Genomic DNA, 71,383 nt, shown 5'->3' with positions numbered 1-71,383 from the left:
AATCGTAGGCCCATTAGAGTCTGAGCATGAACTAAGTGCTGGAAAATGCACACCTCCCCACCTCTCCTGAGTGCCCGTGAAGGGGGCACCTGAGCCATTAAGCCTGGAGCTAATTGGGGAGGTTCCCGTAATAAGAACCTTGTAGTAGGCATTCAATCCGTGTTTGCCATGCAGATCCATTGAATGAGAGCCCTATGTGGGAAAGCTCGGCCCCAGAGGACTCCGAGGCCTGTAATTGCTTTTGACTGGGAAAGGTTTCCTGACCACATTAGCCTCAAGTTACTGTAACGAGGAGGGACGATTTAGCAGACCCCGGGGAATTCTCTGTGTGCTTGCCCCTTCCCCATAAAAGAAGAAAAGCCTCATTTGTGGCTTGAAATAGGCTGAGGAGGGCTGAATCCAACCCAGAAGGAGGCTCCCAGGGGCCTGTTCACTTCACTTCCATGCCGACAGAAGAATTTTAGTAAATGAGACTGCCTTGCGTTTCCTCCCCGCAAGACTGTTTAGCGTCACATGCAGGCGAGCGCTGGATGCAGCCGAGGCTGCACCTGGGGCCTCCGGGAGGCCGTGAATGCCGATGAACTGAGGGCTTCATGCAGGTATCAGCTGCCAAGGGAAACAACTCCATAAACAGGCCCTTTGGCCTCATAAGGCTTTGTTTGCCCCCTTGCAGAAAAGGCCTGTGTTGGCAGAGTCCGAAGGCAGAAAGGGCCAGCCCAATTTAAATCCCATTAGCCCCAGGATCTCCATCCGCTAAGGAAGAGGCATTTTCAGTCCACAGCCTGACCCTGAATAAATGAGATGACACAATGGAGCAGTGCTTTGTAAACGGAGGGGCCCTGTGTTCGGGGCAGTTGCTGTTACGGGTCTTACTGTTGTTGTTATTGGTTTGACCATTATAAAAGAGAGGCGCCAGGGGAATCCGTTGACGTTTGTAAGAACGGGATCCCACCATTCGCTGACGTGGTATTTTAGATGCCCATGAGCCATCAGCATGGGGGTGGGGGGGGACCCGAGGCCGTGTGGTCCTTTCACAAAGTCTCGGCCACCACTGTCAACACACCGCCATCTCGGCGACAGGGGGGTCGTTGTGGCATCCCACAGTCAGCACACAGAGGCCCAAACACAAAAGGAAAGGAGAGGGCTCGTGTTTCTGTTTAAAGTGCGCTTGCTGAGCGCAGGCACTGTGCCAGGCGCGGGAACGCAGAGATGGGCGGCCCCCGCCGGTGCCCTCGAGCTCTAGTGGGAAGTCACACTGCAGTCGTGGATGAGGTGCTGCCCAGCCTCGGGTTGCAGCTAGCAGATCTGAGAAGACTTCAGCAATGTGACCACTGAGCTAGATCCCAAAAGAGGGGGCCGAGTTCAACAGATGGAGAATCCGGGCAGAGGGAACAGCTTGGGCAAAAGCGTGGGACCGGAAGTGGTGGTAGGTTCGGTTAAAGGCAAGTGGTTGAGAGTGGTCAGACTATAAAAGGTAGATGCTGTCGCGATTAGGAGGAGAGAGAAGGGCAGAGTGGCAGATGAGATCGGAAAAAGTACATTGATCCATAGCCGCTGGATTCCGAACAGCAAAAAAATTGGGAACAGTCCAAATGTCCCCAGGCTGATGAAAGGATACACAAAATGCGGTACGTTGTTCAGCAATAAAAAAGAATGAAGGAGAGATCTGTGACAATGAAGGTGAACCTTGAAAATGGGACGCAGCCAGACCAAAGAGCACCTGTTGTAGGATTCCCCTCATATGAAATGTCTGGAGCGGGCACATCCACCGTGGGTGTCAGGACTGGCCCAGGAGGAAATGGGAACAGTGGGTAATGGGCACAGGGTTTCTCCTAGAGGTGTTGGAAATGTTCTAAAATTAGACGGTGGGACGGTCGCACAACATCGTGAATCCACTAAAACCACTGACCTGGGCACTTTAAACAGAAGCAGTTTGCACTATGTGAAATATAGCTCAGTAAAGCTGTAAACACTGTATTTTTTTAAGAAAACTATTACTTGTAAACACACATGCAAAAGGTAGATTGAAATCAGTCACAAAGGACCTCGAATGACCTGAGTGAAAACACAGCAGAGGCACTACTGGAGAAAGATGTTTCCACCTCAGAAAAATCAAAGAGCCAACATTTACTGAGTTCTTGCCACGTTCCAGGCCCTTGCTAGCCCTGTTCCATGTCATGTAATCCTCATCACATGAGGTATGTAATGTTAGCCCCACTTTACAGATGATGAAACTGAGGCACAGAGAGCCTAACCTAATTCAGGTCACCCAGTGTTTAAGTGGCAGAACCTGATTGGAAACTGAGGCAGCCCGAGTGCAGGGTCCTTGCCCTTCACCACTGCCCTCTGGTGGCCACAGACCCACTGGAGCCTGCAGGGACCTTAGCGCACAGCCCAGCCCCAGGGCCTCATTTTACAAGTGCCCAGAGATGGGATGTAGCCAGTCTACAGATGTTTCCAGCACAGCTGCCGTGGGGCGAGACAGGGAGTCCGTGTGTCATAAGGCAGGCAGAGGACGATGGTGGAGAAGACCATGCCCACTTGGAAAGCCTACGCACCACCTAAAAAATTAACAGCTTCATGGGAAGTGGTGGCGGCCAGTTCTGCACATCTGGGGACCTCGTTCTAAAGGGACACCAGTTGGCAAAGCTCTGGGACTTGGCACACCATTCAGGCCTCCTGAATCACATGAACAGAGCACAGCCTGGCTCGGACTGCTCACACCATCAACGAGACATTGAAACCCCCGACCCCTGACAGCTTCATCCCGGATCAGGTAGTCCCGTGGTAGCCCAGAGTCTCTCTCTGGATTTAAGTAAGAATGGTCTAATCAAACCGGGCCATGCTCCCAGAGGGGAACAGCCGCTGGTGCAGGCTCTTCAAGCCAAGTGTTTTGGGGGCAGCCGGATGGGGTGGGAGGTGGGAGGGGAGAGCGCCGATTGCCATCTCTAGATGGAGAGCAGAGCTGGGGGTGCACCTGGAACCCAGCAGAACCACAGGGAGACAAATGGCAGCACGCAATAAGGAAAACTATCCAACTAGGAAATGTGTCCTAAGTGGAACTTCTCCCATAAGGCAGCGATCCAGCAAGAGCAGATGTTCTAGAGGGACGCACAGACTGCTCGGCTGTAAGAGGATTGTGTCTGTGTGCTGACCCCGGACTGACGCTCTGCTCTCTGTGTCCTTTCTTCCAGCTGGTCATGCAGTATCTCTACCATGGTGGCCCAGAGTCACTGCTCATTAAAAACAATGAGATAATGGAGGTAAGGCATCTGTTGTGCTGTTGGGTGGGTGGCATCTCTGTAAACTCAAGGCACCGACATGTGTTGGCAGTGTCTGGGGGGGACCTGTGTTGGGTTTTCACTTGGGTGCAGACTTTGGGGTCCTGCCTGCCTCCTTGGGCCTCCCGAGGGCTTCTCAGCAGAGCCCCTACCTGGGAAACCAGGGTGCTTGGTGCACTTGCAATAGCAACTCTGCAAAATCCAACATTAATTGGCTTTGGGGCGGGGTACGGGAAGTTTACTGGGGAGGCTGAGGCCAGTTCTACTCTAGGCACAGCTGGGGCGCAAACATCAGGAGCTATCCTCGGTGACTTCTAGCATCGGAAAACATTCCTTAAATCACAATGTGTCCATTGATGCGGATGCCGGGAGCTGATTATAAGGGCTCAGGATGACTCTCCCTTCTTCCCAAGTCTCCTTGGCTCCCCCCTACCTGCTGCCTACCTCTCCGTCAAGCCTGTCCTCCCCTTCTGAGTCCAGGGGCCTTGTTTCTGCTCCCTTCTGCCCAAGGCCAAGAGTCCCTGCCCCTTCCTCAAAGTGGAGCCCTTGTGGGTTTTCCTACCAGAAGCCAAAATCACTCTGGGAATCCCGAGCAAAAGGAGCCAGGATCCCATTCAGGTGTCCAAAGTCCAGGGTGCCTGGCTGATTAGAGATGTCAGAGCGCTATCAGTCCTTCAAAAGGTAACCACACACTGTGGTGAAAACACAGACTCTGGGCCAATCAGGGTTTCGATCCAGGCTCTTCCCCTTCTGAGCTGTGTGATCTTGGGCATTATTTAAACTCTCTGAGCCTCAGTTTCCTCACCTGGAAATGGGAATAACAAGATCTACCTCATTGGGTTTTTAAGATTGTAAGATTATATAACAAGGTGCCTAGAACGATGCCTAGCACCTGGGGATATTCCGTAAGGGCTGTGTGTTCACTGGGTGGCCCATTTATCCTTCCCTTCGGACTCCGCAAACCCTTCCATGGCCATCGCCCCCCCCCACCACCACCACCACCCCACAGTTCCTCTCTTGTTTCTCTGGACCGCGCCTCTGATGCTTCTCCACCTGCAGACCAAGCTACCATCTGAGGACGTGGGCTCTTTTGTCACATTTGTTTTTATTTTAAAATTGAAATAACGAATGCACATGTAAATCACATAAATAATGCAGAAGAGCTTGTCACCAAAAAGCAGCTCCCCCTGCCCCCACCCCCGCCCCCATCCTTTCCTCACAAAGTCAGTCCCTTTGACCTCTCAGGGGCCGCCACGGCAGTATGCAAAGGGACAGAGACCCCTGCCCTCTCGGGCTCTCTGAGGGCGACAGGCATGACATCATGTCTGCTGGGAGAAGGGCTCAGAGGACGACTGAGGCCGGGTAAGGAAGCCAGACAGTGACGGAGGGAGGTGACCCGAGGTGGCATGGTCCGGGAGGCTTCTCCGAGGTGACCTTTGTGTGGACACCTGGTTGAACAGAGGGAGTGAGCCGCATCCATGTCCATCTTGCTAACTAAGGGCGTTCACCCTTATTTCCTTATTTCTGGACACGGCAACTGTAAGCATTTTTGCTTGACCTCCCGCTAGAATAGCCGTGAATCTGGTTCCCTTCAGCCCCCTCCCCTCGGCCAACTTCCTCCGCAACAGAGTTCCATCCCTGTGTCTCATTTTCTAGGGTTTCCTTTGTGCTTTAAAGTGACAGACCCACACCTGTGCTCCCAGCCCTTCTCCTTGGGACATCTCTGTGGAAAAATGAGGATTTTCCCCACTGTCCTCCCTTTATTTCCACCTCCCAACCTCTAACAGGCTCTTCTTATGATTTTTAGCTTCTGTCTGCCGCTAAATTTTTCCAGCTGGAGGCTTTGCAGCGACACTGTGAGATTATCTGCGCAAAGAGCATTAACACTGACAACTGTGTGGATATTTACAATCACGCCAAGGTAATCAATCCTGCCCGGGCTGCCCGGAGGATGCGCCGTGGACCCAAGTGGCTCGGGGCAGGGAGCTGATGCTGGCCTGCCCACTCCAGGCTGAGCTGCCTGCATTCCTCCCCCCTCGGCCTCCCGCTCTAGAAAAGATGCCTTGCCCTTCATCTCGCCCCTCCAGAATACAGTGAGAGCAGGAAGTTTCAAAAGCAGAGTTGTTTCTGAAACAGTGCTTCTCGAACACAAATGTGCACTTGGGTCACATTGCAGACCCTGACTCAGCAGACCCCCAGGTGGGCCCTGGTCTGCGTTTCTAACAAGCTCCCAGGTGAAGCCTCTGCTGCTGGTCTAAGCCACACCTTGAGTAGCAAGGTTCTGGAATAGTGGCTCTCCAGGTGTGTTCTCCAATCCAGAAACAGCCTCGGCGGGAAACTTGTTAGAAATATATATTCTAGAGCCCCATCCCAGACCCCCTGAACCAGAAACTGTGGGGGAGAGGCCCACCATCTATGGCTTTGCAAGCCCTGCAGGTGACTCTGGTGCATGCTCAAGGGTGAGCACCACACTGTTCTAGAACTGACTACACAGGAGAATCACCTGGGCTTACCCAGGTCACTTAAAATCCCTATGCCTGGGGCCTATCAAAGACCAATTAAATCTGCCTCTGGGGGGTGGAACCTGGTAAAAGGTATTTTCCAGAGCTTCCCAGGTGACTTCAGATATGGCCAAGGTTGAGAACAGCCCTGGAGACCCCCAAGGGGTCCTCCTGGTTAGGTGGACCCAACACCTAATCAGAATCACCTGGGGAGAGTCTGAAATTTTTAGCCCTCTACCCCCCAGTGGTCTCTGCAGTGGGGCTCAGGAATCTGTATATATTTTTTTAAAGATTTATTTATTTTAGAGTGAGAGAGCACGTGAGTGGGGGTGAGGGGGAGAGGTAGAGAGAATCTGAAGCAGACTCCAAGCTGAACGCAGAGCCCGATGTGGAGCTTGATCTCACAACCAAGAGATCATGACCTGAGCTGAAATCAAGAGTTGGGCACTTAACAGACTGAGCCAGCCAGGTGCCCCAGGAATCTATATAACAAGCTCCTGGGGTCCCTGTTGTGACTTCTGCCCTAAGGCCAGTCTTGACTCCAGTGTTGGGGGGCTACTGACCTCATCCAATTCATGTCACCTATGGGGATACTGGGACCAAGAGAATTCAAATACTTTGTCCAGATGCCATTTCATTTGGTCCCATGTGCTCAGGACAGGCACATTAGCATTTGCTAGAAGAAACGAAATGAGTTGCAAGCAGGAATTAAAACAAAAAAGTCTTGTTCCGTGTGACTGGAGCTCAGGACACATCTCCCACATCCGCAGCGCTGTAGAGTGACAACTGACATGAATTACGCTCTCACTTTTTGGGAAAACTCAGGTTACCTTTGAGATGTTCTCTCTCTTACGCCAACACTCAACAGGCCCTTTTAGCGTGCATTTGCCTGTGCTAAGAGCCTTGACACACCTTCCTTTTCAACCCTCCCTGCAGCCCTTTTAGGTAAACACTATCATTAGTCCCATGTCATAATAAGGAAACTGAGGGGCGCCTGGGTGGCTCAGTTGGTTAAGCGACTGCCTTCGGCTCAGGTCATGATCCTGGAGTCCCTGGATCAAGTCCCGCATCGGGCTTCCTGCTCGGCGGGGAGTCTGCTTCTCCCTCTGACCCTCCCCCCTCTCATGTGCTCGCTCTTTCTCATTCTCTCTCTCTCAAATAAATAAATAAAATCTTTAAAAAAAAAAAATAGGGGCGCCTGGGTGGCTCAGTCGGTTAAGCGACTGCCTTCAGCTCAGGTCATGATCCTGGAGTCCCAGGATCGAGTCCCACATCGGGCTCCCTGCTCGGCGGGGAGCCTGCTTCTCCCTCTGCCTGCTGCCTCCCCTGCTTGTGCTCTCTCTTTCTCTGTCAAGCAAATAAATAAAATCTTTAAAAATAATAATAATAATAAGGAAACTGAGGCACAGAGAGGTGAAGTAACTTGCTTAAGGTCACACAGCTATGGAGATTTTTTTATTGTAGTAAATGCACATAACATGAAATTTAGCATTTTAACCATTTATTAAGTGTACATTTGACGGGCATTAAGCACATTCACACCGCTGTACAACCATCACCACCATCCGTCTCCAGAGCTTTTCATCCTCCCAAACTGAAACTTTGTACCTACAAAACACTAAGTCCCCATTTCCCTCTCCCTTCAGCCCCTGAAACCACCACTTAACCTGTCTCTGTGGATTTGACTCCCCTAGGGACCTTATGTAAGTGAGATCATGGCGTATTGGCCCTTTGTGACTGGCTTATTTCCATTAGCACAGTGCTCTCAAGGTTCATCCATGCTGTAGCATGTGTCAGAATTTCATTTCTTTTTATTTTTTTTAAGATTTTATTTATTTATTTGAGAGAGAGCACAAGCAGGGGGAATGTCAGGCAGAGGGAGAGGCAGGCTTCCCGCCAAGCAGGGAGCCTGATGTGGGACTTGATCCCAGGTCCCTGGGATCCTGACCTGAGCCAAAGGCAGATGCCTAATGACTGAGCCACCGAGGCGTCCCATTTCATTTCTTTTTAAAGCTGAATAATATTTCCTTGTATAGGGAGACCACACTGTGTCTATCCATTCATCTGTCATTGGACACTTAGATGGCTTCCACTCTTTGGCTACTGTGGATAATGCTGCTATGAACATGCCGGGGGTGGGGGTGGGGGGGGACAAGTATCTGTCCAAGTCTCTGCTTTTAGTTCTTTGGGGCATATACCCAGAAGTGTAAGTCTAGATTTGTCTTACTCCAAAGCACAGGTTCCTAACTTTGTGTTTATTGTCTGGCCTAATAAATGTTTGAAATATGTGCAATAATTGTTGATACTCAGAAAAGATCTTCTGATTGGTCATCAGTAAATCAACAACTACAAGCTGTTTCCTATACACACACACACATGCACACACATGCACGCACACGCACCAGGTATTTTAGTTAAGTGAAGGTTTTACCAAAATCTGGTTTCTCAGGACACAGTACATTTTTTTTTTTTTAATCTTAAACTGATGACTTTGCAGGAAAGCATCCAGAGGCTGCTCTCTACCCAAGAGGAGAGCCTGATTATTAGCTTGTAGTTCTTCCCCTCCCCTGGCCATGGACACTCCAAGTGCCCTGTGAACCCAGCATCCAGCAGTGGATTTGCCGTGGCCCGTCCTCTTGACAGCGATCCATTTTAATCACTCCAGGCTCCTTGGCAAGCGGCTTCCGTAGCTCTCATATTTAATAATGCAGCCGGATGCGGTGTGAGCCCAGGCTGGGAATACACGTGTGCTGCAGGCTTTGAATACCTCTGGCAGGGAGCTGCCCCTTTGGCGTATACACCTTTGTAGCCAGAGCTTTGCCTTTTACACACACCAGCCACTGCGGCGGGCCCCAGGCCACATCCTGCTGTGTCTCCAATGCAAAAGTCGGCCCCTTGTGATACTTGCATGGAGGGCAGGGCAAAGCCAGCCAGCCCGTGCCCTTTCTCTGTGCTGCTTCCCTGGGCTCTGGGTCCTGCCCCACCACTGATGATCACATGCTGCCTGGGTTCTATTCCTGGCAGACTGGGCTGCAAATTGAGGCTAGTTTAGTAAAAGATGGAAAAGAAAGAAACCAACTCTGGGTTTGGAACCCCAGGAAACACAGGCATTTACACGCTAATAACAATTCTCCAAATGTCAACGCCCTGGGCAACAATACCTCTATATGACATCTAACTGAGACAGCTGTGGAATCTTATACAGATGAGAAGACCATCCCATAAATGCATGGCTTAGCCATCTTGTTTTCCCCCAGCAAAGCTGTTCCAAACTATTCAGTCATGAAAAGGGGGTCCTGGGGGGGCGCCTGGGTGGCTCAGTCGTTAAGCGTCTGCCTTTGGCTCAGGTCATGATTACAGGGTCCTGAGATCGAGCCCCGCATCGGGCTCCCTGCTCCACGGGAAGCCTGCTTCTCCCTCTCCCACTTCCCCTGCTTGTGTTCCCTCTCTGACAAATAAATAAAATCTTAAAAAAAAAAGGGGGGGTGTGCCTGGAGCTTCTGATGGCCCTTTCGGATTATCTTTCAACCTGGGAAAAAGAATAGGCTGGTTCATCAAATTGAATCTAAGCTAGTGCAGTAAGCTCAACAGTGCACTGTGCTAGAAAGAACACAGGTTTGGAACCCAAGGGATTCATTAGTGTTCATCGAGCACCCACTATTTACCAGGAACTGTATTCATCAGAATATAATAAATTAGTAAGACATAGTCTCAGCCCTTGAAAAATTATAGTCTAGGGACAGAGGTCAGCAGACTTTTCTGTGGAAGGCCAGGTGAATATTTCCACACAGGCCATACGGTTGCTGTTTTACCTCCTCGACTCTGCCGCAGTCACACAAAAGCAGCCACAGATGATACGTAAATGATGGATGTGGTTGTGTTCTAATAAAACTTTATTTACCGAAGCAGTTAGTGGGCCAGATTTTGCCCACAGGCCCACAGTTTGCCAACCACTGGTCCCGGAGATGAGAGTCCCCACCCCAGTTCTGTCAGTAATTAGCTGTGTGGAGGTAGTCAAGGGTCTGATGTATAGTCACCATTGAATAAATATCACCAAATATAAATGTAAGTATTTACTGTTCTCCATTTACACTTACTGTTCCCCACTTACACTACCTTATGCTGAGTGACATTCGTATACAAAGTGAATGGCCAGGTGTGGTAAAGGGGGATGCTCTCTGTGTCCACAGAATCAAAGATAGGCAACTCTGAGCCTCAGTTTCCCCATCTGTACAGTGAGGGCTTTTACTCTGTGACTCTAAGAGCAGGGTTCATGTTGAAAGAATGAAAGCGGGCGCCTGGGTGGCTCAGTTGGTTAAGCGACTGCCTTCGGCTCAGGTCATGATCCTGGAGTCCCTGGATCGAGTCCCGCATCGGGCTTCCTGCTCGGCAGGGAGTCTGCTTCTCTCTCTGACCCTCCCCCCTCTCATGTGCTCTCTCTCATTCTCTCTCTCTCAAATAAATAAATAAAATCTTAAAAAAAAAGAATGAAAGCATTCCTAAGATCTCTCCCAGCCCCAATGTGAACATTGGGTGGTAACAAGCCCTCTCACCTGATAAACCTCACCACATCTTCTGGATCTCTCAGAGACCTCATAATTACCTGGTGCCTCTGGTTCATTCCCTTCATTCTATAACTGAGGAAACTGAGGCACAGAAGAGTGATTTGATTTGCATAAGGTTGCACATGGTTTTTATACACAGAGTTGCCGTTGGCTCAGTGAATTAGCACATGACGTCAGTGAGTTCATGGTTACAGGCGTGGTCCTTCTAAGGGCCAGTTAGCTGGGCTAGGTTCTTTTTTTTTAAGATGTATTTTTATTTATTGGCGGGGGGAAGGGGCAAAGGAGGAGAATCTTTAAGCAGATTCCCCACAGCACGGAGCCTGATGTGGGGCTCAATCCCACGACCATGAGATCATGACCTGAGCCAAAACCAAGGGTCAGATTCTCAACCAACTGAGCCACCCAGGCACCCCTGGGCTAGGTTCTGTAGATACAGTCAGTTCCCTTTCTCCCAGCCTGGCCATGTACTTTGTCCATGTGGGTCACTGGATACCAGTTGGTGAGAAGGAGAGTGATAGCTTACATTTATAATGACAACTAGCAGTGAGTGCTGACTACAGTTGACCGTTACTCTGACACTCCTTGCATTATCTCATTCAGTCTCAACAACAGACTATTAAGTAGGTATTATCATCATCCCCATTTTACGGATAGGAATTTTGAGGCAAAGAGAGATTATATACTTGCCCAACAGCTGATGGCTAAAGTCATAAATCAGGAAGGATGGAAGGAGGGAGGGAGGGAGGGAGGAAGGGAGGAAGGAAGGAAGGAAAAGGAAAGAAGGAAGAAAAGATCCCAGAGTCCCCTCCCTTAGCTCTGCCTCTCCTAAGTGTGACAAATGACAGAATCATGCCATAAATCATCCCAACAAGACTTGGGATGCTGGTGTCCTAATTCTCATTTTGAAAATGATGAACCCAAGCGAGGGGCCAAGTGACCCAGCCCTGGTCACATATTCAGGAAGGTGGGGGAGCCCCAACTTGAAACCAAGTGTTCCAGCTCATTCCACTGAAACCCTGTTAGCACTGCCTCGTTATCATTGCACCATTCCACATCTACCAACTTAAAGTGCATCTCTAGTTTAAAGGACAGGATATTAGGGAGTTCAGAAGAATGATTCAGCATTTAGATGATTTAGATAATTCATCTAAATAAAACAGCAGGATGTCATCTCAAGGGGCACTTAACAACTTCTGAGCATCCAGTTCATTGTGATAGACTTACAAGCTTTGGAAACTGTAGAAAAGGTCTGAAGACAGCCAGCCGACATATCCACATTTACTTCTGTGCCTCAAACCTGAGTCCCTCCACCAGGCACACGCATGCAGCTAAATACCCACCCTCTGAGTAATGGTGTCAGGCTGGAGGCAATGTCTTGGTGGTTAAGCACACAGCCTTAAGGATTGAATTACCAGGGTTCCATTCCTGGTTCTGCCCTGGACGCACTGCATGATTTTTTTTTGTAAGTTACTCTCTTGTCTGTTTCCTCGTCTGTAAATTGGAGGTGGTAATACGCCTGCCTCCAGGAAAGTTGAAGATTAAATGAGATGATGCACGCGAAGTGCCTTGCAAGGTGCCTGGCGTATTGTAAGCGCTCGGTAAATGTTCACTGTGAGTCTGTTACTCTGTTAGTTAACTGTTCACTCATACATTCAACAAAGCTAAGTGTCTGCCATCTGCCAAGCCCTCGGCGTGGCCCCTGAGCTAGGTCAACATAATCCCTTCCCTACTGGCTTAGTCTGTGAGGAACCCCGTCTCTAGATCACTTTCTCAGCCTCGGCACTGACAGCTTGAGCTGCAGGATCCTCTGCGGCAGGGGCTGTCCTGTGCATCGTGAGAGCTTTAGCAGCATCCCTGGCTTCCACCCATTAGATGCTGATAGTACGTACATCACCACCACCACCCAGTTGTGACAACCAGACTGCCTCCAGGCTTTTCCAGATGTCCCCTGGGAGGCAAAATCACCCCTGGTTGAGAAACCACTGCCCTAAATCCGGGGCGTAGGTCGTCCGTGCCCACTCGGGATTGCTGTGAGAGTCGAATGGGTTGATACTTGAAGAGCTTAGAGCTGTGTCTGCAACTCCATTCATGTGCGGGTTAGCTACAGTACAACAAAGAAACGCAAAACCCAACGGTTAAACCAGTAAGCACTTTTCAGCCCCTGAGTCGACAGGCTCTCACTGAGCCTGGCGGAGGGACTCAGGTTTGAGGCACAGAAGTAAATGTGGATATGTCGGCTGGCTGTCTTCAGACCTTTTCTACAGCTTCCAAAGCTTGCAAGGCTTCTGTCTTTTGGTCTCCACGGGCCTTGCTTCTGAAGTCAGCTGGCTGGTCCTCTGTGCTTGGCTCTGGTGACCCTGGCTGGGCTCTGCCCCTGTCTCCTCTCAGTTCCCTGGAGCCGCTCACCCTCCAAGCAGGCTCGCCTGGGCCTGTTCTGCTGCAGAGCCCGGGTTCTGAGCAAGAGCAAGAGCGCCAAGTCCACACCTGGCCCCTTAAAGCTCGCTCGGGATTGGCAGCTCTCACTGCTGCCCCCTGCTGTTGGCCTGGGGAAGTCACAGGGCCAAGCCGCGGAGAAATGAGCCCCGGCCCTCTAGGCGAATACAGGGCTGTTGTCGTCGTCAGTCTACCTTCACGGCTGTTCTCCACTCATAGGCATGCAGGCAGCCAGGTGCATTTCAGAAACATAATCTCCTCCTGCTTCCTGTCTCTCTCCACAGTTCCTCGGAGTCACAGAGCTCTCCGCGTACTGTGAAGGCTACTTTCTCAAAAACATGATGGTCCTCATCGAAAACGAGGCCTTCAAGCAGCTCCTCTATGACAAAAATGGCGAAGGGACAGGCCAGGATGTGCTCCAGGACTTACAGAGGACGTTGGCCATCAGGATTCAGTCAATCCACTTGTCCTCTTCCAAAGGTTCTGTCGTATGAAACGTCCAGAGCAGGGAACGGTCCCCGGGGACTTTCCAGATGCTGCTGCTGCATCGCTTCACACAAACACATACCAAGTTCACCTGGCGTCTGTTTTTGGCTAGGCCAAGGAGCTGTCTACTGCCTCAGCTTCTCTCGAATAAGCAATTTCAGCTCCCGTGCGTTCCTGTTGAAAAACAAAGGACATGCCACTGGTCAGATGGCAGTGGGGCCCAGCGCGCGAAGGTCAACATGGGGCAGCCAAGCCAAGCCCATCGGAAAGCACCCCTGGGGCGGTCAAACACCCATCGCCGGGACCACCGTCCAATGGATGGATTGAGGACTAAAGGTCGTCTGGGTTGCCGGTTGAGAGCCGGAGAACGTAACTGGTCTGACCCTGACGAGCGTCGTGTTCCCATGAAGGACCTTCGTCACTGCAGTTCAGGGAGAGTCAGCCATGGTAGCGAATTCGCGAGACTGTTACCAATAGCGAAGAAATAATTTGGCAAATTTTTAGGGGTGGGAACTTTTTAAAATGTTCATAACAAAACAAAAAAACAGGGCAGCCTTGTAGTTTAAAATCTATTTCTAAAAGCTTAACAGTTCATTTTCAATTGAGTTGTGTTTAGGGATCTGTGTTTTGAGCTTTGTTTTTTGTTTTCGTTTTTAAAAAAACAGTAAGTTGCAGGTCTATACTATATAAACATGCATTTGACAAGATATTGCTGATAGTCTATACAAGGTAAAATAATAATCTTGCCTTAGTGATCATGGTTACACAGAGAGGTGCACTGCCAATAATTATCTCTAACTTGATAGTTGAAAACAATGTGCATGCTAATCGTGATTTCGGGGTGAGAATAAAACACCCCCACATAACAAGACATGCATTTGCATGGGCCCGAACCAGTGAAATGTTATGTTTGTGCTTCATTTTTGCCAAGGTAAAAAATGTTCCATCACTTCTTGCTAAAAATCCATTTGGTGAAAACTAGAACATATTCCTTTCCTTTAACAATGATTCTGGGATGCTTTTGCAGAAATGTGTTCATAGATGATGCTGATGGGGGGTGGGGAGGGCGCACGCCAGGGGATTTACTGTTAATCCCAAAGTTTTCTCTGTATTCTCAGAAGATGTTAATAGTTTGTTACTAGCCAGATAATATGACTATGTTAGATTATTTTTAAAGATGAAACATGTACGATAGGAAGGATTCTTTCTGTATTCTGAGAGTGTACAGTTATAGGGTTATCTGTAATGAAAGTTTATATCGACAGGGTTCCGTTTTGCTCTGCCATATATTATAAGCAAAAGAGATTGGTGAAGTGCCACAATATTCCAAGTAATTTTTGAGTTGCTGCCTTTTTTTTTTTTCTTGTCCGTTAATTTGAAACCTAGTTAGAAACGAGAATGACTTTCAGCCTTTGGGGTTGGCAAAGTCTCATGGGTAAACCTCTTTCCTAGCATGCCTTTGCGAAGTCGTGCCCAGACCCTAGACTCTAGAGAAGCTGCTGTTACCCATCGTACTTGCTCCCTGAGCCACCGTCCAGAGGACTAATGCCAAGTTACATGGGTGTGACCCATGGAGCGCCTGGGCCGCGTCTGCCTACATCATTGGCCCTCAAGTGATTTGGATCCACGAGGCCTCTCTCCTACTTGGTCATTTGCAAACCTCCCCAGGCCCTACCATCAGATGAAGGGGGGGTGGGTGGGGGGAGAGCGAAACTGCCTGCGGAGGAGGCCACGTTCCAGAAGATCCACAGCCAGTGTGTGAGTCACCCCTGCCTCCTTCCTCCTCTGTGTTCTCAGAAATGCTGTATGATGTTCCCTTCACCACGACTGACTTCCCCGCGAATGTCTTATGCTAGCTGGGGGCCTCTGGCCTCCGAGTTGTACCGGGGCAACTCCCGACGGGCTTCTGGTATAGTCTGGTGTGTGCTTTCTCTGTCATTAAATGATTTTCCCAAGCTGCGCATCGTGTGTGTGGTATGAGCGAGCTCTTTCCCGGCAGGTGGGGCCTGAGAACTTCATTCAGTTGAAAGACTGGAAAATGTGGCCCTGCAGAAAGAGTCGAGGAAAATGAAGACACGAGGTGAAAGACGGGCTCGTGTCGTTGGCAGTGGGCCGCCACCTGTCCGCTCTGTCAAGCAGAGGTTGGTGTGCAGGCTCGAGTCCCCGGGGTCTGCATACACCTGTGGGTGCCCCCCCTTGGAGGACTTACAGGCGCCACCACCCCGGCCACTGGCCTAATGCAGCTAATCGGCCTGCAGAGCGTTTAGCTCTGGCTGTCACTTGCGTGCCTTAAGGAAGCTTTCTGGGGGGTGGGAAGATGGAGAAAAAGAAGTTTTCCCCACATGGCGTGTCTCCCACCGAGGGCCAGCCTGACTTGATGTTTGTGGTGGTGGCAGCATTCTGGGGTGGAGGGGGGTCACAGAGGGACAAGCAGCTCTCTTCTTGGGTATCCTCATCACTGAGGTCAAACCAAGGCCCCACCTGGTCCACTCTGGCCCAGCCCGGGTCTGGGTGGAGATTGATATCCCCTGGCTCACCCACAAGACCTACAGGAAGCCAGGGCAAGGAGGCCTGGGCCAGGGAGGCCCAGTAAACTGCTGACCTCACTAGCCCCTGGGCCCTGCTTAGCAGGCAAGCTCTGTTTCTTTAAGAAGTAGCCGAGGGCCGAGGGCCGGGGGCCAGAACTCTGAGTCAGGCCTGGAGAACAGAAGGTCGATTTATTTTTGGCCCTGCATCACCCTCTGTGTGGCCTCGGGTGAGTACGCCATTTGATTTATTCCTTTTGCAAAGATCAAGTATATGGTACTGCATTTGCCTTTTACTTCTCTGACGGGAGGCTTTGTCATTCAGTCCTTTGTCATTCAGTCCTTAGTGAAGCCCGTAGCATATGAGGCCCTTAACAGCTTGAGGGGAGAAGGCTGAGCCCACCTGCCCGCCACAAAGCACCCTCCACCCCTTCCACGGCTAGGAGGAACTGGAAGGAGGGTGTGCATGCAGCCACCTGATTAAACACAAAGGCCCCAACTTGGCTTCTGCGGCCCCCCAAATGCCCATGTGTGGTTGGTCTTGTATATACTGTATTTAAATGTCATCCATGCTTCCCAAAAGAAGGAGAAGCCCACCCAAAATGGGGATCAAGGTGTGAGCTCCCATCACGGGAGGCAGAAGCTAGAAGACAGTGTAGTCACCCCTCAGGGTCCGGTTGGATGGAAGGGCTTCTAAGATTTTCTCCGCTCCTCAGATTGTTTAGTCCTGTGATTCCGGTTCTGTGGCTTGCGTTGTTTTTCCCTGTGAAGCCCCAGGCCAAAAGTGTTAGTCCAGCTGGGCCTTGTTTCATCCCACCTCGTCTATTACTGCGCCGTGTTCAGGCAGGGTGGATAAAGGGTAAGGATCCCACACAGCCGTTGGAGAAAATCTTTTATTTCCCTAGTCCTGGGTTCCCTGTCGTCTTCAAATTCCACGCTCACTCCCTCTGCCCCCCGCTTGGCAGTCGCTAGCTTGAGTCACAGACGAATGGGCGCAGATCCATATCACACCACTCTAGATCCCTTTCCGACTGGCCCGACCAGACACACTGCAAGACGGTTTCCTGGGCTTCTTGGCTTGAGGGTTCACGTCAGGGAGATGCACAGCCATTGCCAAGCTTCGGGCTGCAAGCTGGTCTGGAAACGTTCACGTGTCCAAGCCAGTACAGTCCCTGGCTAGCCCTGAGACACTGGACAAGTCACTCACAAAGTCCAGGTTTCGTTTATCTCTTCTGAAAAATTGGTGTAAATATAACTAGTTAATAGCATCGTTGAGAAGATTAAGCAAAATATTTTGTACAGGCCCTACACAGTAACAGAGAAAGGCACTTCCAGACTTGTAAGACCCAAGCAGAGGGAAGGAGAACCTGATGAGTCACACAAGAAAGGGAGGGTTAACAATTCTGCCCTTCATTCCTTTTTTTAAACTATTGTTATTTAAATTCAATTTAGTTAGCACATAGTGTATTATTAGTTTCAGAGATAGAATTTAGGGATTCATCAGTTGCATGTAAGACTGAGTGCTCATTCCCTCAAGTGCCCTCCTCAGTGCCCATCAGCTGTCCTTCATTTCTAGAACTTTCTACCGCAGCCATTCCCAGGGTGGTTTGTGATCTCTAGGGTTGTGCTACTTGTTCCAGGGAATGTGGAGAACTTCTCCAAAAACAGCTCTATTGCAATCCTAGTTCCTAGCATGGTACCTCACACAAAGTCAGTGATCAAGAAATGTTTAAGTCAATGGAAGCCAAGTTCAACTAGATTTTCCTTCATATAAGTACTGTAAATATTTCATATAAATACTAAATATAAGTACTAAAAATGCTTTCACGCTATTACTATATTTGCTAAATATTAGAGTTGCAGGGATTCGCTCTCCCTAACTCCTCATCTACTCGGGAACGTGAGACTCACATTTGTGACCCATTTGACGTGAGTCCAACGCCCCGCAAATGACCGAGCAGGGACAGACCCACTGGTTCGACTCTCAGTCCAGGGTTGGGGACCATGGCTGAAGAGGAGACAGGTAGTCACAAATCCCCAGGGGAAAAAAACACCAATTGTCAACTCCAGAAAATGCCAGGATCACTGTCCTCAACAAAGTGGCAGCTAGCCCTCGTCCTTTCCTGCCACTTGAGTATGTGGACCCTCATGCCCCACCCCTCCACTGAGAAATCCTCCTGGTGAAACTTCACATCACCTGTGTCCCTCCCAACCTGGCCCGTGCCTTGGGTAAAACAGCATGTGTCTTGGACAGGACCACCGGGAAGCTGGTAGGATGCCTATTTTTTCACACTCTTTAAAAATAACCCAGCAGATTTTAAACTTCCTGCTTGGTAGGAGAAAATAGAACTCGTACTCAGCAATCACGTTGCACATTAGTTCCCATTACTGATGAGGCAGTGGGGTAATGAGTGCCCTATGAAAGGACATGCCTCCAAGTTTAGCTCCGAACATGAAAAGACAATCTATCTGCGTGAATAGGCAATTAAAAGAGATGCCCTGTTGGCATTGATGCGTTCTTTGGATGTTGCTTTCAGAGTTAACCTCGGATGAGTTCTGAATTTTAATGCCACCTCAAAACTCTGGGATGAAGAGCTGCCAGGAGAGTTGGCAGGTGGGTGGAATGGAGGGGCTCTGGGCTCCGGGCTGGGCACCAGATCCCGCCTCCAGTCCCGTTGCTGCCATCGACTACTTGGTGACTTTGGCTGGGCCCCTTCTCCATTCTGGACCTACTCTAAATGAAAGCCTTTCTGAGCTGATGTTCTGTGCGCCTAGACTGAACATGTCACACTCCTCTTGCTACACTCATGTATTAGAACCTTGCGGTAACACCATTTAGTGGGAAAGAACATTCTGGATTGCATCCAGGAGGACTTAGGTAAAGGAACCTCAGTGTACAATGATGTCTTTGGTAAAAGAGGCAAGAAATCAAGTAAAAGCCTTACAACAAGGCTCCATGGATGTTTTACAGTGAGGATGCATCTCATCAAATCATAGCCTTCGTGACCACCATCTCCTTTTTGTTTTGTTCTTTTCGCTTTTCGTTTTTAAATAATTACAGATTCACAGGAAGTTGTGAAGATAGTACAGAGAGGTCCTTGTACCCTTCACCCACTTCCCCCCAATGGAGGCATTTTAACTGTCTCTAGTATGATATCGAAACCAGGAAATTGACATCGGCACACTGCGTGTGTCTAATTCAATGCCATTTTGTCACGAGTATAGATCCATTTTACCACCACCCCAATCACTGCTCTGCACCACAAAGGTGTCCCTGTGCCCCCCCTTCCTAGTCACTCCCACGCCCTTCCTCCTCTCATACGATCCCAGCCCTGGCAGCCACAGAACTGTGTTTTACCTCTACAGGTTTGTCATTTGGAGAATGTTCTATAAATAGAACTGTTCAGTAAGTGGCTTGCTTCACTCTGCACAATGCCCTTGAGATCCATCCAAGGATGTTGCAGGTATCAAGAGTCTGTTCCTTTTTATTGCTGAGTAGTATCCCCCCCCCCATGTCCCATGTCCTTTTAACCAAATGCAGGCGTGTGTCAGGAAGTATGGCAGGAAGACAGCTTGGCTCTGACGGCTAGTTCTCTGCTTGTAGCTCCCAGAAAACAGTGATGTGTCTTGAGAGCCGGACATGACTTTCTCATCCTGCAGCGTCGAGGGGAGACTGTTTTGTGACGTTAGTCCAACACTTGGGTGTTGGTCATGGATCATAGGAGACCACTGCTTTCACATGGCCTAAATGGTCCTTCAGCTTCTACCATTGACGGACTTCTCCATACACCTCACTGGTGGGGTAGGGAAGTGCTTCTCAGGCTCACTCTACGTGCACATCACTGGGGATCTCATTGAAATGCAGGTTCTGATTAAGTAGGGCTGGGTCAGGCTTGAGATTCAGCATTTCCAATAAGCCTCTAGGTGATGCTCATGCTGCCAATCGGGGAGGCATCACTTGAATAGCAGAAGTGTCAAGTATGGAGGTCAGAGATTCATCTCCAACTCTTTCTGCTGCCAGACTAACCCTTGGCTTCTGTCCTGTCACCCGCCTCTCTGGAATCTCAACCTTGTGGGTTATTATGAGCCTTTCCTTCTGTCCCAGACTATGAAGACATTTTAGCCATACATCTGGGGAACTCATTTGAAATTACATTTTCCTAGGTGGAGGGTGCAAAGAGCCCAAGGAATTATTCACCCACAACCCCATTCTACCTTCACTTTTCCTGGTCTGCTTTTAGTCCAAATCAAATGTATTTATGCGCTGGGTGTTTACTGATGGCCTAGCACGCATGTGGGACCTGCTTCTCTGTTGTGGCACAGAACATCCATCCTTTCTCACTTTGGTTTTCCGTTTTCCTTCAGTATTGGTGGAGGAGGAAAGAAGAAAACTCTTGTTTATTGTAAGACTGTTTCATGAGACTTCTTTCTGGGCTCACAGAGCCCTCCTGAGAGTGGCAAGGACACCAAGGAGGACCAAGAAGGGAACAATCAAAGACAGCTGTCCCTCCCATCTTTGCTAAAATTACTTGGATAGTGGAGGAGGATGAGGGAAGCATCTGGTTCAAAATGGCTCCTGGGTGAGCTTGAGACTTGTCAGCCAGTTGCTGTGGGGAATGAGTGGGTGGGAAGAGGAAAGAGTGGCAGGTTTTATCCATAGTTACTCTCTACTTTCTTTCCCTGTCAAGCGAATGACTGAATTTTCAGCACTTCAAAGGAATCACTCTCATATATTAAATATTGTGGTTGTGGGGGGCGCTCAGAGATTGTTTTCTGTTGAACCAGTAATAAGAAAATACAAAGTCTTTTTTTTCTAGAAGTTCCTTAGACCAGGGAATGAATCTCTACCCCTGCTATGTGAGAGTTTCAGCTGGCCAGTGAGTTTAATGAAAATCAGCAATATGATATAGTTGCTTAGAAGAGCTCATTTAGCTGTAGGCTATGTTAATAGAAGCATAATCACTAGAATGAGGAGGTGATGATGCTCCTCTCTGCACTGAGGAGATCCCTCCTGGAGTCGTGCATTCGGTTCAGGGTCTGCATGAGTCAGGGTTCCTAGAACAAGCAACTCTGGCAAATTTAAGAAGAAAGGGGATTTGGGGCGCCTGGGTGGCTCAGTCGGTTAAGCGACTGCCTTCGGCTCAGGTCATGATCCTGGAGTCCCTGGGTCGAGTCCCGCATCGGGCTCCCTGCTCGGCAGGGAGTCTGCTTCTCCCTCTGACCCTCCCCTCTCTCATGTGCTCTCTCTCTCTCATTCTCTCTGTCTCAAATAAATAAATAAAATCTTTAAAAAAAAAAGAAAGGGGATTTATTCAAAGATATTAGACAATTCAGACACTTGATGGGCTAGAGAAACTATTTGAAAGGCAGAGCTTCTGGGGATCACTTACAAACCATGACACAGGAAAGGCCTGATGAAGTCCTTGCTGCCACTTCTGCCACCAAATACTATGAAGGCCGAAGTCAGTAATGGCAGCTCCATGGTGACGGAGAACTTGATTTCCAGGACGACTTCGGCCACAAGCACGAGTACCACTCCAACCTCAGGACTTAACCTGCAAACCCAGCAAAAAGTTCAGCACCTCTGCCTCCACTTGAACCACAAAACGGAAGCTCCCATTCCCTGGTGGTGTCCCCTTCAGAGTTAGACTTTCATTCCAGCACAGCCGACTGGCAGAACCTCGGTCACATGACTATGCTTACCTGGGGCGGGGGGGGGGGGGGGGGGGGGGGGGGCCGGGAGTTTCAGTTCTCGCTGCTGCCTTCAGGGGACAGGACGGATCCCAGGGGATCTCTGCGGAGAAAGATGATGGGCGACCATGAACATGACAGATGTCCCCTGTACTTAATGAAGGTCACAGACTTATCAGAAGAAAGTAACCCGACAGTGAAAGAGCGGCTGAAAGAACTGGGATGTTTGGCCCGTAGAAAGGAAGACTTGGGTATGAATAAGAACTTTTAAAAGTCAGAGCAAAGCATTCCAAAGATGGAATGAGCTGACACAGGGGCAGTGAGTTTCCCATCACAGGAAGCATTCAAGAAAATGCTAGTCAACCACTTGATAGAGATTCAAGCAATAAATGGGGGGTAGAATTTAAAGGTCCCTTACGACTCAGAGATATTGTCATTATCAGTTCTCTCCTTCTGATATTAATCATCTATTTGGCCTCAGAAAACCGATCCATCTTGATATATCTTTTATAGAATTTGTAATGACCTCCCTGCCTTCATTTTTTGTCAGTGCCGGATTTTATTAAAGCCTGCCACCCCATTTATCCTCATCATGTTAGTGAGGCAGCAGATCAATTCATTACTCCTACTTATCTAATACAGAAGGAAGAGAAATGGTCTACAAAACTCACCAGCTGGGAAGAGAAAAAGCAGCTAGCAGCAAATCAGTTACTGAAAAATGGGACTTCTTTTTATAAAGGGGGAAAAATGGATTTCAGTAAAGCAATCGAGTTAGGGAAGGGCCATTTCTGAGAGTAGAATGAAATCCAGGTCTGGGAAATTGCACGTGTCAACACTGCATCAGTTGCGCATTTTTAAAACCAGATTCAACAGAGAAAAACCAGGAGTCATGCGTCAGTTTGGCCACGGGTGCCTGCCAGCCTCAGTCTTCCCTCTACGTAATGGGGATGTCGCTGCATTGACACAGCAGGTGAGGGAGAGGCCCGACTGAAGTGATGGCGGGAGGTAAGGCTCAGTCACAACGCAGCACTCCTTGCCCCCCAGGCAGGGGGGATGCAAGAGGGAAGCTGGCTGATGGGCTCACTCCACCTCGGTCCCCCCAGGCCCGCAGTGGCTCTGTCGGCATCCTGCCCAGGGCCGCCTACCAGCTCCCCTCCTAGCACACTGTTGGCTTCCAGGAGTCACCCACCAGGGTCCACTTTAATTCATGACACTCCCTTGACAGCCTCACTCCCTGGAGCCCCCGGGGGGGACCCCAGCCTTGTGTTCCTCTCCTGCTCTGAGCTCTCAGGTACGGAATCTTACTAGGTACCTGTCAGCCGGTTGTCACATTTCGTCCCAGAGGTGATGGAAACAATGCTCAAGTATCATGCCTCTGTGTGCCACTTCGAAGATGCTTCCATGTGGCTGAAATGTCATTTCCAGTGCACAGGAGGGTGGTGCATTTCTCATCCCTCTATATCGCATGTCCCTCTTTTACACCTTTGAGTGCAGAAATTGGCCTGGAAGGACAGGGTCGGTTTTAGAGAATGCTCTCCTGACAGATGAAGGGCTGCCACAGCTCAATCCTGTGCAAGAGACACCTGCAATGTATAGAAATATGAAAACAAGTAAAATCCGACATGGCTGTGACTCATCACAGTGAGATCTAATGTTTATTGAGCTTTTATCATGTGGCAGACACTGTCCCGAGTGCTTTATGTGCATTATCTCCATCCTCACGAAGACTCCTACGGGATGGGGATTTGTATTCCCATTTTACAGATAGGGAAACTGAGGTGCAGACAGCAAGGCTAAAAGTGCGTGCGGCGCCAGAATGTTGGTGCAGACTGTGTGGGTCTGACTTCTAAGCAAGCTCTAAGTCTTCGCCATGCTCTTTGTTTAAAATGCCTCCTTTCAGGGCCCCTGGCTGGCTCAGTTGGGGGAGCATGCAGCTCTTGATTTCAGGGTTGTGGGCTCGAGCCCCATGTTGGGTGTAGAGATTACTTAAAAATAAAATCTTTTTTTTTTTTAAGATTATTTATTTATTTGACAGAGAGAGAGAGAGCGCGCACGCATAAGGAGGGGGAAGGGCAGAGGGTGAGGGAGAAGCAGGCTCCTGGCCGAGCAGGGAGCCTGATGCAGGGCTCTATCCCAGGATCCTGGGATCATGACCTGAGCCGAAGGCAGATGCTTAATGACTGAGCCACCCAGGTGCCCCTAAAAATAAAATCTTAAAAAATAAAAAGAATTTAAAAATTAAAAAAATAAAAGAAAATGTCTCCTTTCAAGGGAGGTGGGAAAATGAGATCCTTCTCTCCTCTCTGCTGCTTTAAAAGAAAATGACCATTCAGATAGCTATTCAGAAGAGGAAGAAAAAGCCTTCTGGGGTCAGGCGAAGGTTAATCATGTGTATCTGTGGTGAACTGTTATGCCAAGGTCAGCTTCTTCCAGATGCAGTTTTTTGTGTGTGAGTTTTATTTGGGTGAGACAGGAATGTTGAGTGGTGTAAAGGTTCAGATCAGATGGACCAGTACTCAATGGGTATTGACCACCACTGGGGAGAGAGGCAAGGAAGCTGGGGTCCCTCAAGGTGCTTCCTGACACAGACACAGTCTGGGGACAGAGTTGCTGCCAAGCCAACTCTTGGCGTGAAGGGAGCCCCCCACACACACACCTCTTGGGCAGATGGGCCCAAGGTCACACTGATAGTCAAGGTCACGCTCAGCAAGGCCATGGGTCATACAGGAGACATGGTTGGCCCATTATGCCTCTGAGCCCACACCTTTCCCATCTCAGATTTTTGGCTCTTATTGGGCCGAAGTCCCACCCACCTGGGTCCTCAGCCGTGCTGATAAGTAGAGAAAGCCCCCGGGAGAAGTTCCCTAATGGCTAATTTCACCCCCGAACAGCGACTCGGTGATGGGCATCGCTGACCCAGGGGCGCATACCTAAGAGGCTCCTCCTGGCCTCTAAGACTTGCGCTCTGTCACTCGGGGGATGCAGGGAGCCGGGTGTGGTTTATTTCTCTTTCTGGGCCCAGGGAACAATCTGAATTTGGGAGGTTTGGGTCTTAGTCCCTTGTTAGAGCCGAGAAAGACTTCAAAGACTCAACTGCTTCACAGAGCTTCGTAAAAGAGGAAAGGCCCCCAGAGCGTGTGAAGTAAGGCCTCCTTCATTCCCTTCCGAGGGGGAAGACGGTGAACCCCAGGCCTCGTGCCTGCTCCACATTGACCCAGCCGCTCCTTTTGGCCTCCATGCAGAGGACGAGCGGTTCCCTTGCTCTCTGCTGCCATGGGCACTAGAAAAACAAATTTTGCTTTTAGCTGCAACCTCTCAGAAGCACCAAAATATAAGCCACCAGAAACTCCTCAAGCTTACCTGGGCATTCTAGTTTATTCATGGTTGTTGGGTTTTGTTTTATGTTTTAAGATTGATTGATTGAGGGACTGATTTTAGAGAGAGAGCGTGTAGGGAGTGGGAGGGAGAGGGAGAGGGAGAATCTCAAGCAGACTCCCTTCTGAGCACAGAGCCCAATGCAGGGCTCGATCTTACCACCCCGAGATCACAACCTGAGCCAAAACCAAGAATCAGACACTTAACCAACCACACCACTCAGGCTCCCCAAGGTTGTTTTTTTGTTTGTTTGTTTGTTTTAATGGGCCAGTTTGACCTGCAACCCAGTTCTGTCTGCTCCCATTCAGACAGTACACACAGCATCTTCACCTTCAAAACCTCTGTACTCCAGGGAGCAGAGCCCAGGGGCAGACTGAGAAAGCCCAGGACACGCATGGGTTTTGTTGTCTCGCTTTGCGTTGGTAAAACCAGGAGACAGGTGACTTCTAGTTCTGCGCTTGTCAAGGCAGCGGGAAGTCAGGACATGGAACAACAGATGGTGTGGCCGTGGGCGCAGGCTGAGCTGGGAGGAGGGTCGTCCGAGGGGCTTTCAGGAACACCAGCCTCAAGGAAGGGCCTCATTTTGGGTCTGTGGTGTCCATCATCCCGGGCTTGTGTTAAAGCAGAGTGGCAGAGAGTAGGTAGGATGGGCCGGAACCGAGGAGTTTTCTGGTTGGGTAAAGTCCTTTAATTGTCCTCCGAGAAGGTTACAGGTCAGATGCTTCTCCTTCTGGGGCCTCTTCCATTTCACAGGAGAAAGAGAGCACAGCAGAGAGTAGGACCCCGGCCCCGGGACCAGCGCACCAGCCGCATACCTCCTTCGCCCCCGCTGTTGTTGTTGGCACCTCGGGGCAAGTCCGATGCTTCCTCGGCTCCCCCATTGTTTCTCCACTGCTTGGGGTTGGTAGCGTTTCCTAAAAGAAGTGCTCCATTCCCTTGCTTCTCGGAGTGGGGCCCACAGACAGTCGCATCGAGCTCATGGGGAGTTTGTTGGAAATGCTGAATCTGACCCCTTACCCCTGACCTAATGCCCTGGAATCTGCATTTTCCCCCGAGCACCTGGAGTCTGAGAAGGGCAGGCTGCTGTGACTGCATCAGGCCCTTCTGTCTCTCTAAGGACACTGCAGATGTGCCTGAAAAGGTGATCTATAGATGGCAAGGACTTGGGGAGCAGACCGGGGTGCGGTGCGGGAGAAGATCCTTAGGGTGTTTGATTCATTGTGCTATAATGAGTCATTTTTAAGACCGCCACGCTCTCTGAGAGTCTCAGAGAGTCAACTGTGCATCCTTCTCTTGCCAATGGTTTCTCCCCTGACTGGAGGTGGGAGATGCTTTTCCAGCCTGCTGTCAATGTCTAGTAAATTACCTTACCTGCTTCTTTCCTGATGTCTCTCACCAGGGCAATCCCCCTTTCCAGCCACCTGTTTCTGCTGACAACTTTAGGAATTAGCTTCTTTAACAAGCATTAGATAAAAATCATCCCACTCTGAGGAAAAATGACACAGAAAATTAAGGGCTGTTTATAAAACTGCATACACATGCATGAGGTTTGCCAAAAACAGCTTGTGTCCCAAGTAGGGCAGACAGGCCACTATGGGCAGGAACGGAGAAGAGGACTGAAGGAAAGAATTGTGAAGGCTTGAAAGAGGATGTGTGAGCTCGGGGACCCTGTGGCAGTCTGAATCGGCTTCCTTAGAAATGCTCATGAGAGCATGAACCTTATAACAAGAAACTGTGATTTTTTTCAGAGTGCCCCAAACTCCTAGGATTCCAGCCCTTCGGTTCTGTCTCTATATCCCTATTGATGAAACATGACTTTTTTTTTTTAAGATTTTATTTATTTATTTAAGAGAGAGAGAATGAGACAGAGCACATGAGAGGGAGGAGGGTCAGAGGGAGAAGCAGGCTCCCTGCCGAGCAGGGAGCCCGATGCGGGACTCGATCCAGGGACTCCAGGATCATGACCTGAGCCAAAGGCAGTCGCTTAACCAACTGAGCCACCCAGGCACCCCGAAACATGACTTTTTCATCCCCGGGAGACCAAGGCTTTGCCTCCAATGCAGCATAGAGGAGAATGGATCAATTATCTAGATAATTCAAGGACAACCTCCCACTTCAGCCACCTCTGTGCACAAACCATCGTCATGTCCTTCACCAAAAATCTCTGGCCAGGGACACTAACCCCATGATTGGGACTTGGTTTAGCAAACCACCTGCCTTGTGACACTATGGCATGGTTGCGGGGGGGGGGGAAGATTTTGCCCCCCGGGAGCATTTGGCAATGTCTGGAGGCGTTTGTCGTTGTCCCAACTGAGGGAGAGAGATGCTCCTGGCATCTAGTGGGCAGAGGCCAGGAGGCTGCTAACCATTTCACAAGGCACAGGACACGTTCCAACACAGAATTATCCAGCCCCCAATGCCAGTAATGCCAGAGTGGAGAAGCTCTGTTCCAGGGAGATGGGTTTGGGTCTCCACTCACTGCGCAGCATGATGGTATGGAAGGAATTTCTTCCCCATAGGTTCCTGAATCACAGGAAAATCAACGGGAACAGTCTCTAGCGATGAGCTCAGATTCTCCACTGCCTCCCCCAGAGCCATGGTCAACCACATTCAGCCGGGTGATCACGGGCTTCCTCAGACAGCAGAGCACGCTCATTTATATTTCATCTTCCAGGGCATCTCTGGGGGTTAATGTTTCGCAGTCCTGCTACTTTGGCATAGATCGGGGCCTCTGGGAGGCCAAGAGAAACCCAGGTCACATCTGTTTTGGAAGCTCCAGGTATAAAAAAAAAATGAAGAAAGGCAAAAATAAGATGATAAAAATTTCAATTCATTTTAAAGATTTGCAAATAAGAAATTAATACTTCTACCCACAAAGAATGGAATCGATATACCCAGACCGGTCACAATATAATTGCAATATCTATACATTCCATATATTCATTCATAGTGTCTACAGGCAGGGTCGTCCTGTAATGGGGTCTAACCCTGAGAGTCCACAGTGAAAGTTGTCCTTTCTTGAGTCCTGCCAATGTCTCTCTGTGACCATGAATAGGCCTTACTTGGAAAAATAGTAAAGATCTAAATGTACAGCTATTTGAGGCTATGTCATAAGGAGTGGCAAAGGTCCAAAGGCAAAAAATAGTAGTTAAAACATACAAATACTTATTGGAGGTCCCAGATAGTAATCTGAGGGTGTGTGTGTACGTATTTATGTACATACATACACACACACACAATCTCAACACTTTGTTGTCGTTAATCCCATCTGACAGGAAAACCAAAGTAGAGAGAAATGAAGTGATGACCAAGGTCACATTCCTTATCAGTAGGTCTGTGAATAGAATCAGGTATGTAAGTAAAACCAAGGGAGTTTGACTCCAGAAACCACATCTGCAACTCTCAAAGGGAGAGGTGCAGGTTTAAGAAGATGTGTAGCACCATAAAAGGGCTTTAGAAAGCATCGAGAGGAGGTACAGTGCAATGTCAACCGGACAGGAGTTGGAGTCACATGGATCTGAATTCAAATCCTGGTTCGGACCCTTTGCTGTGAGGTCTTGGGCTCCTTCCTTAATCTAAAGCCACTTTCCTCAGCTGTAATTGGGCCTGGTGGCCCCACACGTCCAATGAGGCTGTATTAGGGTCCGAGCATTAGCCCAGGAACGTGAAGGGCACACAGCATTGTGATGATAAAACTGAAGCTCAGAGAGAGTAAGTGTGTTGCCCAAGGCCACACAGCAAAGCACCGACAGGTCTCTGAATACCTGGTCCAGTGTTCCTTACACATCCGCTGCTCTAAGCCATTTCACCTATCCGGCCCCCTCCATCCCCTAACAGTGTCTTTCTCAAATTGCCCATTTCAGAGCTCCAGATAGGCTTTCTCACCTGCAGGGCTATGCTGCCATACTTGGGGGGCTGTGCCAAACTGGGTGAAGTGGGAATAAGCAATCACAGAAGCTCCACAGTTCAAAAAGAAAGTGGGGGAAAAGGTTTAAATTCCAAGCATAATCCTGGAGTGTCCACTAGGTGGAGCCACACTTCTGCATTCCCGGAGTCCCAAAGTTTTTCTGGATTAGAGCGTGAATTTGGCTCGTGAGGGACTGAGAAAATTCACTCATTCATTCACTCACTCATTAATCCGATAAATATTTACTAAACCCCTACTCTGTGCACGGCATGATGGTACAACAGTAAACACTGTGGTTATTTTTTTTTAATTTAAATTCAAGTTGGTTAACATACACTGTAGGATTGGTTTCAGGAGAACACTGTAGTTATGAACACTGTAATTAGAATCTGACAACTTCTCTGCTTCCGTAATGAACCTCACAGCCAGGCAAGAACTTTATCCTTCCACTCACTCCATCCTCAGCGTGGGGCCAGATTTCTTCCCAAAATATGTATTTGGCATGTATTTCCCAGCAAGCTCAGAGAACACGGAGAGGGATCAGACACAGCCTAGTGGAGGAGACAAACCCGTGACCCGCGCAGCCAGCCTGCCCTGGGCAGTGACTGCTACGTGCTACTGTCTGGAGGAGCCCAGAGCTCCTCTTCAGGATCCTTTAAAATAAAGCCAAGTCTTTTGTCCTTTGGCATCCTGAAAGGGTAGCTCAAAACCTTCGCCCCCACCCATACTTTCTCTGCTTCTTGTTAACGATTGGCTCCAACTTGCTGTCCCCCCAGAAATCTCCATTGGTGCCACTGAGGGGGGCTTGAAATGGCAAGAATGAGGTTGATTATTTTTAAGACTTATTTATTTATTTGAGAGAGAAAGGAAGAGAGAGAGCCAGGGGAGGGGCAGAGGAAGAGGGGGAGAGAGAATCTCAAGCAGACTCCGCACTGAGCGAGGAGCCCAACGTAGGGCTCGATCCCACAACCCTGAGATCATGACCTCAGCCGAAACCAAGAGTCAAATGCTCAACCGACTGAGCCACCCAGGTGCCCTAAGATTGATTTCATTACAGGTGGATTAAGTGAAAGTGTTCACTCTTCCCTGGGCACATATTTCTGCCTCCCCTTCCAAGAGAGGCTCTGTGGGTGTTGGAACCTCATGAACTGATGTCAGGAGGCCCAGGCTCTGAGCCTAACATGATGTGTGGTCGTGGATCAGTCGCATTCTCTTTCTGGCCTCAGTCTTCTCATCTGTGGTAGACTACATATGGCCACAAATTCTTTACAGACCTTCCCAGCAGGAGATGGTGACTTTCCCCCACTTTCCTGGATCCCAGAGCCAGCCACCCTCCAATCCACATCACATCATCTCCCCTAGATTAGCCATAAGGATCCTGCCAGTGGTTCTCCAGCCGTCACTCTGCCCTGACATGCATTTCACACAGAAGATCGAATGACATGAAACAAGTTAGATCACATCATTCGTCTGCCGCACACCCTCTAACCACAGCCAGCATCCCTTCCGAACTTCAAGACTGGGCATCATCTGGCTCCCTGCCCACCTCTCTGCCTGTCTCCCCCTTGTTCACAGTGTGCCAGCCTCATGTCTAGGACTGTGACCCCAGGGCCACACAGCTGGCCATCTAGAGAGAGCCTGGAGCTGAAAAGCAAGGCAGAACTTGAGCTGGAAAATGTATGGGATTGAAGTTTCACTTTAAGATAAACATTCCCCTACCCAGAAGCTAGGGGAGACCAGAAAACCACTCCTTGAACCTGGGGGGAAAGTTTTTCTAAGAGGAGGAGATGGTGGTGGCATGAAGGAGGGTGGGCTTGCAGAAACGCGGTTTCTGGTGGAAGCTAAGGGGTCAGAAACCTCAGCTGTTGTCCCGCAGCTAGACGGTGAGCAGGTGAGTGAGTCCCCAGTCAGGTGGCTACAACCGCATTTGATTAATCTTATTGGTTTTCCCTTGACTTACGGCTCTGACCCTCCATTAGAGTAGAAGCTCCTGGGACATATTCACCTCCGTAGCTCCCTGTCTCCCCAGCGGAACTCTGCACAAAGGTGGCAGGGAGAACGTTTGCTGAGTGTTGTGAGCAACAGTCCTTTCTCGCCAGTCACGCCTGGTAGCAGCACCCCAATTTTCTTCTAGGGCACGCTCCCTTCCCTGCTCTCACCCATGTGCTCCACGTAAGGGCTCACTCCGTCCCTGGCTCCAGAACTGGACACATGGCTCAGGCCCAACCAAGCAAAACATCCCTTTCTCCCGACCACACTTCTGGATCAGGAATGGGCAAGTGACCATTCCAGGACTGGGGAGACAAAGGAGACTGAAGAGGGGATAAAGGCAAGTGCTCTTCTGCTAAGGCTGCAAGAAGCAAGGATGCTGCAGGCTTGAAGCTGCTGAAGGCCCAGAATTAGCCAACACAGTCGAAGCCGGAGACAGGTTGGGAGAGGTCAGATCCCGGTGACATGCTTTAAGCCCCTGAATCCAGCTGAGTCAGAAGCCATTCGTGTCACTGGATTCTTGAATCATCTGAGCAGATAATTTCCATTTCTTGTCTAAGGCAATTAGAGTACCTGTCACTTGCATCCAAAAGAGTCCTGACAGATGAATGAATGAATGAATGAATGAACCAGAAAACACCAGCATAGAGGAAAGGATTTCTGTGCTAGGAGCCAAGACAGTGTCTTGCCATTTACTATGTGACACTGGGCAAGTTGCCTGATGTCTCTGGATTTCAGTTTAGAACTCTGATATCATTCATTTATTCAATATTTATGGGCATTAATCATGCCAGACATCATGCTAAGTGTTGGCTCTTCCATGGTAACAAAACCCTCATGGTTCCTGTTCTCGTGAAAATGGAAATGAAGTTCACTCTTAGAAAAACAAAGTGACATTTCTGCAAACCTGATTTTGTCACCGGGAAATGTGTTTGTGGTACAAGTCTCTAGCACTTGGTAACTGGTAATGATCTTGTTATTCCTTCCACTCCTCATCAGTGACTTTTGGGGTTAGATGGAGGAGGGGTGGGAAACCAAGCCTCATATGATCAGAGAGGAGGGTACCCAGACTTCACTTCCTTCCTGAAGCTCATGGCCAATCAGAACTAATGTTTATGAGCCTAATTATACACAGCACTGAGCTAGAGGGTGTAATGAGAGCCTGGCTTGGGCCTGGGTCCTATCCTTTGGGACCTTTAGCTCTAAGAATAGCCAACGTGCAAACAAGTACATTTTTTCTGGCCTCTGGCAAGGAGACTTTTCTGAGTCAAATATGCTCATCAATGTTCCCAAGAATCAGGCTTAGAAATGGAGCTACTTAAGCTCGATCGCTTTCAATCTTGTTATAAAGAATTAATAATGCCAACTGAAGTTGGATTTTTATTTTTAAAGGGAATTCACAACTTGGGTTGAAATGGCAAAATGTGCGACATAAATAAGCCCAGTATCCAAGTGGAAGCTTAGCAGGCCCCAAATAACCAGAGTTCTATCCCACCTTCTAGGATTTCATTTGCTCATTCATTTAATAAATAGTTATTGGGCGCCTGGGTGGCTCAGTCAGTTACGCATCTTAGCCTTCAGCTTAGGTCGTGATCCCAGGGTCCTGGGATCGAGCCCCGCATCGGGCTCCCTGCTCAGTGGGGAGTCTGCATCTCCCTCTCCCTCTGCCCCTCCCCCTGCTTGTGCTCTCTCTCCCTCTCTCTCTCTGTGTCAAATAAATAAATAAAATCTTTAAAAACAACAGTTCTCAAGTGCCTACTCTGCACCAGGCACCATCATGGAAGAGCAGCTGTCTCCTAAGAGGGCAGCCCACGGAGGGGACAGATCCAGAGGCAAATATTCAAACACAAGCCCATTCCTTGTATTCCTGCGTGCACACCTGACTGAGCCCAGCCAAGCGTTAATAAGTCAGCCTCTACCAATAAATCATTTCACGTGCTCTATTCTAAATATAGCACAGCTTCTTGCCTGTTCCAGTTATTATTGCTGCATTTTAAAAATGACCTCAAAACTTAGTGGTTTGGTACTTAATGCCACTGAATTGTACATTTAAAAATGGTTTAGGGGCACCTGGGTGGCCCAGTCGGTTAAACGTCTACCTTTGGCTCCGGTCATGATCTCAGGGTCCTGGGATCGAGCCCCACATTGGGCTCCCTGCTCACTGGGGAGCCTGCTTCTCCATCTGCCTCTGCCCCTCCACTCCCCACTCTGTTCATGCTCTCTCTCTCTCTCTCTCAAATAAGTGACATTTTAAAAAAACTAATAAAAATGGTTAAAATGGTAAATTTTATATGTATTTTGCCATAATAAAAATATTATGGGAGAATAAAAAAAAACTTTAATGGTTTGAAACAACCATTTAATGAAGCTCACAGATTCTGGGGGTGAGAATTTGGGGCAGGGCACAGTGGGAACAGTTCATTCCCGCTCCATGGTGGCTGGGCCTCAGCTAGGGAGACTCGAAGGTGGGAGGTGAATCAGTGTCTGGGTCCTGGCATCATCTAAAGGCCCTTACATTTACATGCCTGGGCTGACTCAAAAACTAGGACTGCCCACTGGAGCACCCAAATGTGGCCTCTCCGTGTGTGCCTTTCTCACAACATTGTGGCCTCAGGGTAGTCAAACTTTTTATTTTTATTTTTTTCAAGTAGGCTCCACACCAAGTGCAGAGCCCAACACAGGGCTTAAACTCACAACCTTGAGATCAACACCTGAACTGAGATCAAGAATCAGATGTTTAACCAACTGAGCCACCCAGGCGCCCCTCAAACTTTTTATATGTTAGCTCAGAGCACCTCACATGAGTGTTTCAGTAAAAAAGGGGGGAAAAAGACAAAACCTGTATCCCATTTATGGCCTAACCTTGGAAGTGTAACTTCTGTCATAACCAGAGTAGTCATAAATCTACCCAGATTCAAGGTTAGGGGGTGGGTAGAATTAAACTTCATGTTTTGATGGGGGAGTATTTAAATTACGTTGTAGAAAAACCTGTGTGAAGGGAGATCTTGTTGCATCCATTTCTGGAAAAATATACTCTGCCATACCACCTTTCTAAATGGGCCAAAAGCAAAGAAACCACAGAAATAGCACTGGAAGAGGCCTTAATGAACACATAATCCGCCTACCCTCAGAATGAGAAATTCACTCCTGAGAGGATCCTTCCTCAGGCTGGTAGAGTGCCAAGGGCATGAGGCTGAATAGATCGAGATGGTGGTGTCTGGTTGGCATTCTATCAGTTCCCGACTGTGTGTGATCTCAGAGTAGTAAGGCTTTTCACCACTGGGAACTCTAACTTCCTCATCTTGAAAATGGAGGTAATTCTTGATCATGTTTCATCAGTGTTGTTTTGAGAACCACGCAAAATATCTTATGTGAAGACAAGTATGTTGCAAAAATGCCCACAAATTGACCCCACAGGTGGACAGCCCCGTCTGGCAATGCAACAGGGGAAGACCATGTATTTCCCATTTGTCTTTGCCCCTACTCTTTCCCATTGCAGCCGCCCTCCTGGTTTTGCTTGCCTGTCTGAGGTAGGAGAGACAGATGGAAGCTCAGGGCAAATGACCTAGATGGAGTCACACAGCTAAGAAAGAAGTCAAAACCCAGATTCTTCGGGGATGTTAAGACTTGCCATTCTACAGTCCCCCCAGCCACTGACATTTTCTCTAACAGGTGACTCTGACCTTAGCTGAGAGGCATGGCACAGAGTACAGCCAGTTTCTAGGGTCACACTGCTGGGTTCATATCCTAGCTACACCACTTCGCAGCTGGGTGACCTTAGGAAAGATCATTAATTCTCCCCCATGTGTAAAATGGGAAGACTTCCCACACAGGGTTACGAAGGAACCAAGTTAACATCAGCCATTTAAAATGTGCCGGGCACATAACAAGCACTTTGTGTTTGCTTCTGCTACAACCACTGTGTACTTAAATATGTAAGTCCTAAATGTTTTAAGGTGAGGAAGTAACACCCAAGAATGTAGTGAAATGTAACGGCGGAAGTAGCTCCTTGAAATGACAAGTCTATTTTGGAGAAAGCTTTAAAAAGAAAACCACAAATCTCTACCATTTGTCAGCGAAAAGTCTATGGAACTGCAGGCAAAATAAAGGTCTCTGACCCCTACAGTTCCAGTTTTATTTTTCGCCTCCGTGAAGTCTGCAGAGACTGTCACAGAGGGGACAGTCTTGAAAAGCCCATTCACGTGACCGCACTCGGCGCGGCCCACCCCACGTGGACTCCTCGCCCTGCCGCTTCCACTTCCGCTTCCAGCCCTTTACCCACCCCTTTCCCATTCGGCGCCCTAGAATGACGTCATAAGCGGGCGCGGACGCGCAGAAACCAGCGCCTGCGCGTGCGCTCTGTGCAGGCAGCGGCCCACGGCTTGTCACCGAGCCTGGCGGCTGCAAGGCGACGGAGGTCCCAGGGCTGCTGGGGCCGAGTCTGTAGCGTGAGGCGTCCTTGAGCTGAGAGGACCATGAACCGCAGTCGGCAGGTGACGTGCGTGGCCTGGGTCCGCTGCGGCGTGGCCAAAGAAACACCAGACAAGGTGAGGCCTGGTCGCTCGGAGGTGGGGGAGCGGCCTCCTGGCGGCATCCGCGTCCAGGCCCGCCTGGAGAACCCGGACCCGCTACACGCGGCCCTGGCCTGGCTGGTGTGACTGGGCGGGGTGCGGCCGGCTTTGGCCTGACGTGGTGAGGGGCGCTGCGGCTCCGGGGCGGGAGTCGGCGGGGGTCGCGCCCCACACGGTCCCGTCCCGGGAGTCCAGCCCCACCCCCCCGAATTCACGCGCACGTGGGCCTGGCGGGCGGGAAGGGGGCGGGGTTTTGCGCAGAGTGGGAAATCTCCCAGAGCCGTATTGACCCAGTGAAGCCTCGCGCCCACCCTGGTGCGTGTTCAGGCATAGCGGGAGCGGGAGCACGTGTGTGACACCCCTTTGCACTCGTGGGCTCGGCGTTCGGAGCAGGACGAGAGCTGTGGTGTAGAAAAACTCGCATGGAGACTGATGTCGTGAGGCTGGCAGTTGAATTAGGAGTTTCTTAGGGTAATCCAAGTGAGATGTTGTGACAGTGGGGGATGAGAGGTAAACGTGACATATTAAGAAGGAATATCCTACAGAAGTTCAAGAATGAGTCTATGGTAGAGGTGAAGATTATTTAAGTTGTTCAGCTGATACTTGTTAAGTGCTTTCTGTGTTTGGGGCATTGTTCAGGGTCCAGGGATAGGCATAAACAAAACAAAAATTCCCTGCCTTTATGGAGTTGACATGTGCATATATGTCTGGGAGGAAATGCTATGAATGAAAGAGGTGGGCGTTGGATTGAATGTAATTGGGCCAATGATGACAGAGGTGAGAAAAGTGATAGGAATGTAAGTGGCTGGGAGGTGAAGTTCACAGGAATGGGGGATTGGAAGAGCCCCTGAAGGTTTAAAATTCCACCAGCGCACAGACTCTGCTTGTTTTATTCACCAGTTTCTCTGGTGTTTGGCTCCAGTAGGTACTTACTGCATATGTATATATATAGAGAGAGAGAATAGGGCCAGGAAATTATCTCATTAGAAATTATTGAAGGAAGTATTAAAAAGGGGCATGTAACCTTAAATTTTAAAGGCCATGTGAGTTCCAAACATGTCTACACACTGGAACCACTTGGGGAACTTCAAAAAATACTGATGCCTGGGGCACCTCACTAGCTTGGTTGGTGGAGCCTGGGCTCTTGATCTCGACCTCTGAGTTCGAGTGCCACATGCCCTCCCTACCCCCAATGGGCATACAGCTTACTTTAAAAAAAAAAAAAAAAAATTACAGTGCCTGTGCCCCGTCCCACATGTTGTGATTTAATGGGTCTGGAGTGTGAGAAGATTCCCCCCACGTGGTTTTAATTGCAGACAAGTTTGGTAACCACTGCTTGAAGAGTTTGTTTATTTTACAGAATCAAAATAGGAAGAGATTAAGTTTATTCTACAAAATCCCAGAAAAACTGAGATCAGTGAGAGTAATTAGAAAAATAAGTATCTTAAGAAAAATCTTTTTTTTTTTTTTTTTTAAGATTTTACCTATTTGACAGAGAGACAGCGAGAGAGGGAACACAAGCAGGGGGAGCGGGAGAGGAAGAAGCAGGCTTCCCGTGGAGCGGGGAGCCCGATGCGGGGCTCGATCCCAGGACCCTGGGATCATGACCTGAGCCGAAGGCAGACGCTCAACGACTGAGCCACCCAGGCGCCCCAAAGAAATATCTTTTAATTAAACTTAAAAGCTCTTAATTTCTGAAACAATGAATGTCATCCCTCAAGAGGATTTCCATATTACTAGAGGTAGTTTAGTGCAAACTGAGTGCTTGACTGATTCATCGTTTGTCATCAAGCATCCATTCTTGCCATGGGCTGAGCCCTGAATTATGTGCATAAACACAACGACAAGTTGATTTCTGTCTTCAAGGAGCTTACAGTTTAGCAGTGATGGGATGTTTTAAAAGGTACTGAAGATGGATTAGGTGAAGGAATGCCAGTTTTGAAGTGAAGAGAATGAGTCCAATGATCCTTTTGAACAGGATCTCCCAAGTGGAGAGTCTTAAAGGCAGCTAGAAAGATGGAACTGGGAGGGGAGCCTGGGAGGCTCAGTTGGTTGAGCGTCAAGACTTGATTTCGGCTCAAGTCATGACCTCAGGGTCGTGAGATTGAGTTCTGCTGCGTCAGGCTCCAGGCTCAGCAGGGAGTCTGGAACAAAAAAGGGGGGGGAAGAAAGATGGAACTGGAGTATGGGACTAGAGAAGGATGAGTTTGGGATAGTCAGTTCAGAGGTGATAGTTTTAGTCTTCAGAATGAATGAGCTTTGCAAGGAAGTGACAGCATGTGACTCATAGTGAATATTTGGCAGTGAGAACCGGGAAAAGAGTAGGGGACTAAGGCAAGAGTGGTTTGTTTAGGAATACCCATAGGGAAAATGAGAAGTAGCCGAGAAGAAATCAGAATAATTGAAAGAAAACGAGATGGACTATCACAGAAGCCAATTTATACAAGTTAGTCCTTTTTGAAAAGTCTGGGAAGTAGACTGAGCAGCTTTTTTTTTTTTTTTTTTAACAGTTTCAGGTGGGAAATGGATTTAATTATAAAGACCTGTGAAAATTCCATTTACGGTAAATTTAGGGAGTCTGGATTGAAGTTTGATTCTTGATGTCTTTTGAAGTTATATTTTACATTAGTTTGCAAACTTTTTAATTCAGAGATTTATAATTTCCTTAACTGTATGGTAATGAAATGTTTGCTCTCTTATAGGTAGAACTTAGTAAAGAAGAAGTAAAACGTCTCATTGCTGAAGCCAAGGAAAAATTACAGTAAGTTTAGGATCGTTGATGTCTAAAGTCCAGATGAAATGTAAATTTTAAACAGTGATGACAAGGTGATCTTATCATCAAATGGTACCATTTGGGTGACTTACCCTTTTTGTTCCTTGGCATAGAGAAGAAGCTGGCAGTGATGAAGAGGAGACAGGCGATCCTTCGGAACATGGCATGCAGAGCGCACGTACCCAGGCACGACCAAGAGAGCCCCTGGAAGATGGTGACCCAGAGGATGACAGGACGCTGGATGATGATGAGCTGGCTGAGTACGACTTAGATAAATACGATGAGGAAGGCGACCCAGGTTAGAGTTCACTCACTTCTCGTTTTTAATCACAAGCTCAGTGTATTAGATCATGCTTCTACTGTTTCTGAGCTTTTGTTGTCCTTTACGCCAGTTAAATAATCTGGCTCAAGGCTAGGGCAGATAGCATGTTTCCTAAACTAGTTTAGAAAATAAGCTAACCCACTATAAACTAAGATCTAAAAAAGCATAGTATTGTATATTTATTGCAAGTAGTCGGTATGATCTGTAACTCAGGTTGGGGGATGGGCAAAATGGGCAGAGGGGAGTGGGAGATAAAGGCTTCCAGTTACGGAATGAGTAAGTCTTGGGAATGAAAGCTACAGCATAGAGAATATAGTCAAAGATGCTATGATAGCACTGTATGGTCACAAATGGTTGCTACACTTGGGAGCGTGACATGATGTATAAGAAATGGTAAATCAGGGGCGCCTGGGTGGCTCAGTCCGTTAAGCATCTGACTTCAGCTCAGGTCATGATCTCGGCGTCCTGGGATCATGCCATGTGTCGGGCTCCCCGCTCAGCAGGGAGTCTGCTTGTCTCTTTCCCTCTGCCTCTCTTGCTCGTGCTCTCTTTCTCTCAAATAAAATCTTAAAAAAAAAAAAAAAAAATTGCTTCTTAATAATCCCCACACTGTGTGGATTATTGACCGTCTTTCTCACCCAGTTGAAATTCCCATCTCTGTTGCCTATCAGATGTTTAAGACCAAATAGTCCTGCCTCCTTAAAGTAGCTTTCCCTAACAGTATATTTCTTCTCCGGAGTTTTATGTTAGTTGGGGTCTACTCTAGGTCACCCTTGCAGATACGCCGTAAGAGGATTCCAGTTGGAGATAAGTTTAGTGAAAGAGGCATAATAGCACCTCTTCCAGATTCACAGCAAATTAGCACATCAGCAGTTCTGAGAACTCTTGCAATAAAGAAACCCAGTTAACTTTGTGAAACCCATCATTTTTTTATTTGATTTGACCAGGCAACCCTTTTTCTGTGTCGATTCCAGTGCTTTAGGATAATTTTATCTCTTTTTAATAATGACTTTTTAATAATAACTACACTTTTTGGGGGGGGAGGGGCAGAAGGAGAGGGAGAGAGAATCTTAAGCAGGCTCCATGCCCAGCACGGAGCCCAATGTGGAGCTTCATCTCACAACCCTGAGATCACAACTTGAGCTGAAATCAAGAGTCAGACGCTTAACTGACTGAGCCATCCGGGTGCCCCATAACTCTACTTTTAATAATGACTACAAGGAGCAAGGTAGAGAACCTGAGCAGAGTGCTAATATTTTCTAAGAGAGAGCTTTACAGTTTAGTTTTATTAGAACATTGTGAATACCAAGACTGTCAGGTATGCATTCCAAGGTCAAATATAAATGGTGTTTTTGTTTTTTTGTTTTTTTAAGATTTAATTATTTGAGAGAGAGTGCGTGTGTTGGGGGGGAGGGGCAGAGGGAGAGGGAGAGAGTCTTAAGCAGACTCCCTGCTGAGCACGGAGCCTGATACAGACCCTGAGATCATGACCTGAGCCGAAACCAAGAGACATTTAACTGTGCCACCCACGCCCCCCTATAAATGGTTTTTAAATTCCTGTTTATTATTCAGTATTTCTTTTCCCGACTATGGATGACCCATTTAGTTATGAAATAGATAGTTGGAGCTAAGATGGGATACCTTAGGAAAATGCTTTTGTCGAGATGACTTTTCAATTTATGAATTCTTACAGATACTGAAACTCTTGGTGAATCTCTCTTGGGTCTTACAGTCTATGGAAGTAATGATCAAGATCCTTATGTTACTCTGAAAGATACGGTAAATATTTATGTGGCTTTTCTAATTATGCTTCTTAAGTGTTTGGAAAACCTTACCAAATATCTGCTTCTAGTTAATGACTTATTCTCTCCACTAGGAGCAATATGAACGTGAAGATTTCTTGATCAAGCCCAGTGACAATCTTATAGTTTGTGGCAGAGCTGAACAAGACCAGTGCAATTTAGAGGTGCACGGTAAGTGGGGGACAGCCCTTAGGGAAAGGTTCTCTAAGATGAAAGTGATCACTATAATAGTTACTATGTGAATTTTCAGGCACCAGATCCTGCTGGATCTCATTTAAGTTAATGATACACAGTCTGTAGATATGCTGGTCATTGTGCCTGGGTATGTATGGTCTGGTATGTCGCTCGGACCTGACTTTTATTTATGGAAATGGGTCTCCTGGAAGGTGCTAATGGGGGGGCGGGGAGGAGTGTTAAGTTTTTTATTTGAACATTTTTGCCAGTTTTTCACTCCCCCTCTCTCCCCATTGGAGAAAACCTAGAAGTAAAGCCGTATAAAAATACAGGAAACAGTTACAGTCCTATTACCCTGAGGTAACTTGTGCCTTGGTTTTTTACTCTAGTCTCTTTTCTGGGAACTTTTTCTTTATGTGGTGAAGATTATACTCAATAGACAGGTTTTTAGTCTGCTTTTTTCCAGAGTCATTTAAGATATTTCCCCTTTATTTCTTCACAAAAACTCAATGCAAGGGCTTCCATTCCTCTGGTCTCCTTTCCCAGTTAAAGGAATATTTGCACACAACAGAGGTGAATGCTTTGAATCTGGAGTAGGCACTGATCTGAATTTTTCTTTTTTATTTGGGTTTTTAAATCGGATATACTTAATGTTGATATTTATTAGGTTAATCATTAATTGAATAACTGTTTTCTAAAAAAATAGACCTTCAAGATGTCTACAATACTCTGCCTCTAGATTTTCCCTTTTGTTTTTCTTGTCCCTTCTCCTGTGCACATCCTCAGACATGTTTGTCCTTCCTCAACAATCTACTAGTCATCTCTTTAAAATTTGAAGCTTTACAGATATTAGGCTAAGGCCTTTTATTATAGAAACACAGTTGCAGGGGCGCCTGGCTGGCTCAGTTGGTTAAGCGTCTGCCTTCAGCTCAGGTCATGATCCAGGGTCCTGGGATCAAGCCCCGCATCGGGCTCCCTGCTCAGTGGGAAGCCTGCTTCTCCCTCTCCCACTCCCCCTGCTTGTGTTCCCCCTCTCGCTCTCTGTCAAATAAATAAATACATAAATAATCTTAAAAAAAAAAAAAAAAACATGGTTGCATAGCTCGAAAATTAAAATCTTTATGTTTAATGTTTTTTTTTTTTACATCTTCTAGGTTACCTTGTCACTTACTCCATTTTGTAGCGTGGCTTTCTGGAACTCTTCACAATCTTTAAGGCTGCCTTCAGGAAGTCTGTAGATTAGGCCATTTTAATCCCATGGCCCATTGTGGATCTATTTATAAAATGAAAAGGCTTTAAATAGCAGAAACCTCAGTGTGAAGTTATTCTTCTAATGATCTTTGAACTTTTTACATATTTCAAATGAAAACCTTGTGGTGAAATTTTTAAAAAACCAATTCTAATTTCAGAAAATTGAAACTGTTCACAGTTTGCCATCAATTTTTATACATTTTCCTATGAGAGCTTACTGGAGTCATTCCTTTGAATTTAGTGAGTAGCAGAGAGGGGTTAAGTTAAAGTAAAAATGGTATTCCTACTTCAAGCTAGGTCATTAAAGAGATATTTGGATCTGGTGTGGATCTCCAAATTATTTATTTAGCTTATCTCTAGGCAAGAATAAATTCAAAATTGCACTCAAAAGCTGATCTGAATGTTGATTTGACATGGATAAAAGATTTATTTTAAAACTTCATCATTTTTATCTAAAATGTAAGCTGAGTACATTGATCATAGTTAGGTTCTTGCAGGACCACAAGCTTACTACTTTGAACATTCATTGTGAAGTGATATGATAGAACATGACATGGAATCTGCTGATCCAGGATCTAACCCAGATGTAGAGGTCTGAGGAATTTTTTTAAGTTTTTATTTAAATTCCAGTTAGTGAACATACAGTGTAATATTAGTTTTGGCTGTACACTTCATACATCACCTGGTGCTCATCACAGCAAATGCACTCCTGAACCCCCATCACCTATTTCACCCATCCCCCTGCCCCGCCTCCATTCTGGTAACCATCAGTTCTCTATAGTTAAGAGTCTGTTTCTTGGTTTACCCCCTCTCTCTTTTTTTGTCCTGTTGCTTGTTTTGTTTCTTAAATTCCACATACAAGTGAAATGATACGGTATTTGTCTTTCTCTGACTGACTTATTTCATTTAGCATGATACTCTCTGGCTCCATCCATGTCATTGCAAATGGCAAGATTTCATTCTTTTTGATGGCTGAGTAATATTCCATTGTGTGTGTGTGTGTGCGCGCACGCGCATGCACGCGCACGTGTATGCATGTACCCGTCTTTTTCCATTCATCAGTCGATGGACATTTGGGCTCTTTCCATAATTTGGTTGTTGTAATGGCACTATAAACATCGGGGTCCATGTATTAATAGTATACTATTTTTGTATTCTTTGGGTAAATACCTAGTAATGCAATTGCTGGATCGTAGGGAAGCTCTATTTTTAACTTTCTGAGGAACCCCCATACTGTTTTCCAGAGTGGCTGCACCGATTTGCATTCCCACCAGGACTGTAAGAGGGTTCCCCTTTCTCCACATCCTTGCCAACATCTGCTATTTCTTGTGTTGTTGATTTTAGCCATTCTGACACGTGTGAGGTGATCGCTCATTGTACTTTTGATTTATAGTTCCCTGATCAGTGGTGTTGAGCATCGTTACATGTGTCTGTTGGCCATCTGTATGTCTTCTTTGGAAAAATGTCTATTCATGTCTACTGCACATTTTTTAATTGGATTATTTGTTTTATGGTGTTGAGTTTTGTAAGTTCTTTATGTATTTTGGATACTAACCCTTCATTAGTCATTTGCAAATACCTTCTCCCATTCTGTAGGTTGCCTTTTAGTTTTGCTGATTGTCTCCTTCTCTGTGCAGAAGCTTTTAATTTTGATGTAGCTCCAGTAGTTTATTTTTGCTTTTGTTTCCCTTGCCTCAGAAGACCTATCTAGAAAGTGGTCTGAGGAATTTCTTTAAAAATCCTTAGCCTCTCTTAACATTGCTTCTTTGTAATAAAAAGCACATAGGTGGGGGGATTTCTGTTTGGGCTCTGTTTTATCAGTGTTTCCTTACATAATTTTTGAAAGACTTCTTAGTCATTGATATTAACAGTATTTTTGCTCCTTAACATTGTAACTCAGAATGATAAAGAGCCAATTGTTTTAGTTGTCATATTCCAAAAGAGTGTTCTCAAGAGCTTAATTTACATCATTGGTCTTTAAACATTAAAGAAGTAATTTTTGACAAGCATTTAGATTTCTAAATGTGAGTTATTTCTCTCCAGTGCTATTTTTTGTTTGTTTATTTTTATAGCCAGATACTCCTTTAAAAGATAATAAAGTACTCCTTATGGAGCCCTTACGAGCATTTGTTTTTGTAGTGGGTGGACCAGAAGATGGGACCGTTCTAACCAGTGCACATGCAGATGGAGTGTTCAGGCAAATGTCAGTTCTCTGTCACTGTTCCTGTTCCCTTGGAGTGCACCAGGTGATAGGAATGTATGAGACCTGCGGAATTTTGGCCGAGCACTAACAACTTTGGAGGCTCCTTTTGATGCCATCAAGTGTGTCTCGAGCACATCGGCTCCTATGGGTTTAACAGGGAGAGTCTGTCCTTTTCAGTGGGATGTGATTTCTTATTCCGACTCAATAAAGTCTCTTCCCAATATTTTCAGTTTATAATCAGGAAGAAGATTCCTTTTATGTGCATCATGATATACTGCTGTCTGCATACCCTCTAAGCGTGGAATGGCTGAATTTTGATCCTAGCCCAGATGATTCTACAGGTAATTAGAAAAGCTTAGATGGCGCAGTGGTTCCTAGTCCTGTATGTTATTCCTAGCCACATAAGTTATGTATTCTGTATGAATGTTTTCAGAATTGTTGATTTTTTAAATGAAATTGTTATTTTATGAAGTTACATAGTTCTTAAAACACAATCACGTAATTGTTTTGAGTCTGTGTGTCTCCAGGCTTCAGATAAAGAGGTAGCTGCCCTGCTGTAGGCAGAACAGGCTGACAGCATTAGGGGTTGCCAAACTGTGTGAAGTCCTCATAAAAACCCAGTATAAAGTAGCATGACCTTTCTTAGAAAACATCAAGTAAAACCAAAATGGAGAAGTACGTTCCTGTGTTAGTTGTTCTAGCCACAGCTGCACACTACTAGGTGCCCCATCCTACTTCTTAATAAAGGTAAAACCTGGTAATACTCATACTTTACGTCTCGTTTGCCAAGCTTATTCACATGCATGTTCTGATTCAGTCCTCATTTTCACGACACTAGTGAAGGTGGAAGATGGTTTTTGTTCTCAGAACCTAAGTAGGGCCCCTGGGGCCAAAAGACTGAGCCCTTGTTATTCAAATTATGGTCCAAGGACCAGCAGCACAGTATTGGCATCACCTGGGAACTGGTCAGAAATGCAGATGTAGGGGTGCACTCAAGACCCCTGAAACAGAATATGCATTTAAACAATATTCAGGTGATAACGCGTGCATGTGAAAGTTTGAGAGAAAGTGCTCTAAGACATTACTCAATCTACAGTGCAATATTTCTCATTAGAAATTTTTTAAATCAAATACCTCATTTCCTCCTGTAGGAAATTATATTGCTGTGGGAAATATGACCCCTGTTATTGAAGTGTGGGACCTTGATATTGTGGACTCTTTAGAACCAGTCTTCACACTTGGAAGTAAGCTATCAAAAAAGAAGAAAAAGAAAGGAAAGAAGGTAAACAAGTTAATGATTACTTAAACTCTAATGACAGAGAAGTTTACTGGTGGGGTGGAGGAAGGAGAACATATACTTTGTCAGACACTTTGGTGGAACAGGACAGATAGTTATGAAGTTATTGTAGTTTCTAGTTTCAAAAGGCTCATCCAAGGAAAAACTGATCTCTGCACAAAACTTCCATTGGCACATTTTTCGTCCTTACACAAACCATTTACTCCCAGGTTATGATCCTTTTTGATAATAGTAACTATTCACACTAATAGGCTTTTTTGAATTTTTGAAAAAATTCTGTTTAAGTCTTTAGTATGTTGAATTCTAAATATCCATGTATGAATTCCTGTAGCTTTTAAGACTTAACTTTGGGGTGGGGGTTGATATTTATAGAACCGTCCCACCTAGATAAAGAACTACTGTAGTTTGTCTTCTGTAAAGAGTATTTATCATAGATCCCTAAAGTAACAGGAAGACAAGGTATTTCTTTCTGTAGGTCTTCAAGCAAGTTTGCTTAAGATCAAACAGTAATCTTAAGATTTAAAGAATCTTTCAAATGAACATCAGTTACAGGGGTCACTTTAATACAAACAGTAATGAAACAATTATTACAGAGTTCCTCAGCAGAGGGGCATACCGATGCTGTCCTGGACCTTTCTTGGAATAAGCTGATCAGGTAAAAAGAAAAAACATTTGGAGGGTTGTTAGAGACTATATACCCACTGTCATCTCACCTCATGCCTGCACCTGTCTCTGCGTTGTGTGTCGGGGGTCTCTGTGTCTGCGCCTTCTTCCCCTGTCCAGTATATGCCGCTTGAAGGCAGGAGCTTTGCTGTCTGTATCCTTGCAGCCCCCACGTCACCTGCCAGCTCTGAGCTCTGTAGGGGCTCGGGCTCGTTATGTATCTGGTGACCAGTGCCCCCCCGACACCACTGGGGAAGCACTGCTCCAGAGCCGGTGGTGCCGAATTGTCGTTCTTTTCATGGAAGACATTTCTCTCACTCGTTTAGTTTGCACAAAATTTCATCCAAATTTTTTAAATTGATTTAATTGTGGTAAAATATACATAATATTGACCACTTCAACTATTTTTAAGTGTATAGTTCAGGGGACATTGTTGTGCAACCATCACCACCATCCAACTGCAGAACTTGTCATCTTCCAGAAGTGAAACTCTGTATCCATTAAACAATAACTTGCCATTCTCGGCACCCCCAGGCCCAGTAACCTGCTTTGTGTCTCTGTGAATCGACCCTTCCAGTTAGTTCATATAGGTTGGATTATATAGTATCTGCCCTTTTGTGACTGGCTTATTCACTTAGCACAAGGTCATCCATGTATTGTAGCATGTGACAGGATTGTTTGGAAAGCCCACATTTTGTTTATCCATCTGTTGATGAACATCTGTGTTTCCACCTCCTGACTATTGTAAGCGATGCTGCTGTTATGCACATTGATGTACAAATATCGGTCTTAAGTCCCGGCTTTCAGTTCTTTTGAGTATATCCTCAAAAGTGAAATTGCTGGCTCATATAGCAGTTCTGTGTTTACCATTTTGAGGAGCACGTTTCAGGTGCCAATTGGCCCATTTGTATATATCTTGGGAGAAATGTGTAAGTCCTTTGTCCATTTTTGAATTGAGTTTTTTGGTTTTTCATTGAGTTGTAGTTCTTTATGTATTCCGGATATAATCTCTCATCAGATAGGCGATTTGCAAATATTTTTCCCCATCTGGTGGATCACCTTTAACTCTCTTGATAGTGTCCTTGGATGCACATAAGTTTTTAATTTTGATGTCAATTAATTTTCACTTTTGTTGCCTGTGCGTTTAATGTTATATCCAAGAAATCATTGCCAAATCCTTGTCTTGAGGTTCTTCCCTTAAGAGTTTTTACAGTCTTAGCTCTTACGTTTAGGTGTTTGATCCATTCTGAGTTAACTTTTGTAAACAGTATAAGGTAAGAGTTCCACTTCATTCTTTTGCATGTGTCATCCACATATTCTTTATGCTGATCCTTAAACAACAATTACCCCAGAAGGCCATTTTCCTAATAGCGTAGTTGGTTTAAGGGGCTTCGAAGGCAAGGAAGGTAAGCATTAGGTTGAGCTTACTTGAGCTGTAAGAATGAACTGGATTGCCCAAGGCACATTTTCTTAACATCTGTGTTACACAGGATACTTTGTAATTGTGAGCACTCTAAGGAGGATCCCAGCCATCCGGCTTACCTAGGGATATCCTGTCTTCTTGTTTATGTTCAAACCTCTTCAGCGTTAGAACCATTTGGTAAGGGGCATCTGGCTGGCTCATTCGTAGAGTATGCGACTCTTGATCTCGGGGTTGTGAGTTCAAGCCCCACATTGGGTGTAGAGATCACTTAAAAAATATTTTTAAAAAAACAAAAAATAAAGTGCAAGTTCCTGGGCTCTAATCCCTTCGAGATTGAGTCACATCTGGAGCAAGGGCCCAAGAATCTGTTGTGTTGTGTTGTTTTTTAAAGCTTCTCCTGGTTTTGTCTGCATTGGGCCCGTTCCTAACTAATGGGCAGACGAATAAGAGATCGAATATGAGTGTGCCCTACTTTTAGGAGCCCAGTCGTTTACAAATCTGAACTGTGAGAGTAAATGACATATGCTAAATTCTTACCACATAGCAGCTGTCAGTTTGAGTAACTTGAGTTTGTTCTGATGGAACAGCCCCTCATCAATTCCAGCAGATTCAGCAGTGCCTTTCCCCAGCCACAGTCCCTAGCTCTGTGGAGGCACTAGTACCCCTGTCCCGCCCCGTCTGCCCTCGTGTCTCCTTGACTGCAGGGCCACATGTGTCTTCGTTCCTTAACTCTTCTGCTTTCTCCATCTTACTACAGACCTTGTTTCTCTTTTCCCCTTTCTTTACTGAAAAGGTACAGAATGCTTTTAAATACTTTGCATACATACCCTGGTACAGAGAGTTTGGGATCATGGTGAAGAATAACATGTTGACGTTGTTACTAGTTGGGGACCTTGGGACCTTGGTTTCTAGTAAAATGCTCCCAGTAACAAAATGCATGTTCTTTGCTCATTCATACTCCTATTGTAGTGCTCTTCTTGGGAGTATAGCATTCAGGAGTTGGGGGGAGGGGGTAATTTAATTTTAAGCCTCATACAGTAAGAATTTTAATATGAAAGGAATCTCAGATGTTCGGGGAAGGACTAGGGTGAAAAATGTACCATGAAATTTTAACTTTTTGCTGTTGGCAGGCATTGAATATAAATAAAATATTGGGAATTTAAGTAACATTTAAATCTGTGACATGCCAAGGACTTAAAACATTAATGACTTGTATATGGGACTTAATCATAGAAGTTTGAAATTCATTGATTAGAAAAAAAGAATATCCATGATCCCCTTAAGAGACCCTACCTGTGTCACTGAAATGTAAGTTATAAAACTGAAAGCAGTTTGTATAATGGAAGTATTTCTTAAGGAAATAATATCCAAAGATGAACCCATCGACATTTTAATAGGATATTGGTTTTCTGGGCAAATATTACTCCTAGTAATGACTTAATTCTGTATCGAGCCATTTCAAACCGGATATTGAAGAATGAGCTTTCAGTTACAACAAGAAAAGGCAGGCAAATAACATTTATCAGGGGCCTACAATATTCTGGTCACTCAGCCATGAACTTGAATTGTAACCCTTTGAAGTTGGTTGTAGCATTCTCATTGGCAGGCAAGGAAGTGAGACTGACTTTTAAGACTTACAACTAATAAATAGTAGCACCAGGAATCCATTTCAGGTTTTCTGGGCTCTAAGGCCTGTGTTCTCTTGTAGAATGACATTATTAGCACTTGATACCTAAGAGGTAGGCATATTGTTTTTCCCTATTAATAGCATTTAATGACCTTTTTTTATTTAAAAAAAGTTGATATATAAAATCACGTCATAAAATTCAGTCTTTAAAGTGACTTGGGGTGTATTCCCAAAATTGTACAACTATCTCCACTGTCTAATTCTATAACATTTTCATCAAACCAAAAAGCAATCCATACTATAAGCAGGCATTTCTTATTCGCCTGTCCTTCCAGTGCCTGACAACCACTAATCTTTTTTCTGTCTCTATGGATTTGACTATGTGGACATTTCTAGAAATGGAATCATAAAATATGTGGCCTTCTGTGTCTGGGTTCTGTCACTTTTGTATGTTTCCAAAGTCCATCCTATTGTAGTATTTATTAGTACATCATTCCTTTTTATTGCTTGAATGGATATACTATATTTTGTGTATCTATTCACCAGTTAATAGATGTTTGGTTTGTGGGGGGTTTTTTGCCTATTATGAATAATGCTACTGTAAACATTCATGAGCAGATTTTTACACAGACCTGTTTTCATTTTCTAGGATATATACCTAAGAGTGTAATTGCTAGGCCATATGGTAGTAGTCTGTACCATTTCCATTCCCACAAGCAAGGTAGCTAATTTTTCTGTTTTGCTAGCACTTATTATTGTTTGTGTTTTTCATTATAGCTGTTCCATGAGTGTGAAGTGGTATCCCACATTTTCATTTCCCTAATGAACAACTTTTCACATGCTCATTGGCTATTTATAGATCTTCTTTAGAGAAATGTCCATTCATATTTCTTTGCCCATCTTCTGATTGGGTTGTCTTTTTATTATTTAGTTGAGAGTTCTTTATTCTGGAATCAAGTCCTTTATCAGACATATGACTTACAGATAATTTTCTCCCGTTCTGTGGATTGTCTTTTCACTTTCTTGATGATCTAATTTGCAATACAAAAGTTTTTCATGCTGTTGATGTCTGGTTCATTTATGTCTTTTGTTTCTTAGGCTTTTCGTGTCATACCTTAGACACCATTGCCTACCCCAGGGTCACAAAGATTTATACCTGTTTTCTTCTGAGAGTTTAATAGTTTTAGCTCTTATATTAGTAGGTCCATCCGTGATCTATTTTGAGGTAGTATGAGTTAGAGATCTAACTTCATTCTTTTGCATGAGGGTATCCAGTTGTCCCTGAACCATTTGTTGAAAATACTGTTCTTGAACCGTGAATAATCTTAACATTGTTGTCAGAAACAAATGACAAAGGATTTATTCTTCATTCTGTTCTGTTAACCGGTATGTCTGTCCTTAAGCCAGTACTACATTGTTAGGATTATTGCGGCTTTTCAGTCCATTTTGAAATCCAAACTGTGAACTTTTCAACTTTTGTCTTCCAAGATTATTTTGGCCGATTTGAGTCCCTTTCATACGAATTTTCTTAAAAGATTTATTTATTTATTTTAGAGTGCGCATGAGTAGGTGGGGCAGAGGGAGAAGGAAAATGAATCCCAGATTCTGATGAGGGGCTCGATCCCATGACCCGTGAGATCACAGCCTGAGCCAGAACCAAAAGTCGGATACCCAACCGACTGAGCAATCCAGGAACCCCCCATATGAATTTTAAAACCAGCTTGTCCATTCTCTGCAAAAAAAAGTCTGCAGGGGTTTTGAAAGGGATTGGTTGAATCTATAGATCAGTCTGTAGATGGCAGTATTTCTGTCTTAACATTAAATCGGGGCACCTGGATGGCTCAGTTGGTGGAGCATGCAACTCTTAATCTCAGGGTCATGAGTTTGAGCCCCCCATTGGGTGTAGAGATTACTTAAATAATTAAATAAATCTTTAAAAAAAAAAATCTTCCAATCCATGAACATGAGATCTCTTTCCATTCATTCAGATAATCAATCTTTCTTTTGTAGTTTTCAATATATAAATCTTGAATGCTTTTGTTAAATTTATTTTTAAGTATTCCTTTTGATGTTATAGAAAATGGAATTTTTACATTTAGTGCTCTTGACTTTAAAAACAATTACCTAATTTGTCTCCTCCCTTTCTCAGAAACGTGCTGGCAAGTGCATCAGCTGACAACACTGTAATTCTGTGGGATATGTCCTTAGGGAAACCAGCAGCTAGCCTTGCTGTACACACAGACAAGGTATGGTGATTGAGTGGTAGATAAAAGGGATTCTAAAAAATATGGGACAAATGTTGGCTACAATAATCCCAAACATTTATATATGGCTTTTTATGAATTACAAAGTGTTTTGACATGCTGTCTTATTGGATCCTCACAGAACCCTGTATGATAGTTAGAATTACCCATTTTAGAGATGCAAATGTGGAGACAGATGAAGTGACTGGAAACATTAGTATTTTGTTGCACGTTTACAGAGACCCATAAAGAGACAGGGGTGTCGGTCACCAGATGAGGTTAAAGAATTTAACAGATCTGTTACTGCAGAACTCAGGGATCAGATGTGCTGGTGTACGTTGTGGGACTTCAGAGTATGTAGAGTTGCCCCATAAGTTTGACTGCTCCCTTTTTTGTTCTCAGAATATTTAACATTTGAGGGACATAGGTATTCTGCCAACCATGACTTGAGAAATGCTGCATTGAAGATTTTTTTTGGTTGTTTTTTTTTAAGATTTTATTTATTCACAAGAGACAGAGTTTGAGAGAGAGAGAGGCCCATGGAGAAGCAGACTCCCCGCCGAGCAGGGAGCCCTAAGCGGGGCTCGATCCCAGGACCCTGGGATCATGACCTGAGCCGAAGGCAGACGCTTAACGACTGAGCCACCCAGGCGCCCCATTTGAAAATGCTTTGTCCTTTTGATTGTGTAATACATTTGTTTCTTTAAATAGTACTAAATGTCAGAGGGAAAGGTTTATAAAAACTGCCAAATTGGTTCTCTTAAGTACTGAGCAGTTTTACCAAAACCAGACCAACACAGATCGGCTCACTTATGTTTTCTCCTGTTAGGTCCAGACTCTGCAGTTTCATCCATTTGAAGCACAGACTCTGGTTTCTGGCTCCTCTGATAAGTAAGAAAACGCTGCAGGAATCGCTGCTGCTGCCTTTGTCTCCTAATTCAGAAAGTATCACCTGATGCGCAGATAGAATATAACACTGAGTGCTTAAACTTCTGGCAATACTTGTCCCTTTCAGTCTGCAAGGGAATGTGGTTCTGTCGTAATAATGTAGTTCCTAACTAGCAACTACTTTGCCTTTTAGAGGCCAGAGGAGTAAGCCATTGCTGTGGAACAGGCTGCCCCCAAATCCAGTGACTTAAAACAATAAACATTTCTTAGGCCACTTCAAGATTAAGCTAATCTAAGCTAGATTCAGCTGGTAGGTCTGATCTTGGCTTGTTTTGGTGGGGCTTTGGAGATGTGGCTCTCCTCGTTTCACATCCTCATGGGACCAGTGGACTAGCCCACACATGTTCTCATGGAGAGGTCAGAAGCTTACGCAGAGATACCAAAGCCTCTTGAGACCTAGGCTCAGAACTAGTACAGTCTGTCTTACGTTCTGGGCCGAAACAGATAACATGGAGTGGGAAACAGACTGCCTTTATGAAAGAATTCCTACAGTTCCTGACAGGGGGTGTGGATATAGGGAGAGGTGAGGAATTAGACCCATTACAGTCCATCACAGGGGGTTTCCAGGCATGCATGTGCATCTTTTTACAGATTGGGTCTGAAGGTGGGAGAGAGAGGTAGTGGAAGCAGAAACCAACTTGCAGTCTTTATTTTCATTCCTTACTCTTTTGAAGAGTGATAGGTTTATATTTTTTAGTTGGAATTCATTCAGAATCATAAACATCTTCTGTTGGCTCCCCCAACACAGTAACCTGCCTGTGGAGAGTAAATGTGGCTAAGACATGAATTATCTGGCTCTGAGCACTGCTGGGAACAGGAAAATTCAAAGTTGTCCTGGATTTTTGGAAATAGAGAGGATTCATCTTGTAAGTTGAGAACTCAGCCTAGAGACGGTCAAGGCTGCTGTGATATCCAGAGCCACCAGTGCCTTCAAGTGACAGAACCAGAGTCCACCAGTTAATGAAAGTCAACTCCTCTTTTCTACTTTTAGAACCATAAAATAGGCTTTAAATAATTGGATCTTGAATTCACAGTGTTGTTTTGTTACCATTTCATTATAAATAAACGTAAAACATATAGAAGAATTGAACTCTTAAAACCCTAACTTGGCCTATCTGTGTCCAGGTCAGTGGCTTTGTATGACTGCCGAAGTCCAGATGAAAGCCATCGAATGTGGCGATTCAGCGGGCAGATTGAGAGAGTGACTTGGAATCACTTTTCACCTTGTCATTTTTTGGTAAGACTACATACTACTGTTTTGCTTATCTAGGTTACTAATGACTTGCTCTAACTCCATTGTAGAGAGAATCTCTGAAAAGCTTTTTCTGATGGTGGTTTGTTTTGGGGGAGGGTTGGGGGGTTTTTTTGTTTTATTTTTATTTATTTTTTAATGCTGCATTAGCATGCAGGCCTGAGTCACTGATTTATTTTTTTTATTTTATTTTTTATTAAGATTTTATTTATTTGATAGAAACAGCGAGAGAGGGAACACAAGCAGGGGGAGTGAGAGAGGGAGAAGCAGACTTCCCGCTGAGCAGGGAGCCCCCCATGTGGGGCTCGATCCCAGGACCCTGAGATCATGACCTGAGCCAAAGGCAGACGCTTTAACAACTGAGCCACCCAGGCGCCCCTGTTTTGTTTTTTTTTGGTTTTGGTTTTTGGGTTTTTTTGTTTGTTATTGTTTTTTGTTATTGTTTTTTAAGTAGGCTCCACACCCAATATGGGCCTTGAACTCCTAACCCTGAGATCGAGAGTCACAGGCTCTACCAACTGAGCCAACCAAGTGCCCCGCTTTTTCTATATCAACACCATGAAATAGATTTTAGAGTAAAAAATTTTTTTAACAATGGATCAGCTACAGGTGGTTAACATGTAAATGATTTTGCTAATTTCCAGCCATTTCAAAGGGCCACATTTTAGTTACTAATTTTGATTGTATTAATGTGTTTCTTTGAAATATTAAGCTTAGCTAATCTATGTTTTTTAATGGTTAAGTTCATCCAAGAAGATACTCTTTTATTTAAATTAAATGGAGCTCCAGTGATGAGAATGCTAGCCTATTTAACTAATATAGCAGCCTCCCCGATAGGAAAAAGTGTTAAGTTCTTTGTTTAAATATCCTTAATATGTGTAGGATAACAGTTTTCTGTGTAGCATCCAAAGATTCCACAGACTTTTCAATCCATGGAGAAATAAAATCCCAGCTTTCATCAAGAAGATTAAAGATACATCCATTAATTTCCTAATTTTCCTAAAGTAAAATATGTAGTACTTTATGAATGAGGGAAAAACAGCTTTCTTAAAATAAGTGGACAGTTTTAATAAGGTTCCTGAAACAATGATTCTGAGCACATTTAATCTCATCTCTGTGCTCAGAGGTACAGTGCCGGTCCCAGCTGCATGGCCTGAAGCCAGATTCCATTTCGTGGTGATCAAGAGTGAAGTCTCAGTTGTATTTGAATGTTGTGTTGGTTGTACTTTGGCTCTCAACACTCAGGCACACATATTTCCTGAAGTTATTTGCTAACAAGTTTTCATTAGTACTAAAGTCACAAATATTTAAGAAAATGGGAAGTGATTACAATAAAATGGTTTGCCTCCTTTGCTCCAGGCTCCTAGAATGAGACCTCTGTCCTCTTATGTTTTTGTCCCCTTCGCAGCCCAGCCGTCAAGACCGTATCACTTGTCCCCTTTTCCCCTCCCTGTTTCCTGTCGTGGCTGTCGCCCTCAGCCAGCACACAGGCCCAAGTCTCTCTCCCATCCTTGACTAGGTCTGTCTCTTGGTTCCTTCTTTCCTCCCCTTTCTTGGAAGTGTAACAACCCACCATAATCTGCCTTCCTTATCTGATTAAACCTTTCCACCAAAATGTTGACACCGTTCATCGCTTTCTTCAGAAGCGCTGTTTCCTTGGCTTCCCTGATGTCCTTTGTTATACCCTCTCTCTGATTCTTCTGTGAGCTCCTCAGCCTGCACCCTAAGTGCTGTGCTTCCCAGGCTTCTGTTCCCTTGGATCTGACCTCTGCTTGCACATCTCTCACCCTGGCCTGCACCACCACCAGAGCTTCATCCTCATACCCACTGCATGGTACACACACCAGCTGCATCAGTCCCTGCAGGAACAAAGTCCGCTTATACCCAAGTAAATTTTTCATGTTATTTTTTAATAAGCTCCTCAGGTAAATAGCTGGTTTTCACTATAATTTATACTTTTTACCCATTGCTAAATTTCATTGCCATGTAGCGTGACCTTGCCCGTCTTTTACTCTTTCCAGGCTAGTACAGATGACGGCTTTGTATATAATTTGGATGCACGTTCAGATAAGCCAATTTTTACACTTAATGCACACAACGATGAAATCTCTGGTGAGCACAAACTGTTTCATTTTGTTAACTTATGATGACGTCAATCTGCATGTCAGAGTCTGAACTAACCTCTTCCTTTAGGTCTTGATCTAAGTAGTCAGATCAAGGGCTGCCTTGTGACAGCATCAGCAGACAAATATGTGAAGATCTGGGACATACTGGGAGACAGGCCAAGTCTGGTTCACTCTAGGGACATGAAAATGGTAAGAATTTCTCTGGGCATCTTTCTTTTCTGCTTTTTTCTGTTTCTGACCTGTATTGTCATCTTTCCCTAGGAATTTTTGAGCTTAGTCACATTTGGTGAGAGGTTTGTGACTTAGTCATTGATTTCCTCTAAAACTGTCCTATCTGGTTCCTCTCCCACCTGACATGATTAACAGTTGTTTAGGAAGAAGGGTGGAAAGAGGATTTTCTAGGACTTAAGCAGAATGGCCAGGGCTTGCTTTTTTAACCCTGAATTGAGGACCATCCCAGGAAAGCTTGGACCTTTAGGGCACTGTAGCTGGTAGGGTCAGTTTATCTGTCACTACCTCTGCATAACTAGTTTTGACTACACTGAAATGGATTACTATGTAGTAGCAAAAAAAATTAGAAATAACCACAATTCATTTAGCAAATATTTATTGAGCACCTACTATATGCCAGGCACTGAATTAGTATAATTGTATATGTAGAACACTGCACATCTGTGTGTACAAATATTTATGGGGAAAGTAAGTTACAGACTCAATTATATAGTACTATATATCCAGCTTATATTAAAATGCTTAAATGTTTATATTTAAATTTAGAATATCCTATCCCAAAACATGAAAAAATATAAAAATCTTACAATCACTGTTTAATTACATATGCATTATAGAAAATATAAACAAAAAAATTACAAGTTTAAAAAATCATTTAATGGTGACCTGTAGTAGCATCATTGCTTAAAAAGGAAAATAAAAGTTTCTAGGAATACTGAGCGGATTAGAGACCTGAGTAGTCAGAGTGCACACATCCTCACGGAATGGCCATCGTGCTGAACTTGTGTGGCTTCGTCTATGGTAATGGTCCTGCCACCTTGATTCTGAACTACTTTGCAAGAGGCTTAAAAGAGGTACTGGTGAGTTGGTTCAAGTTTGTGTAGGCAGGAGCAGGGGTTTAGATTGGGGCTTTCTGGAAGGACTGAAAAAACTGATCATCTGTTTTCTTCTTCCTAGGGAGTTCTGTTCTGTTCTTCCTGTTGTCCTGATTTGCCGTTTATTTATGCCTTTGGAGGTCAGAAAGAAGGGCTTCGGGTCTGGGATATAAGCACAGTCTCATCAGGTAAGAATCTTAATTCCCTTTTTCTAAATGAGAAAAATGTGTGGCTTGAATACACGAGGTAGATCCAGTGTTCATCCTGTAATGTAGTCTGCTTAGGGAAATAGACAAGATCACATGTAATTTGGAGATGTTCATGTTCACAAATTTGTCTTCACAATTTAAATGTAGACCGTTTTAAAAATATTTATGACAGGGCGCCTGGGTGGCTCAGTTGGTTAAGCAACTGCCTTCAGCTCAGGTCATGATCCTGGAGTCCCGGGATCGAGTCCCGCATCGGGCTCCCTGCTCGGCAGGGAGTCTGCTTCTCCCTCTGACCCTCCCCCCTCTCATGTACTCTCTCTCATTCTTGCTCTCTCAAATAAATAAATCTTTATAAAAAAAAATATTTGACAAAATTTGAATTTATGGGAAAGCTGGAAGGAAATATAACGTGGTCTCTAAGAACAGTCCTCCCCTTCCCAGCGTGAATAACCTGCCTTTTCTCAGCTACTTGCTTCAAAATCGAGCTTTCCCCCTCCCTTCAGGGGAACCTGGCTGCTTATTTATTACCTTGAGGTAGTCTGGTTTGTCCTATAAACACAGAAGACGTAGCTCCACTGATTCCTGAATCTTCCATGTAGAACAAAGGTTCTAAATCCAAAACAAGTTTTCTGCTGGTTAATGAAAGAAAAAAGTCACTTTATCAAGGTAGATTAAATAAAACCAGGACAAGGCAAAGAAAGTTAAATGGTAGACTAATTTAAAACACGATTAACCTCATTCAGAATGTTAATTTGGGCTTATTTCATTTCCCATTTATAAAATGTTAAATTTATTTTCCTAGAATTTCCACACTGTTCATTTCTACATCTCTATCTAATCTGGTAATTTCTTAACTATTTATGTTGTAGTAAATGAAGCATTCGGAAGACGAGAGAGGCTTGTTCTTGGCAATACGAGAAGTTCATCTATTAGTGGCCCTTTTGGGAGCAGAAGCTCAGACACACCAATGGAGTCTTAATGTGGAGCATAAAATTTTCTGTTTTTTAAAAAGCTGACCTAGAAACATCCATGTGTATAGCTACAGCCATGTAGTGACTGAAACAAACTTCATTATTTCCTACTGCCAGACATTCCTCTGCAGCTATGGCGGCAGCACAAGCAGGGCTGGTCTTTGCATTTGCCTTTTCAGTGTGTGGTGTTTAGGGCTCCTACTGCATTTCTTGAAGAGGATAATAAAGAGGTTTTTAAAAAATAATTCCTTAAATAGGCCATGTGTCATAGGTAACCTATAGGTTTGTAAAATAGGTAGGTAGTAATTTGTGGAATTTTAGAAGAAAATCCTCTGATCTTAAAAGATGGGTAAACCCAGGCCTAGAAAAGCTGTGATTTGGCCAAGATTGCACAGTAGCCATAAACAGGGGCAGGTGCCCCAGGAATGGAATTGCTCTTTCCTGACTTGACTGTTTTCCAGTTAATGTTCGTGACTTTAGAAATGTTCTCAGTGCTACTCGTAAAGTTCAGTAACTAAATTAAAAGGGGGATGCCTCTTTTCCCCCAGCATGGTATTCAAAGAAAAAAGAGACATTACATTATGATAAAGGTGTCAGTCCAACAAGAGGATAGAACATTCATAAATATCATAGGAGCACCTAAATAAAGCAAATGTTAACAGACCTAAAGGGAGAAACAGCAATACAATAGTAGCAGCAGAACTTAATATCCCACTTTCATCAATAAATAGACCATTCAGAAAGAAAGTCAATATGGAAACATTGGCCTTTACAGACATATACAGAACATTCCTTCTGAAAGGAACAGAACGCACTTCTTTTTCTCAAGCACACATGGGAAATTCTCCAGGATAGATCACATGTACCACAAAAAGTCTAAATTTCAGAAAATCGAAGTATCAGGTATCTTTTCTGACCACAATGGTATGAAACTAGAAAATTACATGAAGCACACTGGAAGATTTGCAAATATATGGAGATTAAATAACATGCTACTGAACAGCCAATGGGTCAAATAAAAGAAAAAGAAAAAATACCTAGAAACAAGTGGAAACACAACATACCAAAACTTATGGGATATAGCAAGAGCAGTCCTAAAAGAAGTTCACTGCATTCAATGCCTGCTCAACCTTTTACACCTCAAGAAACTACAAAGAAGGAACAAAGCCCAAAGTTAGTAGAAGGAAGGAAATAAAGACCAGAGTGGAAATACATGAAATAGAAACTAAAATGGATCTAAGAACTATTCTTTTGAAAACTGACGTTTTAAAACTAAGGAAAAAGGACACAAAATCAAACATAAGTTGTTAAAACTGGTAGACCACCAAAATACAAAGGATCATAAGAGACTACTACTATGAACAGTTAAGAGTACAACAAATCAGACAATCTAGAGGAAAGGGAAAATTCCTAAAAATACACTACCAGCAAATCTGAATCACGAAGAACTAGAAAATCTGAAGGGACCAATTACTAGTAAGGAGATTGAGTCAGTCATCAAAAACCTCCCAACAAACAAAAGTTAAGGATGAGACTGCTTCACTGGTGAATTCTACCTAATGCCTAACCAATCCTTCTCACACACTTCAAAAAATCGAAGAGGAGGGAATACTTCAGACTCATTTTATGTAAGGCCAGCATTACCCTATTATTAAACTAGAAAAGGACACCACAAAAAAATTATAGGCCAGTGTCCTGATGAACCTAGGTGCAAAACCTTCTACAAAATACTAACCAAATTCAACAACATTAAAAGGATCCTATATCATAAGCAAGTGGGATTTATTCCAGGGATGCAAGGATGGTTCAATACCTGGGAATCCATCATGATACATCTCATTAACAAAGGATAAAAATCATAAGGTCACCTTAGATGCAGAAAAAACATCTGACAAAATTGAACATCCATTATAAAAACAAAGTGGGTTCGCAAAACAAAGGGTTAGCAGGAATGTACCTCAACATAATAAAGGTGATGTATCACAAGTGTACAGCCAGCATACTCAGTGAAAAATTGAAAGCTTTTCCTCCTAAGATCAGAAACAAGACAAGGACCCCACTCCTCACTTTTATTCAACCTAGTATTGGAAGCCCTAACCAGAGCAATTAGGCTTTGGTAAAGGAGAAAGCATCCAAGGCAGACTCCACCAAAAAACTGTTAAAACTAATAAAATTCAGTAAAGTTCCAGGGTACAAAAATCAATATGCAGAAATCTGTTGTATTTCTATACACTAACAATGAACTATCAGAGAAATTTCTTAATCCCATTTACATTTGCATCAAAAAGAACAAAATAGGAATTTAACCAAAAGGGAAACTATAAGACACTTATGAATAAAATTGAAGACAAATAGGTGAAAAGATACTCCATGCTCTTGGAATGGAAGAATATTGCTAGGATGTCCACACTACCCAAAGCAATCTACAGATTCAGTGTAATCCCTATGTAAATTCCAATGGTGTTTTTCACAGAAATAACCCTAAAATGGGTGTGGAACCACCAAAGAACCTCAAATAGCCAATGCAGTATTTTTTTTTTAAGATTTTATTTTCAAGTAATCTCTACACACCACATGGGACTCAAACCCACAACCCAGAGTTCAAGAGTCACACACTCCACCAACTGAGCCAGCCAGGCTCCCCTAGCCAAAGCAGTCTTGAGAAAGAACAACAAAGATGGAGGCATCATGCTTTCTGATTTCAAGCTATGTTACAAAGCTACAGTAGCCGGGCGTCTGGGTGGCTCAGTTGGTTAAGTGACTGCCTTCGGTTCAGGTCATGATCCTGGAGTCCCTGGATCAAGTCCCGCATCAGGCTCCCTGCTCGGCAGGGAGTCTGCTTCTCCCTCTGACCCTCCCGACCCTCCCCCCTCTCATGTGCTCTCTCTGTCTCTCTCTCTCGATTAAATAAATAAAATCTTTAAAAAAAAAAAAAAAAGCTACAGTAGCCAAAATAATACGGTATTGGCATAAAAACAGACACAGATCAAGTGAACAGAATAGCCCAGAAATAAACCCATCCATACATTGTCAACCTACAACAAAGGAAAGTTGCCAAGAATATACAATGGATAAAGGACAGTCTCTCCAATAAATGGTGTTGGTTAAACTGGATGGCTACATGGAAAAGAATGAAACTAGACCACTATCTTACACCATATATAAAAACCAACTCAAAATAGATTAAGAGCTGACCATAAGACCTAAAGCCATAAAATTCCTAGAACATCAGTGATAATCTTGACATTGGTCTTGACAATGATTTTCTAGATCTGACGACAAAAGCAAAGGCAATAGCAACAAAAACTAAGTTTGATAGCATCAAATTAAGCTTCTGCACAGTGAAGGAAACTGACGAAATGCAATTTACAGATGGGAAAATATTTGCAAATCATCTGATATGGGGTTAATATCCAAAATATATAGAGAACTACAACTCTAGCCAAAAGAAAAAAAAATCTGATTAAAAATGAAGAGTACTTGAATAGACATTTTTTAAAAACGACATACAGATGGCCAGAAGTATGTGAAAAGGTGCCCAACATCACTAATATCAGGGAAATGCAAATCAAAACCACAATGACACAATCATTGGAATGGTTATTATCAAAAAGACAAGAAATAAGTGTTACAAGAGTAGAGAAAAGGGACCCTTGTGCACTGTTGAAGAGAATGTAAATTGGTGCAGCCACTATGGAAAACAGGATAGAGGATCCTCAAAAAATTAAAAATAGAACTACCATGAGATCCAGAAATTTTACTTCTGGGTATTTATCCAAAGGAAACAAAAACAGTAACTCAAAAAGATATCTACACTGACATGTTCATTGCAGCTTTATAATAGCCAAGACAGGGAAACAACCTAAGTGTTCATCGATGGAAAAGAAAGTGTGTTTGTGTTTGTATACACACACACAAAGTGGAGTATTACTCAGCCATAAAAAGGAAGGAAATCTTGCCATATGTAAAAACATGGACCTTGAGGGCATAAATTATGCTAAGTGAAATAAGTCAGATGATATCATATGATCTTGCTTATATGTGTAATTTTTTTTTAAATCTGAGCCCATAGATATCATAGATAAATCTGAGAACGGATGGGTGAAATGAGTGAAGGTAGTCAAAAGGTACAAACTTCCAGTTATAAAATAAGTCATGAGGATGTAATATACAGCATGGTGACTAAAGCTAATAATACTGTATATTTGAAAGTTGCTAAGAGTAAATTGTAAAAGTTCTCATCACAAAAAAATAATTTGTAAGTATGTATGTGGATGGATATTAGAATTGTGAGCATTTCACAATATATACAAAAATCTAATCTTAATGTCCTGTAACTGAAACCAATATAATGTTATATGTCAATTATCTCAATTAAAAAAAAAGTGAATGTGAAACACAAAGTAAAGATTGCCCCCTGAGGCAAAAGACAGTGTATCTTAATTGCTCCTGTCATGGCCAAAGTGTATTAATTCTCCCAAATGTTCTACTTCTCCCAACACTAACTTCTCTCCCCCAAAAGGAGTTAAATATAACAAAAAAGAAATGATACATGATGGTTATATTAAAAGCAAATTAAACAGACTCATAAATTTGGTTTCCTGGAACTCTGCAGTAGATTAATTGGGAAGTACTCTCCGAAAACCTGTAAGGAAATCAGGGATGCAGAACTGGGCAGAGGGAAAAGTTGAACCATTAGGAAGTTTCAACAGATGTCCCTTTCAGATCTTTAGCTCTAAAGCTGAAATGACCCTCCACAGAAGTCTGGAATTAAGGCACCCCCACCTCATCATTTGGTTCAAGCTGTCTGCCGGGAATAAGCAGTCTCCCCAGGCAAGGCAGCTGCCATAAGCTGAAAGCCATTTCCAGAGAAAAATTTCACTGGAAGCGGTCAGTAGCTAGCACCTCTGGAAAGAGCTGCTTATTCATGAAAGGGATTCTAGGTGGTACATCCCAGCATCCATTAGAGAGTGCAACATCTAATTTTACAAATGCTGGACTAAGAAATACAGGTCCTGGAAGGCCCAGAAATACTGAGGAATTAAGTCATTGAGGAAATACTGCACCAACAGCCAGAAGAAAACATAAATCCGAAAAGGAATCTGGCATCTGAGACAATTTGTTCCCTAAGAATATGTGTAGATTCCAGAAAGGTGGCTAAGGGCCTGAGAAATTGAGCACTGATTTTTTTTTTTTTTTAAACCACACAGTGCTAGTGGGAAATAAAACCAGTATCCAGAAGGATCAAGTAGATGGTGCTTGAATAACCCAAGGCTTTGAGTTGGCCTAGAAATAATGACTAACCAGAAACTTCCTCCCACAAACAGACTGAAGGCCAGTTTTAAATCATCTGAATTATAATTCACTAATGTAATCCAGGATTGCTGGTACCCTTAGCTGCCTACCAAAAACACAAATCCTCTCTGGAAGAAGATAATGTCATATTGGTCCACACATTTTTATTATAATTTTTAAAAACTTTTTAAAGATTTTATTTATTTGACAGAGATAGGGGATAGAAAGCACAGTGTATCTTAATTGCTCCTGTTATTAAGCAGGGGGAGTGGGAGATGGAGAAGCAGGCTCCCAACTGAGCAGGGAGCCCGATGTGGGACTCGATCCCAGCACCCTGAGATCATGACCTGAGCTGAAGGCAGACGCTTAATGACTGAGCCACCCAGGCGCCCCTTTTATTATAATTTTTGACATGTAAAAACGAGGGCATAAAAAATAACCAGGTGTATAAGGAAACCAAACATAATTGAAAACCGAAAAATACAGATAATAGAAAGGAACATACAAGATCCAAATAAGGGAGCTATCAGAAACGGATTTTGTAATAACTATCTTTAACATGGTCAAGGAAATTTAAAAATTGAGAATTCTGGCCAAAAACTAGAAATTGAATTTAAAATGGAAAAGCTCGGGATACCTGGGTGGCTCAGTTAAGCGTCTGCCTTTGGCTCAGGTCATGATCCCACGGTCCTGGGATCAAGTCCTGCACCAGGCTCCCTGCTCGGTGGGGAGCCTGCTTCTCCCTTTCCCTTTGCTGCTTCCCCTGCTGGTGATCTCGTGCCCTCTCTCTCTCTCTCTCTCCCCCCCCCCGCCCCGACAGAATTAAAATGGAAAAGCTGGAACTGAAAGGCATAATAAGAGAAATTACAAACTTGGTAAGTGGCTTTAACAGATTAGATACAACTGAAAAGTAAAGAAAAATGGCATATAATTCTCTAGAAGGAGAGAAGAAAAAGCTAATAGTATGTGTAAAAATATTAGCTAAAACGTTTCCAGAACTAATGACATCAAACAACAGATTTGAAAGCACCACTAACCCCATGCAGAATATACCAAAGAAAACCACATCTTGGGGCGCCTGGGTGGCTCAGCCATTAAGCGTCTGCCTTCGGCTCAGGTCATGATCCCAGGGTCCTGGGATCGAGCCCCGCATCAGGCTCCCTACTTCATGGTTAGCCTGCTTCTCCCTCTCCCACTCCCCCTGCTTGTGTTTCCTCTCTCACTATGTCTCCATCTGTCAAATAAATAAAATCTTTAAAAAGAAAGAAAACCATGTCTAGGCACATTATGGTAAATAGCTGAAAACTAAAGCAGAGGTAAGGCACAGCCGCGGCGAGGCAGGGAGGAGCATATGATCTTTAAAGGAGCAACAATTCAACTTCTGGATGACTTCTTAACAAAAATAATGGAAGCTGAAGGTAACATGTATATATTGAAAGTACTGAAAAAAATAGCCACATTTGAATACTGTACTTAGCGAAAGTATCCTTTAAGGAAAAAAAAAAAAAGAAAGAAAGTTACTTTCAAATAAACAAAATGAGAGTACCTATGAGGAGACCCACTAGAATAAGTGGAACAGGCAAATACTAAACTATATGAAAAAATAATTCTTTGATAAAGAGAAACCTTAATCCAAAGAATGAAAATGTCCAGAAGTATACTTGGCCATGAGGTGTTTTCCTGATTACTAGGACTTAAAACAAGGGTTCACAAATTTTACAAAAAGTAGACATTCCATTTAGTCAGCTAGTTGCATCTGTCACAACACTCAGACTCTGTTGTGGCACAAAAACAGCCACAGACAATACATAAATGGACACTTTGAAAAAGAAAGAAGAGGCAGACTGTTGGTTCTCCAACACTGAGTGCCCCCCTATGCCCAGGGCTGTACAGGCCATGGGAGATTCAGTCTGAATAAGGAAAGCCTTTGCTCTCTACCTAATGGGACAACGGTATAATTACAGATTGTGAATTTTAACAAGCAGTAAAAATGACCTTCTAAGACCCATTGTAACTTGGTAGAATAAAAGAGCTATCAATCCATGAACCATTAATATTTCCTACGTAATTCATGACTGTGACTTCAAACATTTGAGTGTGAATCCTGTGGAATGTCATTCCAAGTCGGACACTGGTATAAAGGTACAGTAACGTGGGTTCACAGCAGACTGAAGGACAGGGTAACTATTTTGGTTTTCTTTGTTTTGATCTGGCTTTTGATTAGCTATCAAAACAAGCCCCAGATCACCAAAAACTAGTGACAGCTAGAGGAGACCTCTGATAGGTTTAAACTCAATAGTTAATTTTATCTCAAATTTGGTATTTTTGCCTACAAAGAACAGCTACAAAAAATGCATTTTGGGGGGTGCCTGGCTGGCTCACTTGGTAGAACATGGCAACCCTCGATCTCAGGGTTGTGGGTTCAAGCCCCACTGCCTGTAGGGCTTACTTACACACACACACACACACACACACATACACACAAAGTCTTTTTCCTCAGGAAAAGACTCAGTTATGTATAAAAAATAAAGCACTTCCACTGTTTTATGTTGACATGTCTAAACATGTCTTACAATAAGAATTCATATTTAATATACATCAACAATTTTAAATAGTAAAACAGGGCTGACACTTTTATTTCCAACTTGAAAGTACAAGGCATGATAAATGCCAAGCAGGGGGAGTGCTTGGAGCCCGGCGAACGAGCCTGTGGAGCTCCTGGTAGAGTGGGCCTGGGGACCCGGGAGCAGAAGAATGCCGGGCCGGGCTTGTAGCTGCTGCCGAAAGCCAGTGCAGGGCGCCGGTGAGACGCCGAGCAGACAGGCAACAGACATCGGCACACATGGGGATTCAAATCCAAGTCAGGATAACAGATTTCAAAGGAAGCTCAACTGTGCCATATAGACAGAGAGAAGGGTCCCCTGTCACTTCCTGCCATAGGGGTGCCCCACTCTTAAGTGCGAAGACATGTGAGCCCAAAGATTTGTAACCTAGAGAGAGAACGCCTTTTGCATGGAAAGTGGGAGAACAAGATGCAGCATTATTTTCATCGTTGATAGTTTGTTGGTGATCAGTGTTATTAGATAGCATGTGGAGACGCTATGGGGTGGATCATGTCTGTCAAAGTGAAAAAGTAACACTAACTTTTTTTAAAAAATTGACCTAGATATAGGTAGGCTCCAGATAATGATATCCTGGAATTCAATTTCACTGAGACCAATTGTTTTACAAGGTAGAATAGCAACTAATTTTGGGGGGTGGGGAGTATTTTCCCCACTCAGTATTTTCTGAGTGTTGTGACAATTGTTCATGACAACCCCAGCTACATGTTACAAAGCTCTTCTCAACAAAAGTGATTATTAAATGTACTACATACTTTTTTCCTGGTCTCAAATAAATTAATAAACAAAAAACAAAATACCATCAGGGCAAACATCTAGAATTTGGGTTCAAAAATAACTTGTTGCATACTTCTGTTTCTAGCTCTGACACCTTAGCTTGTAATGCTCTGCCACTAAAAAGAAGAAAGGGTGAATAAATGCATGCAACATCGATTTGAAGTCACTGAAGAGCTTCTAAGGCAACTAAGACCCAAGGAGCAAAGATTCTGGGAGAAGGGACATGTAGGAAAGTGACCTAGGCTAGTTGTCTTCTCAGGTATTTACTAATTTTTACGTTGTGTCAGGTGAGAAACTAAAGGGGAAAAAACATGCAGGTGAAAAGTGCAGCAGAGGGGCCCCTGGGTGGCTCAGTCGGTTACCTGCCTGCCTTTGGCTCCCTGCTCACTCGGGAGCCTGCTTCTCCCTCTCCCTCTGCCTGCCCCTCCCCCTGCTTGTGCTCTCTCTCTCTCAAATAAATAAATAAAATCTTTAAGAAAAGTACAGCAGAGCATTCATCAGCCTCACAACACTAGAAAAACAAAACGACCTAAGGACCTCAGGAAGCAGGCCTCTAAAAACACTTCAGGCTCTCATTGTGATCCCTAAAAGCCTACACCTAGAAGCTGAGGTGAGCTACAGGCAGAGCCAACTTTATAACATCTGAAGCCCAGCCATGAAAAAGATCAGTCTTGATTGGACTGAGGTGTCCCTGCTCTAGCTATTTGCCAGAAGATATGGTGAATCCTCTCTGGAAGAAGTAATTTCATCCACAGCATCTACTGTTTTTCATATACAATCCCCAGCATCTCATCAAAACTTATGAAGCATACCAGGAAATAGGACCAAAAGAGAAACAGACCCATGGGTGCCTGGGTGGCTCAATTGGTTAAGCATCCAACTCTTGATTTCAGCTCAGGTCATGATCTCAAGGTCATGAGATTGAACCCTGCATCAGGCTCCATGCTCAGCAGAGAGTCTGCTTGTCCCTCTTCTTCTCTCTCAAATATTTTTTTTAAAAGACCAAATATTAAAGAGAAACATACCCACAAGGAATTCACACAATGGACTTTGGACATGGACTTTGAAATAACCAAGATTTATATAACCAATAAAATATGAGAAAAGATTGAGTATTATCACCACAGAACTGGAATCTATAAAGAATCAAGTGGGAATTCTAGAACAGATATATAGAGAACTTGATATATGGGATTATTATAAACCAGACACAGGTAAAGAAAGATTAGTGAGGGTAGGTCAATAGGAACTATCCAGACTAAAGTATAAAAAAAACACATAAAACATATAATAGACATGGTGCAAAAGTCTAACATACATGTAACTGGAATCTGAAAATGGATGAGAAAGCAATATTCAACGAAATTATAGTTAAGAATTTTTCCAAAACTGATGAAAGGCATCAATAAAATAAGCACTTTGAGAGAAATGCTCAACATCAGGGAAATGCCAATTAAAGCCACAGTAAGATATCTCTTCACATCCACTAGAAAAGCTATAATCAAAAACACACAGACTATAAAGAACTTACCAAACTCAACACCCAAAGAATAAATAATCCAAGAAATGGGCAGAAGACATAACAGACATTTTTCCAAAGAAGATATCCAAATGGCCAACAGACACATGAAAAAGCGCTCAACATCGCTCAGCATCAGGGAAATCCAAATCAAAACCTCAATGAGATACCACGTCACACCAGTCAGAATGGCTAAAATTAACAAGTCAGGAAACGACAGATGTTGGCGAGGATGTGGAGAAAGGGGAACCCTCCTACACTGTTGGTGGGAATGCAAGCTGGTGCAGCCACTCTGGAAAACAGTATGGAGGTTCCTCAAAAAGTTGAAAATAGAGCCACCATATGATCCAGCAATTGCACTACAGGGTATTTACCACAAAGATATAAATGTAGTGATCCGAAGGGGTACGTGCACCCCAATGTTTATAGCAGCAATGTCCGCAACAGCCAAACTTGGAAAGAGCCAAGATGTCCATCAACAGATGAATGGATAAAGAAGATGTGGTATATATATACAATGGAATATTATGCAGCCTTAATCTCAGGAAACAAACAGGGTTGCTAGAGTGGTGGGGGGTGGGAGGGATGGGGTGGCTGGGTGATAGACATTGGGGAGGGTATATGCTATGGTGAGCGCTGTGAAATGTATAAGACTGATGAATCACAGACCTGTACCTCTGAAACAAATAATACATTATATGTATTAAAAAAAAAGAAAAAGATAGTAGGAAGGGAAAAATGAAGGGGGGGGAATCGGAGGGGGAGACGAACCATGAGAGACGATGGACTCTGAGAAACAAACTGAGGGTTCTAGAGGGGAGGGGGGTGGGGGGATGGGTTAGCCTGGTGATGGGTATTAAAGAGGGCACGTATTGAATGGAGCACTGGGTGTTATACGCAAACAATGAATCATGGAACACTACATCAAAAACTACATAATGATGTAATGTATGGTGATTAACATAATAAAATAAAATTTTAAAAAAAGACACACAGAAACACGTGCTGTTGAGTTTTTAGAGATGCTAGAACCCTCACACATTACTAGTAGGAATGTGAAGTGAAACAACCACTTTGAAAAATAGACAGTTTCTTAAGTTAAAAAATAAATTTACCATATGAACCTGCAATTCCACTTCTAAGTAAATATACAAGAGAAATGAAAACATGTCCACATAAAGACTTGTATGCAAATGCTCAGCAGCATTATTCATAATAGCCAAAAAGTAGAAACAATCCAAGCATCCATTACCTGGTAAATGAATAGACAAAATATAGCATATCCACACAATGGAATTCTATTGTGATAAAGGAGTGAACTGATACACACTGCAGCATGATTGGACCTTTGGAACATATTGAATGGAAAAAGCCAGACATAAGAGACCACATATTAGATGATTCCATACACATTAAATTTTCAGAAAAGGCAAATCTATAGAGATAGTGGACTACTGATTTCCTGGGACTAGCAGTGAGAATGGGAAGTGACGGCAAAAGGGCACAAGGGATCTTCTTGGGGTGATAGAAATATTTTAAAATAGGATTATGGTGATGGTTGTACATTTTTGAATGTACTAGAAACCACTGAAACATACAACTTAATTGGGTGAATTTTATGGTTAAGTAAACATCTCCAATAAAGCTGTTTTTTAAAAAGATGAAACAAAGACATTTTAAGATGGAATGTCTTAAAACCAAGAAGATTGTCTTTAAACCTACAGTAAACTTACGCAGAGTCATAAGGCACCTACCTGGGTGGCCCAGTCAGTTGAGCATCCAACTCTTGATCTTGGCTCAAGTCTTGATCTCAGGGCTGTGAGTTGAAGTCCCATGTTGCGCTCTACTCTGGGTGTGGAGCCTACTTAAAAAAAAAAAAAATTAGGCAGAATGAAAATGATCCCAGATGGAAACATGGAAATGAGAAAAGGAATAATGGTCAATGTGGGTAGATTTAAGTAAATATTACCATATAAAACAACAATTATAATTTTGCATAGGATTTAAAATGTCTGTAAAATTAAAATGCCTGACAATAATATAAAAGGTGGGAAAGAGACAAACAGAGTAAGTTATTCTGTGATACCAACATTATTTTAGAAGGAATAAAAGCAATGGATATGGGGCACCTGGGTGTCTCAGTTAAGCTACTGACTTGATTTCAGCTCAAGTCATGATCTCAGGGTCATGAGATCAAGCCCTGTGTTGGCTCCGCACTGGGTGTGAAGCCTGCCTAGGATTCTGTCTCTCTCCCTCTGCCCCTCCACCCCTCCCTCTCCCTCTCAAAAAAAAGAAGAAAGAAAGAAAAAGGAAAAGAAAAAGAAGCAATGGATATTGCACTCTAATAAATCAAGAATGCATGTTGTTATTCGTAGGCTAACTACTAAAAGAATAGTGGAAAAACACAAGCCAAAAGGGAGGAGGGATGTAAATAATAAATATTAATTCAAAAGAAGGAGAGAAAAAGGAATACAGAATGAGTGCAATAAATAGAAAATGAACAGTATGATGGAAGATTTAAATCCAAATATATTCATAAGTATATTATATGTAAATGATCTAAGTAATTAAAAGGCAGATTATTCAGGGCACCTGGGTGGCTCAGTCAGTTGGGTGTCTGCCTTTGGCTCAGGTCATGATCCTGGAGTCCCAGGATCAAGTCCTGCATCAGGCTCCCTGCTCAGCAGGGAGTCTGCTTCTCCCTCTGCCCTTCACCCTACTCTTTCTTGCTCTCTCTCAAATAAATAAAATCTTTAAAAAAAATAAAATAAAAAAATAAAAGATTATTCAAATCCATAAAAACCAAATAAAGCAATTATATGCTGCTTACAAGAGCCACACATAAACATAAGAATCCTAAAAGACTGAAAGTAAAAGAGTCGGGGAGGCTGGCAGAGTAGGAGGACTCTAAGCTTGCCTCATCTCATGATACAACTAGATAATACCCACATCAGCATAAATAACCTAAAAAACAACCCAAAAACTAGCAGAACAAACTCTACAACTGAAGGTAGAGAAGAGGCCACATTGAAGAAGGTAGGAAGGGTGAAGATATAGTTTGGGAACAAAATGACCCATGGCCATCCACACTGGAGAGCAAGCCAGGGTTGTGGAGAAGGGCAGGAAACAGACTCTCTCACTGGGAAGCTCACACAGGGAAGACAAATCCCCATAACATTTGGCTCTGAAAGCAAGAGTGGCTGTATCCTGTGAGTTCTTACAATCAGTGGGACTTAAAGCCTGGAATTTTAAAATTGGGGGGGCTCAGGTTGGAGGATGTTAGGAATCTGAGTCCCCACCCTTAAACACCTGGCAGAGATACAGTGTAGAGGCAGCAATTTGAAAAATGCTGGGGGCAGAGGGGAGAGAGAGTTATTTACTCATCTCAGAGTACATCCCAGCGAGACAGATTGCAGGGAGGCCCCGACCCCAGGAACAAAGGAGCTAGCATGTGCCA

At 44.4% G+C, this 71,383-nt stretch overlaps 2 protein-coding genes and 1 long non-coding RNA gene across 4 annotated transcripts in view; 2 read left to right on the top strand and 1 right to left on the bottom strand.

The window, feature by feature from the left end:
* BTBD11 (BTB domain containing 11) overlaps nucleotides 1-15,221 on the top strand; it is a 303,076-nt gene extending 287,855 nt beyond the window's left edge. The window contains exons 15-17 of the mRNA XM_034987647.1: nucleotides 3,195-3,263; nucleotides 5,089-5,202; nucleotides 13,065-15,221. Coding sequence (XP_034843538.1) covers nucleotides 3,195-3,263; nucleotides 5,089-5,202; nucleotides 13,065-13,274 — 393 coding nt within the window. The 3' untranslated portion in view covers nucleotides 13,275-15,221. The remainder of the gene's footprint in view (nucleotides 1-3,194; nucleotides 3,264-5,088; nucleotides 5,203-13,064) is intronic.
* Nucleotides 15,222-35,083: 19,862 nt separating this feature from the next.
* PWP1 (PWP1 homolog, endonuclein) lies at nucleotides 35,084-66,702 on the top strand. 2 transcript variants are annotated; one of them, XM_034987646.1, is made up of 15 exons: nucleotides 35,084-35,300; nucleotides 38,027-38,085; nucleotides 38,211-38,395; nucleotides 40,113-40,198; nucleotides 40,296-40,392; nucleotides 44,080-44,190; nucleotides 45,001-45,131; nucleotides 45,740-45,801; nucleotides 51,009-51,105; nucleotides 51,932-51,993; nucleotides 53,176-53,287; nucleotides 55,324-55,414; nucleotides 55,496-55,617; nucleotides 56,617-56,722; nucleotides 66,493-66,702. In XM_034987646.1, the coding sequence occupies exons 1-15, from the start codon at nucleotides 35,229-35,231 to the stop codon at nucleotides 66,504-66,506; spliced, it is 1,407 nt and encodes a 468-aa protein (XP_034843537.1). In that variant the 5' UTR covers nucleotides 35,084-35,228; the 3' UTR covers nucleotides 66,507-66,702. The 2 variants fall into 2 exon arrangements, with proteins under 2 accessions (XP_034843537.1, XP_034843536.1); XM_034987645.1 differs by lacking the exon at nucleotides 66,493-66,702 and adding an exon at nucleotides 57,613-59,204.
* Nucleotides 56,631-57,605, bottom strand: LOC117998768. The gene is made up of 2 exons (XR_004676074.1): nucleotides 57,272-57,605; nucleotides 56,631-56,810 (listed from the first exon to the last, which is right to left on the bottom strand). It is a non-coding gene; the product is annotated as an uncharacterized LOC117998768 (long non-coding RNA).
* Nucleotides 66,703-71,383: the final 4,681 nt, after the last annotated feature.

Source organism: Mirounga leonina, unplaced genomic scaffold (genome assembly GCF_011800145.1).
Source record: "Mirounga leonina isolate KUSES-001 unplaced genomic scaffold, KU_Mleo_1.0 Mir_418, whole genome shotgun sequence".
Taxonomy (NCBI): domain Eukaryota; kingdom Metazoa; phylum Chordata; class Mammalia; order Carnivora; family Phocidae; genus Mirounga; species Mirounga leonina.
The sequence above is the reverse complement of the archived record's forward strand: the minus strand, read 5'-3'. Positions and strand labels throughout refer to the sequence as shown.

Coding starts and splice junctions, on each gene's coding strand:
- PWP1 (XM_034987645.1), top strand. CDS start 35,229: ATGAACCGCAGTCGGCAGGTGACGTGCGTGGCCTGGGTCCGCTGCGGC. Junction 38,396..40,112: donor CGATGAGGAAGGCGACCCAG/GTTAGAGTTCAC, acceptor GAATTCTTACAG/ATACTGAAACTCTTGGTGAA. Junction 55,618..56,616: donor ACTCTAGGGACATGAAAATG/GTAAGAATTTCT, acceptor TCTTCTTCCTAG/GGAGTTCTGTTCTGTTCTTC.